The following is a 61,368-nucleotide window of genomic DNA, read 5'->3' as shown; positions in this document are numbered from 1 at the left end:
GTAACTTGCCAAAATGTGTCCCACAAGGGTCTAGTATACAGTGCAGGAGAGTATTGACGTGTATGCATGTCAATACTGTTCAGTCAGTACCGCTAGGGAGGTTAAAAGGTGGTCCCACATATATAGGAGCCAGCAACAGATTAAAGGCTTAAAGGGTACCTAAACTTTGAGGGATATGAATTTTTCCTTTTAAACAATACCAGTTGCTTGGCAGCCCTGTTGATCTCTTTAGCTGCAGTAGTGGCTGAATCACACACCTGAAACAAGCATGCAGCTAATCCAGTCTGACTTCAGTCAGAGCACCTGATCTGCATGCTTGTTTAGGGGCTGTGGCTGAAAGTATTAGAGACACAGGATCAGCAGTAGAGTCAGGCAACTGGTAGTACTTTAACCACTTCCGGATTCTCGGTGCGTATATGTACGCCCCTGAAACCTGAAGTGTATTCCATGGAGGCCGTTCCATGTCAGTTCACGGAGGGTGTCTCCGTGAACACCCTGCGAGCCGATCGGCGGCTCGCAGGGTAAATGTAAACACACGGGGAAGATCTTCCCCGGTGTTTACATGTATACGGCGCTGCTGCGCAGCAGCGCCATAGAGGAGATCGGCGATCCCCGGCCTCCGATTGGCCGGGGATCGTCGGCATCTGATAGGCTAAAGCCTATCCCATCAGGCGCAGGACGGAAATCGGTCCTGCGCCGCTCACAGGGGGAGGGAGAGGGAGGGAAGGGGAAGGAGGCCAGGAAGCGCTGCAGAGGGGGGCTTTGAAGAGCCCCCCCCGCAAGCGCAAGCAGCCGGCGGCGATCAGACCCCCCCAGCAGGACATCCCCCTAGTGGGGAAAAAAGGGGGGGGGGGGGGGGAGTCTGATCGGCCTGGCTGCTATCTGATCGGTGCTGCGGGCTGGAGAGCCCACGCAGCACCGATCAGCAAAACATAGCGTGGTACAGAAGTGGTTAACCACTTGAGGACCCACCCTTTACCCCCCCTTAAGGACCAGCGTTATTTTTTGTGATCTGTGCTGGGTGGGCTCTGCAGCCCCCAGCACAGATCAGGTTTCATGCAGAGCGATCAGATCGCCCCCTTTTTTCCCCCCTATGGGGATGGTGTGCAGGGGGGGGGTCTGATCGCTCTGGTGGGCAGGCTAGTTGCGGGGGGGGGCACCTCAAAGCCCCCCTCCGCGGCGACATTCACCCCCCTCCCTCTCCTACCTGTCCCCCCGGTGATCGGGGCTGCACAGGACGCTATCCGTCCTGTGCAGCCAGTGACAGGACGTCCCCTGTCACATGGCGGCGATCCCCGGCCGCTGATTGGCCGGGGATCACCGATCTGCCTTACAGCGCTGCTGCGCAGCAGCGCCGTACAATGTAAACAAAGCGGATTATTTCCGCTTGTGTTTACATTTAGCCTGCGAGCCGCCATTGGCGGCCCGCAGGCTATTCACGGAGCCCCCCGCCGTGAATTGACAGGAAGCAGCCGCTCGCGCGAGCGGCTGCTTCCTGATTAATCAGCCTGCAGCTGGCGACGCAGTACTGCGTCGCTGGTCCTGCAGCTGCCACTTTGCCGACGCACGGTATAAGCGCGCGGTCGGCAAGTGGTTAAAAGGAAAAATCCATAACTTTCTCAGTGTAGGCTTCCTTTAAAGGTCTCACCAGGATGCTCCTAAACAGAGACAGGCTGATTTGTCATGCCACTTACTGCTCTTCCATAAGTGCTGTGCATCACCCAAATAGAAAGGGTGGTGCACAACGGGGTTCGAGGCGAGGGTTTATATGTATGTATACATTGTATACCTGGGCCTCCCTTTTATATTTTTTATATTATCTTTAACTGGTAAGACACATCAGGTTTAATTGCAGTTTGCTGTATGGGAATCGGCTCCCTTTGTTTAATCCTATGAGCCGATTCCGTATGTTTACGGAATGATGCCGGGGGGCGGAATCTCATGACGTCCGAGGTGGGACGGACCGGAGCTCTGCCATTGTAGGCAGGTGATGGTACTAGAGACACGCCTGGTCTGACGTAGACATTTTCTATTGGGTTAGATGATGCTGGGATAGGAAGCAGTGAGAGTCTGCTGGGAAACATTGAGGGCGGAAGTAATCAAGCGGCCATTTTGTTTATGGGCATAAAGCCGGCAGGTTAACGAGTTAGGATGGTGGATATAAAAACACCGATTACCCATACGCCTCCAGCCCCTGATGAGTACGGAGGTACGAAACGCGTTGGGCGGAGCTTAGAGGCGTTGGACAAGTCGGCTTGCTGGATTACATTTGTTGATATGCGCTGTTTTTATCTGGGAGATGTGAGTGCACTACTTTTTAACTTTTAATAAATAATACAGTTTTACACTATGTTGAGCTCCTTCAGTCATTAGGTTGGATGAGCACTTTTGCTGGGAGATTAGTATTCCGCTGAAGAAACGCTGAGGAGAGTGCCGGGGATAAAAGTCATAAGTGTGGTTGCTGTCTTATAATTTGGGCAGCAGCCGAAAAGGTGAGAGGCTAGTGGTGGTGGTTAAGAACTCACACACAGGAGGAGGTGATTCGAACCTGTGGGTCTGTGCTTTTATTGCTGTCTGTGCCTGGGCGGCCACGGTAGAGGGTGAGGACCTGCAAGACCCTGTTTATGGTGTAATCACTGCGGAAAGTGCCTGTCTTTTCACCATTTTCTGCCAAGGTTGATTGAGTGCTTATTGCACAGGGCTCTTTCTGCTGGGTGTGGCACGGTAAATGGTACCACACGGTGAGGGCGTATGACAACTGACCGTTGGTGGATTTATGTGTGCATGCAAGGCATTGGGGACTGTATAAAGGATATAGGTCATTTAAACAGTATTATGCTATGTTCTGTGTTTTCTCTTTTTTCTATGTATAATACTATCACGGAGTGGAGGAGATACATGTGAGCGCAGGATTACCTGTACAGACTTTGGATTACACACTATATGCTTGGTGACTGATTCTGCGATCCATGGACATGTGACATGATGAACTAAGTGATTTACATTTTGTAAATTTGCACATATTTTGTATCTGGGTTACCAGGAGTGAGTGAGCGCACTTTTTGTTGTATTTATCACCCAAATAGACCCTACTGTCATTTCAAGAATCTAAACAGCAAATTCTGTGCTGCACTGGTCATGCAAGATGTCAGGATCCTAAGCTCAGATACAGTCACCAATGAGGGGTAGGGACACCAGACAGACGGTGCAGCTGCGTGTACTCAAACATGTTTCGCCAGATACTTCTGGCTCCCTCAGAGGAGGTGGACTTGGCAAGGCTTAAACTACTACAGATTAACAAAAAATAAATAAATAAATAAATAAATAAAAGGCTGCTATCTGTCCCTAAAGTTTCACTCAAACAAGTAAGAGGCAGGTGTGGATCTGTGCCCCTCTTTGTTGCTTGTCCCCTTGCTACATATTATACCATTGTGTCACACTGGGGAAAAGTCATGCAGCACTATGGAATTGGGAAGATATCTGAAGGATGGGGGTTGGCAATCTTAACGGGAAAGGGGGGGGGGGGACATCTGGGTAACTGGGGGTGGGGAAATCTGAAAATTAGGGCACAACTGGAGACCCTTATACTGGGGGCACATCTGGCTGTAATGGGGAGGGGGCATCTAGCTATAATGGAGGTAGGCTAAACCTGGGGATGCATCTGACCGTATTGAGGGGCGCATCTGTCTTTCTATAAAATACAGGGGACACATGAATTTTTTCACCTTTTTCCCATTAAAATGCATAGAATACACTTTTCATGGGACAAAATACCCCCTAATGAAATACTAGTTTGTCTTGAAAAAAAATTAAAAAAAAACATATCAAAATCATTAAGGTGTTCTGAGTACAGATAACATTATGGCTGATTAATTAGGGACATAGCTAAACCGTCAAAACCGCTCTGGTCCATAAAGGGAAAAGAAGGTCTGGATGCAAAGTGGTTAAAAAACAGTGTGCTTTTAAACAGCACAATGCAATGTTATTAAAGAGACCTTGTACTGAAAAAAAAGTCCCCTGGGGGGGGGGAAGGGTACCTTGGAAGGGTGAAGCCTTAGGGTCCCAATGAGGCTTCCCCCTCCACTGTAGCTGCAGGCAGTCCAGCAATCCTGGCTCGACAAGCTAGATTTATTTACCTTCCCTGGCTCCAGCGGGGGCGCTGTTGCGGCTCCCAGCGCGGAAATAGACGGGAATAGCCGATCTCTGTCGGGTCCGCTCTACTATGCAGGCACAGGAGACTTGCGCCTGTGCAGTAGAGCGACCCGACAGCGATCGTCTATTTCCGCCCATCTCCGAGCGGAGAGAGGATACTGCGTCTGTGCTGGACCTGGGAAGGTAAATATTTACATCCCCGCTGTTCAGAGGGGCACAGCGAGACCGCCGGGGGAAGCCTCAATAGGATTCAGAGGCTTCACCCACCCGAGGTGAGTACCCGCCAGGGGAACTTTTTCTCATTACAGGTTTTCTTTAAAAAAAAAAAAAAAAAAAAAAGAGACTATTCTTTGCTACTGACGTTCTATTCCTTATCCATACTATAATACACAATTGTCACTAGGACATGCCCTATGGGTACATAGTCAGGTATAATACACCTGATACTTGTTTCAATAATAAAATATTTAATAAACGCAGAACACCAATGTATACAAGTGTTTGCTACAGGAACACACAGTATCTGTCTGAGTCCTGTGCTGCGGGGGTCCTGGCTGATCCCCCTCCACTGTAATGATACATCAGTGGGGTGTAGCTATCCCACAGCAACAGAACACGGTGTCCTGTAAAGGGTGATATGGACCCAGGTGTTTTCGCATATGTGGTAGGATAGATCACCTCAGCAAAAGCACTCAAACTGTTAGAGTCCTCTATACACCCAGTAGGGAGGCTAGATTGGTAAGGTGCTCAAACGTGCATAGTGCTGTACATAAACCTAATGAGATCACATTTCACCTAACATGGCTTCTTCAGAGGTGCTATACATATAATACAAAGTGCTATACAGATTAGATATCACCCACAGATTAAAATAACAAAATGCCCCCCATATCTGATAGCCCCAGTCAGAGTATGAGACCTTATCCATACTACACATACAACCCATATCATACTTTTTTTTTTTCTTTATTGCTTCAGGTTTGCTTTAACTTACCAGCATGGATGGTAGGGATGGGCTCACGACGCAATCACGAGTGCGTAAGGACTCAAATTCATAATTAAAATGAGCCGTAATTGCCGCAGCTGTGCGGCTGGATGATAAGGGGTTATTTACCCACAATTCTGTCGTCCTGCCTGCGCTCCAAATTCAAGCCTCACTATGCGCACTTCCTCCAAGCCGGAAGGAGGAAGTGTGCCACGGTGAGGCTTGAAATGTGTGCAAGCTATTTGGAGCGCAGGCAGGACGGCATAATTGTGGGTAAATAACCCCTTATCCAGCTGCGGCAATTACGGCTCATTTTAATTACTAATTGGAGTCCTTTCGGACTGGTGATTACTCGTGAGCCCATCCCTATGTTGTGTCTAACTTGAGCACACCTAACCTCTCACACTGGTTCCAGTTTTCCAGTGTGTAGGTCAATAAGGAAAAGAAAGACATGCATAAACTACTTAAAGAAAAAAATCTTTTATTAGCATTGTTAAGGCAATGCAAACATTTCTTGCAGTGTACAACCTCAACCTGGCATCAAGCAAGGCAATCCACATATACATATCTATACTGTACACATGTGCAGAAAAATACCTTCCAATCTTTCAAATTCCAATTAAAAAGACAAATGTTTCAAGGAGGAAAAAAAAAAGCACACCCAGCTTACAGTTTTAGAAAAATGAGCAGCTCTGAAAAAGCAGAGCATCGAGAAGAGCAAACAAGACAAGAGTAATTACAATAGTGCATCATTAATGCCCTGCATGAGCACGGGACTGACTCCTGTCCCAGGCTAAACAGAGTCACTGGATCCCAGACAAGGACACTACAGCCTGTTACATGGACGTGCTTGTAAGTCTATTCAGTTTCAAAACAAAATGCTCTGCAGTACTTAGTAACTGTAGTATTGAAGAAATTCCCTTTGAGATTAAGTTGAACCCTATAGAAGTAGGGCTTTCAAGTGAGCATACATTTGAATTATTTAAAACTAATCAAAATTTTCCTATTTCAGTAAGAATCCCACCTCCCACCCCCTCCCCCCTCCCCGGAAAAAAAAATTAATTTGAGGATTAATCCTTCAGTGCATAGTCAATGTATGCTTTTCAGTGGCAATTCAGATTAAAAACACCATGATATCTTATGAAGCAGTTTCGCATGAAATCTTGCTCACACAAATGAAAGTCCCTATCCAAAAAATGTTGGATCACTGCATATCCGTATAGAGCTAGTGGTAAAATATAAACCGAAAGGGAATAAAACATGATTTATATTGTTTGATAGCCAGCATGACTTCTCTTTCTTCCAATGAGATAGGCAATCAGCACAATTAACACCAGTCCAGCAAGAGCGGCACCGACCACAATGGGCACCAACATGCCATTCTGATCTTCTGTACATTCCACAGCTAGAAAGAAGGGGGACACAATTAGAATTAAGAAATCAGTGGAAACAAAACGCACACAAACTTGTTCTATAGAGCACCATATTTAAATGTAACACGATGCATCATTAAATAACTTCTAGCAGAAAAATGCAGGGCTGTGGAGTCGGTACAAAAATCATGCGACTCCTAAGTTTATGAACGCACCTACTCAGACGCCAACTCCAGGTACCCACAATGGCTCAGACTCCTCTTCCTTAGATGATTTTTGTACCAAATCCACAGTCCTGGTAAGTATACTGAGTTCCAACGTTTATGAAACCTCCAACTCAGACTCCAGGTACCCACAATTTGCTCTGATTCCCCGACTAATCAATTCCACAGCTCTGGAAAAATTAGCCTTCCAAAGGCCCCCCTAGAACGAATCTGCACTGTTCCTCCATGGATAGCATTCAAACAGGAACACCGCAGCACAGCGAAATAGCTCCGATTGTTTGCTGAAGAGCAATAATGTTTCATAGTTATCTTATACATCCTATCTTTTAAAAAGGGAAGTGCAAGAGCAGGAACTTTCCTGCACACTACTGCATATACAAAGCAAACACTGTATCTCAACCACACAGCATTGTCATTCCATTCTAAAATGACACATTTGTATCAGAAACCAGGCATTATGAAACAAGCATTCTACCTCAATATGTAATATATCCACTGGGTGGCAGTATTCAGCCAACTCTTACAGATACTGTACTATGACAAGCCACTGTGAACACAAGTGCAGTACTCATTGCTAGGCATATCTCGCACTTCAAGTGAACCCAAAGTGAGAGTCATATGGAGACTGTCATATTTATTCATTTCTAAATACCAGTTGCCTGGCAGCCGTGCTGATCTATTTGGCTGCAGAATTGCCTGAATCATACGAGAAAGAAGCATATTCAGCTATACTTGTCAGACTGACTGTCAGAAATACCCGATCTGTTGTACGCTTGTTCAGGGTTAATAGCTAAAAGTATCAGAGGCAGAGGATCAGCAGGATAGCCAGGCAAAAAGGTATTGCTCAAAAGGAAATAAATATGGCAGCCTCCATATCACTCTCACATCGGATTCAATTTTAAGCCCTTGTTCACACTATATTCTTTGTCATGCGCATTTCAGCAACGCGGATGGGGTGGGATCAGCAAGAACATCAGAAGTCCATAGACTGCACTGTCTGATGTTCAGACTACATGCGCTGTTCTACTATTCCTGCACTGGAACACTACAGCTGTGTAGTTTCACCAACTCCTTACCAGCACATCCCTGCCAGTAATACAGCATTTACCCTCTGTGTGTGTGTGTTCTTACTACATGCAGAATTAAATAGTTTTTACGTGCAGGTTAAATATTCCATTGCACACTGTCCAGGGAAGAGCTGCTGAACTGTAAGTACTGTAGTTGCAGCGCTGGCCACAAAGTTAACTTCAGGTGTGGAAGGACAGTGACTGGGTCAAGCATTCCACTCTGTGCTGAGGAAGGAAATCTCACCTTGCTGTACTTTCTATACACTGTATATTCTGTCGTATAAGACTACTTTTTAACCCTTGAAAATATTCTGAAAAGTCGGGGGTCGTCTTATACGCAGAGTGTCATTGATGCCGGGTGATACGCTCTATCCTGTTACCGACTCTCAGATCTCACTGCTAAGGACTTTAGTGAAGCATCGCAGGCGCACGTGTGTGAGATCCTATCCTATTACTGCCTCTCAGATCTCGCTGCTGAGGACTGTAGTGAAGTAGCGCAGGCGCACATGTGTGAGATCCTATCCTATTACCGCTTTTCAGATCTCGCTGCTGAGGACTGTAGTGAAGCAGCGCAGGCGCACATGTGTGAGATCCTATCCTATTACCGCCTCTCAGATCTCGCTGCTGAGGACTGTAGTGAAGCAGCGCAGGCGCACACGTGTGAGATCCTATCCTATTACCGCCTCTCAGATCTCGCTGCTGAGGACTTTAGTGAAGCAGCGCAGATGCACGTGTGCGAGATCTGAGAGTCAGAGAAGGAGGTAAATAGGATACAAGGGTGGGTCAGAAGGGTGAAAGAGGCGTGTTTTATGGGCACAGTACGATCGAATTTTTCCATACCGCTCTGATAGACAAGGAGAGCTGACCAATCCACTTAGGCAGAGGGAGAGTTGACCAATCCAACCAGTCAATCGTCTATATACTGTTATATACTGGACAACACATACAGTACAGCACCAGTATCTGTTCATACATAGCACCAGTATATGATTTTTTTTTTTTTTTTTTTTTTTTATTTAATGCGCGTTGAAAGAGGGGTAGTCTTATACAGTGAGTATATCTTAAACACACAATCAGCAAAATAATCACTCAAAATAAGTTACAGAAGTAACAGTGGCGCCAACAGGATAAAATATCATAAATTTAAAACAAAATAAGATGGGAGGTAAGGGTGGACTTACCTCCCCAGGACAAACACAACGATTCTAAATGATCAAAAGTTAATTCTTACTGCAAAAAAAATATGCAACGCGTTTCACGGGTCTCAAGCCCGCTTCCTCAGGCAAAAACCATAACCGGAGTAAATTAGAAGTGAGTGTATAAAGCACAGCGAATCTGATATTTTATCCTGTTGGCGCCTCTGTTACTTCTGTACGCTATTGTGATCCACCTGATGGATGGGTGTGTACACCCTTGTTTTCTTCTACGGAGCGCGACTTAACCTGAAAAATCTGTGAATCATGCCTAATGTGATCTCTGCCAGGATAACCAATTTACTAGTTGCCCAGAAGACAAGAATTCTAAAACGAGCACTTCAGTACCCTTAAATATAGAGGAACAAATATTGAACGATGACCTGAGTGTCCAGGTACTGCTCATCGTCCTTGGGGTTCCTCCAGTAATTTGATTGGATCCCTCCGTCAAATACTTTTCCAGAAGTTTCCCTGAGTACAATTCCTAACTAAGCAGGCTTGAACTCTAAACCGCATGTGCACAGCATAAGCCAGCGTTTACCCATGAGCACCTTCATTAACAGCACATGTGCACTGTGCAACTCCCACATGCGCAGTTCAGAAACGCTCTGCGCCACTTGGATGAACTTCCAGGAGGCTGGGAAGATAAGATTGGGAATGGGAGAGACCCTGGGGACAACGAGCAGCATCTACTCAGGTGATAATAAAGCCCATGGCGGGGCTAGGTTGGATTGCTTATTTTTTACCCTGATTCAGGGGTAGTTTAAAGAGGCCCTGTAACAAAAAAAAAGTCCCTGGGGGGGGGGTTACTCACCTAGGTAGGGGGAAGCCTCGGGGTCCCAATGAGGCTTCCCCCTCCCCTGTAGCTGCAGGCAGTCCAGCGCTGACTCCCCAGAAGTGTCCCGGAATCCTCCCTCGACAAGGCTGACAAGTGCTGATTTATATACCTTTCCTGGCTCCAGCGGGGGCGCTGTTGCGGCTCTCAGCACGGAGATAGGTGAAAATAGCCGATCTCCGTCGGGTCTGGTCTACTGCGCAGGAGACTTGCGCCTGCGCAGTAGAGCAGCCCGACAGCGATCGGCTATTTCCGAGGCGGAGAGCCGATACTGCGCCTGCGCTGGAGCCCGGGAGGTAAATATTTACATACCCGCCTTTCCGGGAGGATTTTTGCCGCTGCCGTGGGACCGAGGAGGACGGGGGAAGCCTCAATAGGATATGGAGGCTTCCCCCACCCGAGGTGAGTACCCCCAGGGGAAGTTTTTCTCATTACAGGTTTTCTTTAATGTTTTTGCAGTAAAGTGGAGCTTTGTGTAGAAAGGGCTGGCTTATTAGGAACCTGACAATAAGGGAAGGTTTGCCACAGTCACAGAGCACTTAGCTGGGGGTGTCAGCTGAAAATGCCCAGATCTGCTAATGCGGTGTACTTCTGCTATTCCCTTTCCTGAATATTAACCTCCCTGGCGGTAAGCCCGTGCTGAGCATGGGCTATGCTGCGCAGGAGGATTTCTCAGGCCTTGCTGGGCCGATTTGTATAATTTTTTTTTTGTACACGCAGCTAGCACTTTGCTAGCTGCGTGTACTTCCTGATCGCCGCCGATCCGCCGCTACCCACCGCGCCCCCCCCAGACCCCTTGCGCAGCCTGGCCTATAAGCGCCAGGCAGCGCTGAGGGGTGGATCGGGACTGCAGATGACGTCCATGACGGTCGTCGCCATAGTTCTGAACGGGATTTCTTGTTTGCGCTGATCGCAGGAGGCGATCGGAGGGGGTGGGGGATGCCGCTGCACAGCGGCCATCATGTAGCTTGCGCTAGGCTAGCTACATGATAGAGGGGGAAAAAATGTCAAGTGCTGCGCTGCCCCCTGGCGGTTTTAATAGACCGCCAGGGAGGTTAAAGACAGGTCAACCTGGAAAGGTGGTCAAGATCGAACACTTCAAATCCAGCGCTGGAGACTTGGGCGCAGCTGCGCAGGAGACTTGGGTGCAGCCAGCGCCACCATAGGCCGTAATAGGAACTACGGCTATAGCAGGCACAGGGAGTAACTTCAGTGCCGTCAGAAGACGGAGCTAAAGTTGTTTTTAAAACAATAATTTGGCTTCCAGCAATAGCTGGAAGCCGAATTATTTCATTCCCCACCATCAATGGCGGCCTGGAGGGGGAATAGTAATTAACACAGCCTGGACTTGTGCGTCAGCCGGATCAGCCATATACAGGCTGTGTCCTGCGCCCAAGTCTCCAGCGCCATTATCTCTCGTACGCGGTCAAGATACCCACAAGATATATTTGATCTAGTGATCTAGTTGTATCTGCAGATAACAAGCAGCTTTGGTCACCTGCAGACTACTGTTCATTAAAGATACATTTAAACATTAAAAAAACAAAAACAAAAATGCAACCCCACGTGATATGCAGAAACATTCAAAAAGTAAATGTTAAACTCTGTTTCCTTGAGTACAGATAGTGCTATATGTAAGCAATAAATGGTTTCTTACCAGGTCCAAACTTGTTTTCATCAAAATTGAAGGCTTGGATCTGAAGGTTGTAGGTGACAATGGAAAAGTTGTTGTTGATCTGGAAAGTCTGCTTAGCGTTGCACTTGAAGGACTTGCGAGTTGTTGTCTGCAAGTAGGACAGGCTACTATTGTCTGCAGTAAAATCAGGATCTGCAGGATTTGAGGAAAAAAACAATCTTTTAAGACTCCTTACATCAAGCAGCTGAGAAACATTGACAGCAGGTTCAGCTGTCACACCACTTTGTATAGAGTCTGTGTAGATACATACCTTTATCATCAGGGATCACCGATGTGTTTATATGGACTTGACTGAGGTAAAATTTATTTGCAGTATTGTTCTGAAACAGAACAGCAGACATGATTGGATGAAAATATGCGACTATCTGAACAACAAAGATCATGATTAAAAAGATACAGGTCGCATTTAGAAATGGATTAGTGAGCAGCTAATAAGAATTCTGAGTTGCTGCAAATTTTCAGAAAATCTATCTAACTTGGAAATGGACTGCTTGACTGGTCCATTACCAAGCTGCATAAATTTGCATCGACTCAGAAATATTAGCCTCTCATGAACCATTCCATTTACAGTGCATTTAAAGCATATAACCGGTCCCAGAAATTATTATAAAACAGTCTGTGTATGGCCAAGATAGCTAAGGCTAAGATGCATGGCTGTCATGGCTGGAACCAACATGCAGGTAGTGAAGTCATGTAGAGTCTGGCCACCTATTCTGCAGACTTTGTTGTGATTCACAAAGTATTAAAGACAGTAAATAATCCGGACAGCCAGGAAACCAGCATTTAAAAAACAAACAAGGTAGTAACTATGGAAACCTTAGTTTTCTAGTAACTTCAAGTTTCCCTGATGTATATGTAAATATTATAAGCAAATCTAGATCACTTCTTTCAGTAGAGCTCACCTTCTGGAGCCAAATCTATCATTACCACTAGAAATATCTATGCGTTCCAGATGTATCAATTATTACAACACATTTCACTACAATAAGAGACTTGAGTATCATCTAAATAACAGCAACAGTAGTTCAGATTCATATACCGTAGGAGACACAAGTCCTCATGGATAGCAAGGACAAAATTATTTACTATGATAATTATGGCTAGCGGAGAAGAAATAAGATGGAGCAATGCCATTCCAGATGCAGTGAAGGTACACAGAGGTTGGGAAATCTGTCTAATATACTCACCAGTGTGAAGTTGAACAGGAGATCAAGGCCAGCAGAGGAAAGGGTCAGAGTTACTGAGCTATTATGGCACTCCCCACCGACAGAGACACGTTTTGGATCAATATTAAATTCATAAGTAGCCACCTGAAAACATAAAAATAAATGTATATTACTCCTGATGCTTATGCATACAAAGCCATATAGATCCCCCCCCCCCCCCCCCCAACACATGTACTAAATCGATAGTTCCTAATCACACAGGTGATTAGACCAACTGAGCTTACAAATCTCTAGTCTTAGGAAGTCGGACCCCACCCAGCCTCTCAGGTTCTATGAATGGGTGGCTCCTGACTCCCCATACACCGCACACAAAAAGCTTATTACCATACCTTCACTACCTGGATGAGGGGACAAATGTTGGTTATTCCTCATGAGATCACTAATATGTAACTTTTGTTTCCACTGCAATTAATGTTTTCATGTTTCTTGGCTGCTTTACTCTGTTTTAATAACTGTTATTGTAAACTTATAACTTTATCTTAATGCCTTGTCAACAGCTTTCTTCTCTTACACATGAGTGTCTATTCACTTATGTACATACTATTTGTTACAAAAATGTTACTGTTTTACATGCTCTGTTAAAATTTAAAACCTGTCCCCTAAATCAAAGTGCTGTGCCTCCCCCCCCCCCCCCCCCCCCCACACACACGGCTTACAAACATTCCAGCAATGATGACATGATGGAGCCTCCATTCAGGCTTCTGGAGGCAGGCTGCTGCATCATCACAGTGGCCTGACCTCAGAGGCTGACATCAGGGAGAGGAAGTGGCACTGAAATCATTCAGCTTTTCCCTTTGTTTAAGACTAGAGGGGAAGTATGGCTATTATATCCACATACCTACCCCAATATTTGGAGCAGCAAAGGGTATGGCTGCAAGGGGGGGGGGGGGGGGGGGGGGAGACAGTTTGTAGCAATGTGGGATCAATATGGGGGTCTCGGAGGGAGGGGCATGGCTTAGGGGCATACACATCCAATTTTGATTGGCCAATCTGGCAACTTCCATTCCGCAGCCTACTCCTGCCTCGCCCCTAGGTCTCCATCATGTATTGTGTACGGTCCGGGCCCGTGGCAAGTGTAGATGCGTTCAGCTCACCCGTCTTTTCTCTCCTCATCAGTGCCTGATGGCACATGAACTTGTAAATGCCGTCAGGTCATGTGATACAGGTGCCCAGAGGTGATCAAGAGAAGATATGGGGCATAGGAGCCTTAAGGACAACTGAAGTGAGAAGAATTGAGGCAGACATATTTATTTCCTTATAAACAATACCAGCTGCCTGGCAGCCCCGCTGATTTATTTGACTGCAGTAGTGTCTGAATCACACCAGAAACAAGCATGAAGCTAATTTTGTCAGAAATACCTGATCTGCAGCATGCTTGTTAAGGGTCTGTGGCTGAAAGTGTAAGAGACACCAGATTAGCAGGATAGCCAGTCAACTGATATTGTTTAAAAGGAAATAAATATGGCAGCCCTCATATCACTCATTTCAGAGACAAAGCACCTTCATGTATCTCTCTATCTATCTATCTATCGTAACATTTGAGAAAACGCCTACCCTGCTCCGTTTCATTTTTAACTGCACAGCTTGCTTCTTATCAGCCCTGATAAAATCCCCCACTGAGCATTCAGTCTGGCTTTGCTCAGGAATCATTATAGCGGAGTCTGTCTACTCTGATGTCTCTTCAAGCCCAATCCTGCCCCCTTCTGGCTCATTATAGCTGAGTCATAGCAAAGCCAGACTGAATGCTCAGTCGGGGATTTTAGACATCAGAGAAGACAGACTCAGCTATAATGATTCCTGAGCAAAGTTAGACAATGCTCAGTCTGGGATTTTATCAGGGCTGATTAAAAGCAGGATGAACAGTGAAGAATGAAACAGAGCAGGGTAGGCGTTTTCTCTAATGTTCCAACTGACAGATATAGTAAAATACACGAGGGTGCTTTGTCTCTAATTCACTTTAAAGAGAATCTGAGTTTTAAAATAAACGGATACCTCGGAAAGGGGAAGCCTCTGGATCCTAACGAGTCTTCCCCTTTCCTCCTCAACCAGCCCGTTCCAGCGCTGGGACCCCCGAGCCAACAGCAATAATATTTACATTCCTCTGCCTAAGTACTAGGGGAAATAGCCGATCCAGATCGGGTCCGCTCTATTGTGCAGATGGCTCGCTCCTGTGCAGCAGCGCCAACCCGATCAGGCTCAAACATTTCCGCCGGAGCCCCAGTGCGGAAATGTGGTAGGGCGCCTGCTCAGGATTGACTGCAAACAATGACAAATGGACTTTTGTGGTAGTGCTGGATCCCCTCTGCTGAGGACGGGGAAGCCCCAAACCCCCCTCCCCCCCCCCGCTCGGAGCAGTGCTTTTCACCGGTGCTAGATTTGGACGCAGCCGATGCCACCATAGACTAGAATAGGAATCACATCTATAGCGGCGCTCAGTGAGTAACGTCAGCACCGTCAGCAGACAGAGCCAAAGTTGCTTAAAAAAAATAAAAAAAATAATAATTCCCCACTATCCATGGCGGCCTGGAGGGGGAATAGTAATTAACACGGCCCGGACTTGTGCAGAAGCAGGATCAGCCGTATACCGGCTGTATTTTGCGCCCAAGTCTAGCGGCGCCGATTTCAAATGTATGCCCACCGCTCCCCCCACCATGTAAAACAAGTGGTTTGCTAGTCAGTATCCACCCCTGTACAGACAGACAGAATTTACCTTGTCAGTTTTATTGGTGTAAGTGAAATTAAGCTGCAGTCCCATTTCCGCCAACAAACAAGCTCCTGATGATCCATTTACTCTGTATTTTCCAACTTCCGGTGTTTTGGGGTTTACTGGAGCAGTGGTCGGTGGAACTGTAGGAGCACTGGTTGGAGCAATATCTTCTTTGCATAAACTTTCTAGGGTGTAAAAAGTAAGAGTGTAATCACACACTGAACCACAACAGCTTGCAGGCACCATGCATTCAAGCTCCTCTAAACTCAGTATGAGGTGAACCCTCTAGATTGTAAGCCTTTGGGCAGGATCCTCCTCCTTTTGTGTCCTACCTGATCCTGCACCTCCATTACTGTGAACCCATGCTATGCATCTAAGTGAACCTAACTTGCCTAATCTCCATGCTCCCCTCCAGTGACTGACTAAGTATTACCTTGTACTCATACTGTGGTGCATGATCTAGTCCTTGTATTCCTGTATTGTCATATTGCTGTATGTCACTCCTAAATATTGTCTGTAACCTAAACTAATGTGCAGCGCTGCGTAATATGTTGGCGCTTTATAAATAAAATAAATTCTAGGACACAGGTAGCCCCACCATAGAGGGCTGCGCGGGTCTAATTTTTCAGACCAGCACCCGTAGCCCCACTATCCACACCCGACCCACAACCCACTTTCTGGTGAACCCGGTACCCACACCCGACCTGCAGGCCTTTAGACCCGCAATAGAGTCAAGTTGAGAGCAGGAAGGAGTCTGCTGGCATTAAAGATGAGCAGTAGCAAACAAGTAATTAAATATTCTTGTTCCAGCAGCATCAGATTTTGGGAAGCAAAAGACACAGAATTATCTCATGCTTGCTTGCTTTCACTACCCACGAGCCAACCCGCAGGCCGATACCTGATTAGAATCAAAACTGGTACCTGAACCAGACCCACATTTCAGGTAACCCGCGGGTACCTGCCCCGATGCAGGCCTCTACCCCACAGTACATCCTAGGCATTTCTCTTAGCCAATGTAGTTTATAAAGCAGATTTTAAATGTGCATGGGACTTTAGTTTCAACAAACTTTTATTGGGCACTTAAGTGCCAAAGTTGCATAGACAAAAGAACACAGTAACGTTGTACAAAAAATCTGTATCTGCCCAACATGGGCTACAGACATTTGAAGGTACATAGAGTTTAGATTACAATTACGCTCTGAATAGAATAACAGAACATGTATGCAAGACAAGATAAGATAAAAACACAGAGTAAGGAAATAAGAACACCACGGCCGGCTCCACTGGGAAGTTGCAAGTGGTTATATCTAGTATTTTGGGGTGTGCTAGTGACGTTTTTATGAGTTCCAGGTATTAGGGATGTTTACAGAGGAGGAATAATGAAAATAGGCTAGTCAGTTTGTGACTATATTGAAAGAACTCAATCAGGCAGAGGGGTTAAGGTCTAGTTGCGTTTGAGCCCCTTTAGATAATTTGTTGGATGCCCAGGGGTCCCACACCTTCTGGAATTGAGGTAGCCTGTCGTTGAGAATAGCATTAATACGCTCACAAGACATTATAAGGTTTATTCTCTCAAGTACTTGTAAGTATGCAAGGTGGGGAGAGTTCCAGTTAGCAGCAATATGTGTCTTTGTTGCGGAGATTATGAATTGGACAAGTTTATGCTGGGCATGCAACATAGTTTTTGGTTTATAGCCTAAGAGGAAGATTTTCGGATCAAGTGTGATAGGTTTAGGGATTAATTTGTTAATTAAAAGACGGATCCTTCCCCAGAGACGGGAGACCCTTGGGCATGAGAACCATGTGTGGTACATGGTGCCTGTAACCTTAAAGCCTCTAAAGCAGAGAGCTTTCTTTTTGTGGGGTCGATTTGGTGTATACTATGGGGAACTAGGTACGTACGCTGCAGCAGACGTAAAGACACTTCCATATTCGTGGTTTGCAGGCTTCCCCTAGATAGAGTCTCCAAGCACTGGGACCATTCCTCGTCATCAAGTTGGATATGGAGGTCAGACTCCCATTGTTTTTGATACTGATGCGTACAGTTGGGTGGCGGGGCATTAAAGGGGCACTATGGCTAAATTCTTCTTATATTATCATTTAATATAAAATATGTGCAATTGTAGCAATGTGTAAGACTTGTATTGTGGCTGAATAAAACTCTGCTTCAATATTGCTTTACCCTAAATCAGTGCTGGAGTCCCGTCGCCAGAGAAAGCTAAGCGACGCTGAACCAGCACATTCCATTCTGCAGGAGGAGGCTGCCTTATCAGTCGTTTCATCTGAAGTTGTAATCTCCCCCTTTGATGTATCGGGAGAGGTTTCACCCAATGTCTAACTGCACATTAGTGCTGTTACAGCTCCTCTGATCTGCCGTATGTCTCAGGACAATGACGTACGGCTCTGAAGAAAAAAATGCTCCCCGCTGAGGCTCCCCTTCAGAGACACACGCAGGACACTGGCTACACAGCACTTGCGTGTGCTGAATCAAGACGCTGGAATCCTGTGCATAAGAGAAGCTGGTCTCCATGACAACTGACAACAAGTGGTGACCCTGCCTGTGCCAGCTTCTCTGAAGGGGGGCCTCAGCTGGGAGCATTTTTTTCTTCAGAGCCGTAAGTCATTGTCCTGAGACGTACGGCAGATCAGAGGAGCTGTAACAGCACTAATGTGCAGTTAGAGGTTGGGTGAAACCTCTCCCGATACATCAAAGGGGGAGATTACAACTTCAGATGAAACGACTGATAAGGCAGCCTCCTCCTGCAGAATGGAATGTGCTGGTTCAGCGTCGCTTAGCTTTCTCTGGCGACGGGACTCCAGCACTGATTTAGGGTAAAGCAATATTTAAACAGAGTTTTATTCAGCCATAAAACAAGTCTTACACATTGCTACAATTGCACATATTTTATATTAAATGCGAATATAAGAAGAATTTAGCCATAGTGCCCCTTTAAGCATGGCGTAAAGGTATGAAAGCACACCTTTCTGCATAGGGTCATGCAAGCATATGCTTTCAAAATGCGTAGGTTGGATAAATGTACCCAGCTTAGCTAACTTTGAGAGGACGTGATATAGTTGCCGTACATTGAGCCAGGCTGAAGTACAGGGCTTCGTAATGTCTATCAATTGGTTCCATGTGGGGATCATTCCTCTGGCTAAATAGGTCTTGATTGTGGGGTTAGTTTCTGTAGCCCACCACGAGAATGACGGTGCCTGGAGACGGGGAAGTCCAGGTTAGATTCGATTTCAGTTAATATGGAGGGGGTAGATAGGAGAGAAATAAAAAATCTGATTGATCTCCATAATTTCAGCGTATTGTAGGTTATAATGGAATTAGCTCGCACTGAGCTTATATCTTTAGTGTTAGACCATAGTAGGTCCTTCCACGTGAGGGGGAATACAAGGAGATTTTCTAGGGAAACCCATCTGGGGGCGTGTGCTTCACTGTAAATGGTTGGGAGGATCGCGAGTTGAGCTGCTTTATAGTGCAAGTGGAGGTTAGGTACAGATAAGCCTCCTACTGTCTTGTGCCAGTAAAGTATTTTACAGGAAATTAGAGGGTTTTTTTATCAGCCCATATGAATTTAGTTATTTCTTTCTGAAGTAGCAGTAAATCAGATTTTTTTTAATTGGGGTTGGGAGGACCCTAAAGTAGTATAGAATTTGGGGAAGGAGGGTCATTTTCACACTCGCGATCCTTCCTGCCCATGAAATATTAAACTTGTTCCACGACCTGAGAAGAGCAACCAGATCCCTATACAGGGCAACATAATTCTTGGTGTATAGCTGGGTATAGTCATTGGGGAGTTTGATTCCTAAATATTGTGTATAGTGTTCGCGATGTTGGAAGTTGTGCTGTTTAGAGATATCTAGGGCCTGGGCCTTTGTGTATCTGCAGTACATTGCCTCTGATTTTTCGTAATTTAAGCTTTAGACCAGAGAACCCTTCGAAAAATTTCAGAGCTTTCATTAAGTTGGGAATTGATATATGGGTGTTAGTAATTGTAAGGAGTATGTCGTCAGCGAATAGACTACGTTTAAATTCTTCACCTGAGATCTTATAGCACTGGATTGAAGTATTTTGTCTAAGATAAGATGCCAGTGGTTTTATAATAATTGCGAATATAGCTGGGGATAGGGGGCACCCCTGCCTAGTCCCTCTTTGTATAGAAATTGGGGCATTAGGGGATCCGGGTAACTTAAGGGTTGCATGAGGGGTGGAGTATATTTGAGTAAGCCAGTGCGCATAGGGGTCTGGTAGGCCTAAATATGATAAGACATCAAACATGTAGGGCCAATAAATCATATCAAAGGCTTTTTTAATGTCTAGTGTCAGAGTCATGAGCGGTCTTTTAGTTCTGTTCGCATGAGTGATTAGAGCGACATTTTTCCTGATGTTGTCTGTGGCTTGTCTAAACGGGATGAAGCCAACTTGATCGTTTTTGACAACAGAGGGTAGGATGAGATTTATTCTGCGGGTCAAAATAGTGGTAAAGATTTTGTAATCTATATTGAGAAGGGAGATGGGCCTGTAATTCTTAGGCTGAAGGGGGTCTCTGTTGGGTTTCGGGTTTAGAGTGATGAAGGCGTCCAAGAACTCTGGATGAGTAAGCTCAGTTTTCCTAAGTGTGTTTAGAAAGGCTTGCAGGTGCGAGCAAAGTAAACCTTAAAATTTTTTATAATAAAGAGCCGTTAGGCCGTCAGGGCCTGGGGCATTTTTGTTTTTAAGTTTTCCAATGACAGTGTTTATTTCTTCAGAGGTTATAGGAGCACTCAATAAGTTCTTAGAGGCCTCCGCCAGCCTAGGAAAATGTATTTGACGGAGAAAGTTGGAAACTTTCTGATGTTGGGGTGGGGTTGTATCGGAGTATAAGGATTGATAGAAGTGGCGAAAGGTTTGCACAATCTTATTTGGGTCGCTAGTGACTTGACCTTGTTGAGTTCTAAGCTTGTAGATTGTGTTGGTTTTGTGAGAGTTTCTCAGTTTGGCTGCTAGCCAACTGTGTATGGGACTTTAGGCCCCGTTCAGACTGCAGAGCGCAGACCGCAACGCATGCGGACCGCAACGCGTACGAACGCACGCCATCCGCGTTCGTATGCGTTGCGTGGCTGATCCCATCACTGAAAAGTGAATGGGACAGCCATGCGTTTTTACAAAAAATGCGTGCAGCATGCGTTCCCGGACCGCACAGGTCCGGAACGCATGCAGTGTGAACATCAGACATTGCACTCTATGCAATGTCTGATGTCGTGCGTGTCGGCCACCTGCACGCGTTTCCAAAACGCGGCTGGAAACGCGTGCAGTGTGAACGGGGCCTTAAAGGGAATACACATTTTTCTCATCAATTAAAATGGAGTTTTATTAATCCGGAGTGAAAAATACCAGAATATCTCATACATTTTTAAACTACAATGGAATGCAAACCACCTTTGCAAGCACAATATTATGATATTATATCCTTTTAAGAAATACCAGTTACCTGGCAGCCCTACTGATCCTGTGCCTCTAATACTTTTAGCCATAGACCCTGAACAAGCATGCAGCAGATCAGGCGTTTGACATTGTCAGATCTGACAAGATTAGCTGCATGCATGTTTCTGGTGTGATTCAGACACTACTGGAGGCAAATAGATCAGCAGTGCTGCCAGGCAACTGGTATGGTTTCAAAGGAAATAAATATGGCAGCCTCTATATAACTCTCACTACAGTTGTCCTTTCAGTTGTCCGATCATATAACATGCATTTAGAGCCAGAAATATGCAGCATAGAGTGTGTGGCTGTCAGAGAGATCAGAGGAGTCCAGAAACAGCACTAGAGTGAGTAAATATTAAACTGTTCCACTGCGCTACTCTGCAGAAGGGACAATAAATGGTAAATCTTAATTAATTTAGCCTGCGACTTAAGACTGTTTACATGTTGGCCCTTTATGCGATTTGAGTTTGACACCCCTGCTTTAAAGCTACATTAGAGAGCCCTGAAAACATGACGTCAGGAATCTGGGGTCTCACTGAGATGCAAATATTTCGGAGTTCATGCAGGATTATGTAAATTTGTATGCAAATTTATGCAGATTGAAAATGGATAAATCTATTTAAAAACTTTGGTGGGACCCGATTTGACCATTTTCTAGCTGCATACACATATACCGTAAATAATCCTGCATGAACTCGGTAATGTTTGCATCTCATTGTTCATCCCATGTTACTGCAACCATCACTAACCTGGAATCTACAGACTCCTCCTTTCAATAGCTGACACCACAGATCCCTATGGAAAAGGCTAGAGCCCATACAGCCTTGGCTAAAAGACAACTAAATTACATCCATAGAGACATTATCGCACAGCACACGTCTATAAAACTAAAGAGAGGTTTAGGAATGCAGCCAGAGACTCCTATAATGTTCCAGGGCCTGAAGAAGAAAAACAAACAAACAAAAACACTTGCTGACTTGTCCTTCAACTATTGCTATATGCAAAAATCTGCACTCCTGTGTGAGATACAGTTGGAGCTTCCCCTCAGGCAGGTTTCACACTTACCTGGGCCGCATGCATTTACCCTATATGCATATACACTTTAGATCTGACAGCCTGTGTTAGTGGAGCTCGTCCACATCTAAAGCAATTTTTCCATATGGTAGGAAAAAAATTAGGCCATTAGTAACATTGTCAAATCACACACATTTTAAGGGAGCCAAATATGTGTTGGTGTATGGAAAAATAGAAGTTTGTCTCAGGCCACACAGACTACTATAGCAGGTTTACTCACATTTTAGACCTGACTTAAAAGTGACTCAGAGCTCAAAAAAAAAAAAAAAAAAAAGTGTTATAAATACCTGGAGCTTCCTCCAGCCCCATCCGCTTGGATCACTCCCACGCCGCTGTACTCCGCCACCCGCAGCTTCAGGAACCGGGTTCCGTCAATCAGTCGCAGCCGATGGAGAGATAGGAGAGGGCGCACTTCTCCGGCATAGACTGACTCCCACTAATGTAATTGACGGGAACCGGTTCTTGAAGCTGCAGACAGCGGAGGACGGTACCGTGGGCATGATCCAAGCGGATGGTGCTGGAGGAAGCCCCAGGTATGTATTATATACCAGTTCCCTGGCAGTTCTGCTAAGCTTTCTGGCATCAGTAGTGTCAGAATCCCACTACTGAAACAAGCAAGTGACAAATTCAAACAAGCATTTCATCTGCATGCTTGTTCAGGGTATATGGCTAAAAGGTATTAAGAGACGGAGGATTAGCAGGACAGCCGGGCAATTGGCATGGTTTAAAAGGAAATAGATGAGGCAGTCTCCATATATCTCTTACTGCAGGTGTCCTTTAGAAGATTTTACATTTTCCATATTTTGAAATGTTAATACGAAAGTAAATGATCATCATTACCACAAAGATAGTTAAGATTCATTTTCAGTAGAGAACAATGAGAAAATTCCTACCATCTTTACTGTAGTTACTGCTAGTCATAAACGCTTCCAGCTTGACATCATGAAGTGTTAGTTTTACTTCTCCCATTGTGATCAGATGAGGATTGGAACAGCGGTATGCAAAGTTTGCCTTAGCAGATATTTCGCTGCTCTTTGAAGAAACTGCTTTAGTTCCTAAATGAAAATTTGAAGTATTAGTGTATTTGAAAATGTACTCACAGACAAAAAGTACTTTTGTGTACAGAAGCTTGCTGGTCACTTCTTTCTGATCTTATAAAGACACAGGTGACTTGCTCTCGCAAAGGAGGTTACTGGCTGGGTCTGTAAAGGATCAGCTCAAAAAGAGCAAAACACAAAACTAAAAATTACCAACTTGTGAGGTTAGTACATCACAGAATGTTGAAGTAGATCGAAACTCTTGCAGAGTACACAATGAAAAATCTTTATTCCACATATAGTTGCTGCAGAAATTTACTGGGCCAAATATATCAATGTTGTCTGAGAGATGTCGGAGTCAGTTATGCACGATTTCTAGAAACCTCCCTGTATTTGGTGTTTGTTTAGCCAGATCAAACGTCTTAGCAGCTGTGAATAGACTGCAGAATCTCTGCTAGCTCTCTCCACATAAGCAGAGGCGGTAAAGTGTTGTATTGTGTTAGCCATCAGTAAAAGCAAGACGTTTTGAGTCAGGAAGATACCATTTATTAGCTAACTTAAAAAAATAAGAGTAAGCAAGCTTTCGGCTGTGCAGCTTTCCTCAGACTTAAATCTTGTTTGTTAACAAGATGTTGGAACAGACAGCTATACATAGGGTTGCAACGGTATGAAAGTCCACGGTATGATAACCGCAAAAAACAAACAAAAAAAAACGGTATGACGGTATTCTACAATTATTTAGACCCGGGGCACCCCTTACATTAAAATGATGTGAACCCCCCAGTAGTAGGTGGCCACAACATAGGTAGCCAGTAGTAGGTGGCTGCAGCATAGGTAGCCTGGGATAGGTGTAGCCAGTAGTAGGTGGCTGCAGCATAGGTAGCCAGTAGTATGTGGCCGCAGCATAGGTAGCAAGGGATAGGTGTAGCCAGTAGTAGGTGGCCGCAGCATAGGTAGCCAGGAATCTGTGTAGCCAGTAGTAGGTGGCCGCAGCATAGAGAGCCAGCGGTGGGGATAAATACTCACTTGCCGGGTTCTGCACCCTGTACTGGTTTCATTCTACTTCCTGTTCTTGCATAATCTCCTTTTAATAGCACCCATGGGGCGCTGTTTCAGGGAAATAACAAGAACAGGAAGAAGAATGAAGCCAGTACAGCGTGCAGGACCCAGTGAGTATTTATTCATGCACCCGCTGCTACGTTGCCCCGCAACCCGCCCCCCCCCCCCCCCCCCCCGAAAACCAGTAAAACGAGATTGTACATAGTATGATTACCATGCACAATCATACCGCCGTATACCGTGGCAACCCTAGCTATATACAGTACATGCAACATCAAAAGGGAATATATAGCTTTTTTTGCAGGCATAAATACATGTCATTAAAATGCCTTAAATGAAACAGAACATCTAAGGGTAGGAACACACTATTCAGAATCACATATGCATTTTGCACTATGTGCTATTGAAAAATGCATATGTGATTCTGCCTAGTGTGTTCCAACCCTTCATGGGGTCTTGAGAGGTTGTTTGCTGATTAATAGCTTAAGGTGCGCACACACGCACTATTGTAACAAACGATGGGTCCGTCAGACCCTCCCGCTGGGTGGACGTTCTGCCGACAGTAGGATGCGTGTACATTCTGTAGGCAGACTGATAAGACTGTTTGTGACCCATCGTTTGTTACAGTAGCGCGTGTGTACACACCTTTAGTCCCCTTGTTCACTCAATCCCTCAAAGAGGCATCATAAATTCTGAGTTCATAAGGTTTAGCAAGCAGAGTGGATGCAATATTTGTCTAGTCCAAGTCCCTTCAAGATTAATATTCATAAAGTCCTCCCATTACTGCACATCACTTCTGTGTCTCCCACAGTCTTCATGCATTACAACACTCCGTTACAGGAAAAACAGTATACGCTCACCAGAAGAGATGGCTAATCGGTTAAGATCAGCAAAACACGTGTTTGGCCCAGCCTGTAATAATTCTTCCTTTATCTGTTGTCGCTTTCCTTGTACTCATTGATCATGTGGAGAGAATGAACTTCAATAGTGAGATATTGTTACACAATAAGCATCTATTATCCACCAGTGCTCCCCTATTGGCCAACAGTAACACCAGCGTGTCTCCACCACCCTAATAGGTAAGACTCTCACCAGATTCTGTGGCCGACCCCTCACAGACCAGCAATACGGCGTATGTATTATAAATCTTTGCCTCCAGCTTCCAATGTTCTAAAACTCAAACAACGCTTGACATAGCATAACTCCATTTATTTAAAGACAAGCATTAAAAGTAGTGCACTCACATGTATTCCGTAAAATTTGCGCATATAAAAAGTATCTTTCTCCTCGAGGTCTTAGCGTCTCACCGGCTCTCCAGGCCACGCCCAACTAGTTTCGTCATCCGACTCATCAGGGGCTTGGCCATTCGGAGCCGGCAGACGCTATAAGTTACCGCCCTTCAGTCACATGACCCCCTGCTACAGTCGGCGTCATTGGCCAGTTCTCTAGCCCAGACTTCTAATTTACCTCCTGATTGGCTGATATGTTGGCCTAATAGATTACATAGGAACTACACCTCCCATAGTTCCACGCGCGCCGTTTTTTACACCAGTAGCCAACTCCAAAAGACTACAGTACCCAGAGTGCCACTGGTGTGTCAAGGACCAATCATAGGAGCTAAAACACGGAGCGTGTCGGGCGGACTACACCGCTCAGCTGCTCTAAAAATGAATTATAACGATTCTAAAATTACAATTTAAAACTAAAAATGCCTATTGGTTCAAGGGAAGGGATTTTTTGGAGACAGTAATTTGCCTCTTTTATAACTATTATAAAGACAGCTGTAAATCAGCCAGATGCTTGGTATTTGCAACTCTTATAGAGATGCCCGTAAGTCAGTCATATACTTCGCTGCCATCTAATTTCCATCCTGGCCTATGACACCAACATCACATGGGGCTTATTCATTCAAATATATTTATGCACAGCAATACCCATTATTCCCATAAGAGTTGCAAATACCAAGCATCTGGCTGATTTACAGCTGTCTTTATAATAGTTATAAAAGAGGCAAATTACTGTCTCCAAAAAATCTCCAAAAAATCCCTTCCCTTGAACCAATAGGCATTTTTAGTTTTAAATTGTAATTTTAGAATCGTTATAATTCATTTTTAGAGCAGCTGAGCGGTGTAGTCCGCCCGACACGCTCCGTGTTTTAGCTCATATGATTGGTCCTTGACACACCAGTGGCACTCTGGGTACTGTAGTCTTTTGGAGTTGGCTACTGGTGTAAAAAACGGCGCGCGTGGAACTATGGGAGGTGTAGTTCCTTTGTAATCTATTAGGCCAACATATCAGCCAATCAGGAGGTAAATTAGAAGTCTGGGCTAGAGAACTGGCCAATGACGCCGACTGTAGCAGGGGGTCATGTGACTGAAGGGCGGTAACTTATAGCGTCTGCCGGCTCCGAATGGCCAAGCCCCTGATGAGTCGGATGACGAAACTAGTTGGGCGTGGCCTGGAGAGCCGGTGAGACGCTAAGACCTCGAGGAGAAAGATACTTTTTATATGCGCAAATTTTACGGAATACATGTGAGTGCACTACTTTTAATGCTTGTCTTTAAATAAATGGAGTTATGCTATGTCAAGCGTTGTTTGAGTTTTAGAACATTGGAAGCTGGAGGCAAAGATTTATAATACATACGCCGTATTGCTGGTCTGTGAGGGGTCGGCCACAGAATCTGGTGAGAGGCTTACCTATTAGGGTGGTGGAGACACGCTGGTGTTACTGTTGGCCAATAGGGGAGCACTGGTGGATAATAGATGCTTATTGTGTAACAATATCACACTATTGAAGTTCATTCTCTCCACATGATCAATGAGTACAAGGAAAGCGACAACAGATAAAGGAAGAATTATTACAGGCTGGGCCAAACACGTGTTTTGCTGATCTTAACCGATTAGCCATCTCTTCTGGTGAGCGTATACTGTTTTTCCTGTAACGGAGTGTTGTAATGCATGAAGACTGTGGGAGACACAGAAGTGATGTGCAGTAATGGGAGGACTTTATGAATATTAATCTTGAAGGGACTTGGACATTGCAATATTATTGAGAGTTGTTGAGCGCTCTGCTACCTTTGTTGTTTTATTTTGAGTGAGTGTGTGCACGCACTATTTGCACAGCGATCCAACAAAGAACATATTATTGTGGGGTGATTAGTGAGGAGCGCAGAATTATTATATTATCAAATATTTGTCTAGCCTGAGAAAGAGAAATGGCACTGATATCATTAACTTCATACCAGTATAAAAATTAAGGAGGACTCTTCTCACCAAGACATGCACCCAATATTCACACATGGCTTGAGGTTCCATACCATAAATAAGTCTGGAATGGGAAATCACTCACCCCTTCTATTTTGCCACAGGTTAGTAGCAGATGAGGCAGGCACTGAGCACCCCGACATATTTACCATGGCAGGCATGTGTATTGATAATGCAACAGAGTAATATGGGATTTGATAATATGGGTGCTTAACATGGGGGCTGCAGTAGAAGTTAAGAGTCAGGACAGCGAAGGGTGTTAAATAGTAATGAGGCGCATGTCTGTCCAATGTGACTTCAGATGTAGAGGATCGCTGAGTATAGAAAAACCCAGAAGTAGAGGATCCATGGAAGCACAAGAATCTGAGGGGGTCTGGAGGTTGGAGAATAGTAGGTAATAGGAGGAGGTTTAGTTATAGAAGGTTTGCTCTTCACTCTCTAGACAAAATCACACAAGCAGGATAATAAGGATATGTGGCCATTCCTTCTAGCAAACTGGGCTGATGTACTGATATGGTTGCTAGGAACAACAATATTGATATTTTGGCATGCTGGAAATTGTTGCTGGTTGCAGACTAGAACACAGAGGTCAATTTTAATTACATATAATGGTTTGTTTGTCATTGATCCAACAATAAGAAAAATGTGGTATTACACTTTGAAAACTGAACAATTGTACATAATGATTCTCACCATTATCAGCCGCATCAGGGAAGAGAACTTTGTCTGAAAGATTGTAGGTAAATACCAAATCATCAACCTGGTAGGTTGCCACAGATTTTGTGAAATTTATGCTGAGTAAACTGCCATTTCCAAACTTGATGGCCAGGAGTGGAATTTTTGTGACATTGTCACTACAAGTGCTAGATGAATCGACAGATGCATTGGCAGGCAACAAGAAAGAAGCAGTTTCCTGGTGAAAATAAACAGAAATAAGGCGGCCATTTAGATTACAATTTTCAGATATTATTAACACCAGATTAGGGGGGGGGGGGGGGGGGGGGATTAATTAACCACTTTAGCCTAACTGGATGAATATATTTGTCCAGTGTTGTAGTGGACAGTGCACCACCAGTTTGCTACTAAATAAGGCACATGTGGTATCATTTCAACCGTGACGAGTTGTAGAATACATTTTGGTGTGTCTAAAAGCTGTAAACCACGTCACATGAAAAAATAGGTAGGGACAAACTCAAACATAAAAAGTCATTTCCAGAATTATGATCAAACTTGGGAAAGTTTTAGGAACACTACAAGAGACATAGGTGGTATTTTAACTGTGATAAATTGTAGAATAGCGTTTTAAGAGTTTTAGGGTTGAGGCCCATGTCTGCTGTATTTTTTTTAGTCACAAACTGAATCAAAAGAAATTACATTTCGCATATTCTGTACCAAAATAAGAGACTTGTAAAATGAAAACAAAAAGAATATGAAAGAAACATATATTGTTACCTTAGGAACCTGGCTTTTTAAATATGTATGCCATGAGGGTATATTACTATTTTTCAAAATAAGACACTGTAATCAATCGTGTACAACGAGAAAACAAAAAATAGAAAACAGAAAAAAAAAAAGACACCTTTATTTCCAAATACAATATTGTCACCATACATTGTGCTAGGAACATAATCTTAGTGTTTCAATAACCAGGAGGGATGAGCAAATAAAATTAGTGGGTTTAACTTATATTCGGCACTGTTTCATGTAAAGCTAAAATGGATGTAAATGGAGAAATTGTTTTTTAAATTTTTCCCTTATTTTCCCTTTAAAATGCACATAAAATAAGGGGATTACTAAACAAAATTAACACACACTAAAAGTTGAATTTGTCCTGAAAAAAACAATATATAGATAATGTAGGTATGATAAGTAGTTATAAAGTTATTGGTGAATGAATGGGAGCAGCGCCTATATGTGAAAATTGCTCTCGGGCTGAAGTGGTTAATGGATCCAAAAATCTTGTTCTAAAGAAAAAAAAATTATAAGAATAAAGACGGATAGACCAATTGAAGATTAGTCCAAGCAGTGTACAGAGCTCATTTGTTAATTAGGACTCAAAGCTTTAGGTTCCCTTTAATTTGAATGTCTTGATGCACTACAACTTCTACCTGCCGCTGCACCACCAGGGCTCAGTAACAGGCTGCCATCCACACTGCTCTCCCTCACCTTACGAGATTGAAGAATGTAGTTGAGTTACGTGGACCACATCATCTTTAGGCAGCGGCAAAGGCAAGTTAACCCCCCCCCCCCACCAGGCTTACCTGAAATCTATCACAGATCCCCTGCTGGACTCTCTGCAATTTTCCTACAGGCCTAATAGATCTGCAGATGATGCCGTGAACATGTGTATGCATTATGTACTACAGCATCTAGACACCCCAGGAACCTACACGAGGATTTTATTTATAGATTACAGCTCTGCATTTAATACCATAATGCCAGCTACACATACCTAAATCCATCTGCAAATGGATAACCGATTTCCTAACCGATAGGAGACAGCGTGTTAGACTTGGTAAACACACATCAAGCTCTCTGACCATCAGTACTGGTGCACCCCAGGGCTGTGTGCTTTCCCCACTGCTCTACTCACTGTACACCAATGACTGCATCTCCACAGATCCATCTGTTAAGGCTCTGAAGTTTGCAGATGACACAACAGTAGTTGGTCTCATACAAAATAGGGATGAGTCTGCATACAGGCATGTGGTGGGACAGCTTTCCTCCTGGTGCAGCAGCAACAACTTGGAACTAAACGCTCTCAAAACCATGGAGATGAAAATAGACTTTAGGAGATCTCCTCCCCAGCACCTCCCCTTAACCATAAATGGATCCAAAATAACCCAGGTAGAGTCATTCTTCGGTCCACGATCTCACACAACCTAAAATGGGATAACAATACGGCCACTATTGTCAAGAAAGCGCAACAGAGGATGTACCATCTACGGCAGCTGAAAAAGTTTGGCCTACCTCAAAATTTAATGGTGCAGTTCTACACTGCAATTATTGAATCCACCATAACATCATCTATGACTGTATGGTTCAGCTCCTGCTCAGCATTAGAAAAGGGGAGGCTGCAGCGCATCATCCGATCAGCGGAAAGGATAATTGGCTGTAGCTTACCTTCCCTGCAGGATCTTTACGCTAGCAGGTGCAGAAAAAGAGCAACCAAAATTGCCTCTGACCCCTCTCACCCAGCTCACTCCATCTTCCAGCGAATGCCTTCAGGAGTAAGATTCCGGTCAATCACTACCAAAACCTCCAGACACAGGAACCGTTTTTTTCCTCAAGCGGTAGCCATACTTAATGCTGAACCACGTTAGAGCTGCTAGGACTTGATAGTAATCAGCACAGAACTGTAAATGAGCAATTCTCACATTGCTTACTGCCACTATACTTATGTCCTTGACTTGTAATATACACACTGTCTGCCCTTGTATTGTTTTTGTTTGTGTTTGTTAAGCAACTGCCAAGACAAATTCCTTGTAGGTGCAAACTTACTTGGTGAAATAAAATTGATTCTGATTCTATGTCTTGGCATTTTGTCATCCCCTTCCCCCATAGAGCTTGAGCTGCACCATGTACCACCACCACACTGCTTCAGTATGCAGTGGGTAACTACAGTGACGTGAGTTACTGTACTCTTACTGGAACCAATGATCCCGAGGTCGGGACCACAACTCCAGCAATGGGCCCAATTACTGCACTCTACGACTAGCAGAGGGGGCAATGAATAGCCTGTAAACTGAAGGTCACCAGCATGGGCTATTTATGTTATTTCAACTATTGCTTTGATAATCACCTTATAGGATATTTTAAACTCATTTGACCGAATAATAGTAAGTTAAGTGCACGGGTTTGTTTTTAGAATTGTTCTCTGGTTTTATTTGCCATTACATGATTCATATTTGCTGTATAGCACACATTTTGTGTTATTTCGCAAATGCCCCCACTCCCTTCGTTGTACTGTCTCATATACCAGAAGTGGAACCTCCTTGAGTTTTTACTTAGGTTAATTTTTGCCATTCTGGCAAATGCTGCTTAGTTTTGTCACCTTAAAAGACAAAACAATTTATTTAAAGCCTTGCTTACTACATTTCCAGGTTTAAGATGCTTTAACCAGGGCTTAAATAAAATGTGGAACCACATGTAATCAAATCTCCTCTGTAGATCTGATCAATAAAAGCACTCTATAAATCATGCCATTGCTTCTGCCAAGCAATAAACCGTTAAAGTTGTTAAGTGCGGAATTGTAAAAAATGGCCTGGTCACTAGAGAGGCATAAACCTCTGGTCCTCAAGTGGTTAAAACTGCCATGATTAATGGAATACCCCACTGGCACAGGGAGATATGGTTTGTGCGCGGCTTGGTTAGTTACTATCAAGCATTAGTATGGTGTTCGATGGGCTGACAGGAAAAGCAAATGCCAAATTTCCTTTCTAGCAGAAATTAACTGCTTATTCAGTGATCCAGAAGCTAGCAGGTGAAGATGCTGATTTACCTTTCCAAGGTGTCACAAGCTCACTTGTTTTATTTCAGTCCCTGCACATAACCCTCATCAAGCTGTTTAGTAACACAGAAGGTTCCAGTTGAAGTCAAAAGCCATGCATGGCCATTAGACAATTACACCAAGTAGGTCTGGGCAGAGAAAAGGCCAGTTTGGAAGGTAGTGCTGTTATAAGAGAGGCTAGGGCTCCCAAAAGGGACATGTCTTGCTTCCAGCATGATGCTGCATAGTTCAATAGCAAAGGAGCTGCTGTGGCTGAAGTGGAGGTTGATTTAAATAGCCATCTAATTACTTGACAAATGTCTAGGACACTCTCCAGACTTCATCTGGCCATCTGCAAGGCAGCTTGTGGCCCCCATCTCTTATGTCTGTATATTTCTGGCTCTTTGCCTGGACTTGTGACTTAAATGACACCTGAGCTGAGAAGGATATCGAGGCTGCCATAATCATTTCCTTTTAAACAATACCAGTTGCCTGGCAGTCCTGCTGATCTCTTTGGCTGCAGTAGTGTCTGAATCACAAACCTGAAACCAGCATGTAGCTTATCCAGTCATGATCTTCATGAGAAGAATAGCATCAGCAGAAGAGCCAAGCAATGTATGCTGTGTAAAAAGAAACAAATATGTCAACTTCTACAACCCTCTCAGTTCAAGTGTGCTTAAAAGGGAACCCAAGGAGAGAGCAATATGGAGGCTCACGTTTTATTTCCTTTTTCATAATGCACATTTGCCTGGCTGTCCTGCTGATCCTCAACCTCTATTACTTTAAGCCATATCCCCCGAACAAGCATACAGATCAGATGTCTAAGGCAAATCTGACAAGATTAGCTGCATGCTTATTTTTAGGGGTGTGATTAGACCACATTGACCAGAAAGATCAGGACTGCCAGGCAACTGGTATGGTTTAAAAAGGAAACATGCGAGTGTGAGTGTCACAAGGGCCCTTGTGGCTGACCGCACTTAGCCTTCTAAACGGTGCCAGCGCACAGATCGTGCGAACTCTGGTCGCAGTCAATGCGCAGGAACCGTTAAGAATTAGCCGCAGACAACTCAGAAGGGAGCCTGTGAGACACGGGTAATTACAACGTCACCTACTGGTTCAGAGTAAACTGCCACCACCGCGGTTACTATGGGACCGTGGGGCCCACTAACTGACTGACTAATCCTGCGAATAAAACGGTTAAACACACGATATTCTGTCTAGCCAACAACAAACAAACAGTAGCGTATCTTCAGAGACCCGGGATCATTTCTGTGTGTGCTGATAAGCAGGGTAGCGAAACCGTGAATGACTTGGGGAAAGTCGTTTATTCACGCAATATAAATAATTAATATATACAGACAATCATGAAAATCAACAATTATTAAAACAGTAATAGCCAGTATGAAAAATAAAAGAAGGGAGAAAAATACTTAGTTCCTGGAAAGATGTCCTTATTGTGGGAAGAATCATAAAGTTCTTGGTTTCAAAGTCCAGAGTTCAGAGTTCAGACCAGGTGGATGCCAGCATATCCTCAAGCTGGCATCTGATGAGTGCAAGATGGTTCAGTGTGGAGGACACTGAGTTTGGGTCCTCAGCCATTCTTATGCCCCTGCTTCAGTAGGAGGGAGTGAGGGCGGGGAGACATACACCCCCTTCAAAGATGAGCCCTCCCCTTGTACTGGGGCTAGAAATCATATCTACCCATATATGGGCTCTATCTCACAGAACCGTACAGGTCAGGGCAGATTTATTAACATTTTCAGGTCTGTCTCGATTTACCCAGCGCCCTGATACCAGACATGAGGGGTGGGAATCCTGTGGTATCATCAGGGCCTTTCCAAACTGCCTAACTGGCAGTCCTTACCTCAGAATGTTCTGAAACTTCCTCAGAACCAGCACCGGGGCTCATGCTACACTTCCCCCACGTTTGGTGAAGCTGCCATCTCAGGAACCCCAGAAATATGACAGATCTGGGAAGTTATGGATTTGCTATGAGACTCAGGTTATTCCCAGGCAAAGGCTCTTTGAAGTTTGGAGCAGCCAGCGAGGTGTCGCCTCCCCTGCTGGGAATGAGCCAGTGGGTCTGACTTTTAGCCCAACTAGATTGCTCCTGCCATGGTGCTTGTCACCTTATACCTGATGGATGGGCCATCAACACAGCTTGAAGCCAGGGACTCTCTGGGGCAGATTAGGCTCAGGCTCATTAGCATATCAAAAGAGCCAGCCAGCCTTTGGAATGGTGCTCTCTTTGCTAAGAAAAGGACTTCAGCTGTCCCTACACACTCAACCCAGATTGTACCGTTTTGAAGCGCAATCGATGCAGGAATCGAGTGCGATCGTTCTTTTCTTCATGGGCAGTTCCAGGACGCGCCTGCGTCCCCGCAATCGTCCGTGACAGCCCTCCCCCTTGTCCGTGGCTTAGCCACTCATCCGCAAGATGTGTGGCGGCGCCGCTAACCTGGCTGACGGGCCTCGAGTTGCCGGTACGGCGGGAAAACCTATTGGAGCCTGTGGCTCGGTTCCCCTGGACCGGTCGCGGTCTGCTACCCTCAGGGTTGACCCAACATGGACCGTTCTGGACAGGGCGTTTGCGCCACTGCAGTCGGACGTGGTGTCTGCCGGGACTGCTGACAACGGGCAGTGGGTTGGTTAGGTCAACAGCCAGCCCACGCAGGGTTCCCCTGCTGAGTGGCTGTGGACCTAAGGGAACCCCGCGGGAATCCCTGGACCTTCCCAGCTCCTGACAGACGGCACATGCCCTGCAGTAGTTGGCTACATCCCTGTTCATCCGGGGCCAATAAAACTGTTTCCGAATACCGGCGAGTGTCTTGCGGACACCCGAGTGCCCTGTCAGAGGATTACCATGTGTGGATTTCAGCACATGTCCCCTGAACGCACTCGGGACCACAAGCCATTTGGTATTCGCGTGGGATCTACCTGTAGGGGGCTGTACAGACTCACTGTACAGTCTCCCACCTTCCCAGTACACCTTGAAAGCGGCCCCGTCTGCGAGGGGCTCAGCGGCTTGCTGCCTGAGCACCTCCAGGCTTGGGTCACTTTGTAGTGCGGCTGAGAATATGGCGCTGTCAGTTTCAGCCAACTGGCTCATGTCACACGAGGCCAGCGGCTGAAAGGTCTCATCCCTGCGGTCAGAGGAGGGGGAGGAGGCCGGAACCCCCTCCACCTGTTCTGAGCTCGGGTTCTGAGCAGTGCAGCTGCGCGGTACTGCTAGCACAGGTACACTATCAGAATGGCACAGACGGTCATTACTCAAATCATCATTGCATGCAGTAATGACGTTGACAGGTATAGACATTTTTTCATTACAGACAGGTTGTACAAGAAACTCAGGTACAGTTACAGCATCATCACAACAGACAGCCTGTACATCAAACTCAGGTGCCTTTGAAGCAGGCACTATTGAACCTGGTACCCTTGAACTGGGCACATTCAACCCACCTCCCCCTGGTGCTCCCCCAAGTGTATAAAGTACCTGGTGGTGGGTGGAGAGTCCGTCTCCTTCCGTGAGCGACAAGGCGGTCGTGGCAGGTTCATAGTAGGACACAAGCTTGCCCAAATCAGTCCCCAGCAACACAGGGACTGGGAGATCCTTCATAACCCCAACAACCCTTTCGTGGACCCCATCCCACTCCCCAATCCAGCTTCACTCTTGCGTGGGCTATGTGGAAAAGGGTGCCCTCTACTCCAGTAAGGGCAAGGGATCGGCTGGAGCTGATGCTCTCCTTTGGCACAAGATGCGAGTGAACTAACGTGATGTCAGCTCCGGTGTCTCGAAATCCGGTGACAACTTTGCCGTTCACTCTAACAAGTTGCTGCTGGTCGGTTCGGTCGCGGATTTCCTTTCCGCGGGCAAACAGGACAAAATCTGATGATCCAGGCTGTGGTTCGCTGGCGGGTTGCCTCTGCTGTGGGTGAGGTACAGGTGATGCAGATGATCCAGGTGCTGGTGGTGTCTGTCTCCGCTCCGGACAGTCGAATTTCATGTGTCCGGGCTGGCGGCAGTAGTGACAGGTGACCTCTCCAGGCGCTGCAGGCCTGGGTGCAGCAGCTGCGCTGGGTGGCCTCTGTGGCGGACGGCTCACAGGGGCAGGAGGGTCTGCCGAGGTATGGGGCTGACCTCCTCTCCAGCTGGATGGGACAGTTCTGCGGGTATCAACCACCCGGGTAGTTGCAAAAGTCTCAGCAAGGTCTGCAGCGACAGTTGCTGAAGCCGGCCTGCGTTCTAGCACAAACTGGCGTACATCAGCAGGGCAAATGTTCAGAAATTGTTCCAGGACTATCAAGTCCTCCAGGACATCATAAGACCCTTTGGTGAGGCCTAGTGTCCACTGGCGGAGTGTGGTGAGCAAGCTGCTGGCCACATCTCGGTACGAATCAGAAGACTTTTTCTGCCAGGCCCTAAACTTTTTCCGATAGGCTTCTGGCGTCAGCTGGTACTTAGTAATGATAGCGTCTTTTATAGCAGCATAATCATTATCCTTCTCCGCAGGCAATTCTGCGAAGGCATCAAGCGCTTTGTAGCGCAGCAAAGGTGTCAGATGTCTGGCCCACTGGTCTTGGGACAGACGATACTGACGGCATGCTTTTTCAAAAGACCGCAAAAACAAGTCAATGTCTGTGTCTTTTTCAATATTAGCAAATTTAAACTTTGCACTTACGGGTGGTGCAGCTCCTTCAGCAGGGAGGCTGGGCGGTGAACTCCGGCTGGCCTGTTGAACCTTTGCCATGTTGAGCTCATGCTGTCGTCTCTCCCGCGCCTCTGCAGATTGGCGCTCCCGTTCTCGCTCAGCGGCATCCCTCTCTGCGTGGCGTTCAGCAGCAGCAGCAGCAGCAGCTTGCCGCTCCCGTTCCTCCCGCATTTGGCGCTCTGTCCGCGCTTCTGCAGATTGGCGCTTCTCACGCATGTACTGCAGGTACTTGTCCAGGTCAGTGTCCATCAGCTTTTGTAATGCCTGCTGCATTAGGGGATCAGTACAAACGGACAGTCCAGTACTGGCCGGTTCCAGGCGAGTACTTTCAGAAACTCTGGGATTGGGGTCCATACTGACAGTCTCTGGCGTAACTGTTGCAACAGGGCCCGCAGGATGCTCAACCTCTGTACGCCTAGGATCTTCAGCCTCTGGTTCCCCTTGCCTTGAGTCAGATGGGGCAGCGTCTACCTCAGCAGACACATCCAGCTCCCGCGGTTGCTGGGTATCCCATTGAAACAAGTCATTTACCATATCCTGTTTGTTCCTGCGGAGGGTGTCAATGCCCCGCAGCTGACAAAGATTTTCCAGGTCGGATACGGCCATGAGCTTGTAGTTCCCGGACATTTCCATGCCAAATAAAATAAAACTTTTGGGGAGGGGTACTGGCTACACAGTCTCTCTGTATATATAAAAAATATATTGCCTTCCAGCTACACCAACGAATTAGTTCGTTTCTCGATAGCGCTAGCGCTATCGCAGATACTTTCAGCACAACACAGGTCCCAACCGCTGCCTAACACTGTCACTGGAGCCCTCAGTGGCTGACCGCACTTAGCCTTCTAAACGGTGCCAGCGCACAGATCGTGCGAACTCTGGTCGCAGTCAATGCGCAGGAACCGTTAAGAATTAGCCGCAGACAACTCAGAAGGGAGCCTGTGAGACACGGGTAATTACAACGTCACCTACTGGTTCAGAGTAAACTGCCACCACCGCGGTTACTATGGGACCGTGGGGCCCACTAACTGACTGACTAATCCTGCGAATAAAACGGTTAAACACACGATATTCTGTCTAGCCAACAACAAACAAACAGTAGCGTATCTTCAGAGACCCGGGATCATTTCTGTGTGTGCTGATAAGCAGGGTAGCGAAACAGTGAATGACTTGGGGAAAGTCGTTTATTCACGCAATATAAATAATTAATATATACAGACAATCATGAAAATCAACAATTATTAAAACAGTAATAGCCAGTATGAAAAATAAAAGAAGGGAGAAAAATACTTAGTTCCTGGAAAGATGTCCTTATTGTGGGAAGAATCAAAGTTCTTGGTTTCAAAGTCCAGAGTTCAGAGTTCAGAGCAGGTGGATGCCAGCATATCCTCAAGCTGGCATCTGATGAGTGCAAGATGGTTCAGTGTGGAGGACACTGAGTTTGGGTCCTCAGCCATTCTTATGCCCCTGCTTCAGTAGGAGGGAGTGAGGGCGGGGAGACATACACCCCCTTCAAAGATGAGATGAGCCCTCCCCTTGTACTGGGGCTAGAAATCATATCTACCCATATATGGGCTCTATCTCACAGAAATGTACAGGTCAGGGCAGATTTATTAACATTTTCAGGTCTGTCTCGATTTACCCAGCGCCCTGATACCAGACATGAGGGGTGGGAATCCTGTGGTATCATCAGGGCCTTTCCAAACTGCCTAACTGGCAGTCCTTACCTCAGAATGTTCTGAAACTTCCTCAGAACCAGCACCGGGGCTCATGCTACACTTCCCCCACGTTTGGTGAAGCTGCCATCTCAGGAACCCCAGAAATATGACAGATCTGGGAAGTTATGGATTTGCTATGAGACTCAGGTTATTCCCAGGCAAAGGCTCTTTGAAGTTTGGAGCAGCCAGCGAGGTGTCGCCTCCCCTGCTGGGAATGAGCCAGTGGGTCTGGCTTTTAGCCCAACTAGATTGCTCCTGCCATGGTGCTTGTCACCTTATACCTGATGGATGGGCCATCAACACAGCTTGAAGCCAGGGACTCTCTGGGGCAGATTAGGCTCAGGCTCATTAGCATATCAAAAGAGCCAGCCAGCCTTTGGAATGGTGCTCTCTTTGCTAAGAAAAGGACTTCAGCTGTCCCTACACACTCAACCCAGATTGTACCGTTTTGAAGCGCAATCGATGCAGGAATCGAGTGCGATCGTTCTTTTCTTCATGGGCAGTTCCAGGACGCGCCTGCGTCCCCGCAATCGTCCGTGACAGTGAGAAAGAGAGAGCCGTACAGTGGAAGAGAGGAGAGAACACAGAAGTCAACTAATGTAGGATGCCCGGTCTGTGTGCCACACTGCCAGTAACTGAAACCACTAGACACCAGGGAAGATATTGGAGGTACAGTACAAGCACTTGCATGTTTGGTGGACTACAAGTTTAAGTATAGCCAGGCCAGACTGGACAAAGTGTTGGCACAGTATACAGGGCTCCTTAAAAATTGCAGCCATCACTGAATAGAGGCAGCCACTCGCTTCCTGTGAGTGGCTCTGATAACTTTGCAGGAGGGACTTTCAGCACGAGTCCTTCAAACTTTCTACTCACACTTGAGCCAATCATGAAGCTGATCTTCAAAATGCAGCCAGTAATAAGCCACTTGCATCTGTAATGTGAATGGCTCCGATACCTCTGCAGGCAGGACTCCTCACTCTCCTCTCCCCTTAGTTTTGCAGCGAGTAGGCCCGCTCTGATCTGCACTACAAGTGAAAGTAGCCTGTACTGCGCTCCACACACTACCAGGAGCGTCATCGCTAACAAGGGAAGAGATACCTGGGATTGCGTACAACCCCGTGGGAGGACTAGGACGATACTTTTATCAGTGATTGCAAAGTGGAAGTGGTAACACTGCATGCCCTTTTGCTTACGTTTACATTAGTCTTCATTTTCCCCAGACTGCTTATTTGTATAGTAATCTTTATCCAGCGCTGGTGAATTCTTCTGGTCTCAGTGCTGCTCGGTTCGGTGCTCGGAGAGTCGAATGACGGCTCTCTCTGCTGCTGCTAAACTCGGGGTTGACATTAAATACTATTCCCCCTCCAAGTTGTCGCAACTCGCAGGGAGATGTAATTTGGGGTCCAGAGCCCCGAATTACCGAAACGCGGGGCATGCATCATAGCATTGCTGCTGTGATGGCGCACAGCTAAGGCACACAGCGCCGCGTGGAAATTACCCGATTCAGCCAACCATGGGTTTCACACTGACATATGACGCACGCACCGCCCATTGTTTTCTATATCCAGAGTCAGCGTCACGTAGGGGCTAAAAAAAAACAAAAACAAACAAAAAAAAAAAACACTTTACTATACCAGGCGTTGCGCCCATAGACTTATAATGGAGATTGGCCAGGACCAGGAGAGGTAGTTTACTATATTAGAATATTTACTGTATAGTACAGTGACAGAAGACAGCGGCAACAGGAAGGGGAAGCATTGTGTTGCTACAGAGAAGTCGATGCTTCTGCATGAGCAGATGCCAGATTAGAGAGATGTGAGCTGGAACAAGCAAGGCAACAGGGGAAGCATCAGGCCATGCTGTCCTGCTCTTTTAGGGCTGGAACCCACAGGAGCGCTTTTGGCAGCGTTTTGGCAGCACTGCGATACGCTAGCAGTTTGCCAAAACGCTGGGCTAATGTTAATGGATGGGGCAACTTCCACAGGAGCGTTTGCGTTTCCCAGAAACGCAAACGCAGGACCTGCAGCATTTTGGGAGCGTTAGCGCTTCAATGTAAAGTATTGAAACGCTAGCAGAAACGCTCAACAAAACCTAAACTGAGCGGTTTTGCTAGCGTTTTGCGGTTCAGTACACTGTAACAAAATGAAAAATAATTCACAGGACCAATCAGGATAAAAACGCAAAACGCTACGCACCCGCTGGGCAAAAAAATAAAATGTTGCAAAACACAACCAAAAACGCGCATGAATCCGCTTGCAAACCGCTCAGACAAAACGCTAGCGGTTGCGTTTTGCGTTTGCTGATTTCAGTGGGTTCCAGGCCTTACAGATGAGATGGTGGTGCCTCTAAAGGGAACCTTAACTGATACAAAAAAAAAAAATACAAAAAAAAAAAAAAAAAAAGTTTAACTTACCGAAGGCTTCTAGCAGTCGCCTGCTGACTTCCTGTTCCCACACGGGTCCTGACTGATCCTCTGGCACCCCGCAGTAAGCCAGTCTTATTTCTGGCGACCGGACAGTCGGTGGTCACTGCGCCTGCGAAGCCCTGGCCAGGCGCGCCCTTGATCTCACCCCCGTCAGCATCCTGCGCATGCTCAGTACGAGAGTTTCTCATCCTGCGTAGGATGGCGACGGGACCATGATAGAGGATGTGCATGGCCAGGGCTGCGCAGGGGCAGTGGCCGACTGGCGAGTTGCCGGAAATGAAAATGGCTCGCTGCGGGGGACCGGAGGATCGGTCAGGACATCTGCAGGCGGCCGCTAGAAGCCCTAGGCAAGTTACACTTTTTTCCATCAGTTCACATGTTCACTTTAAAGTGTGTAGAACAGGGGACTACAAATGCTAGCAAGTGAAACCTCACAGTACACTGCCTTGTACTTTTCCAGTATTCCTTAGGTTATGGCAAGGAATGAGACACACACTTGCTGCTCAGATCAATTCAAGGCCCATACACATGATGGATTTAGATCAGCAATCACAAACGAGCTACATAAAAAATGTTTACCTAGCAAAAGAAATATAAGTACTTTAAACGACTTTGTTGACACACAGATATTCCTAACGATTACGGTTGAACACTGTGCATGCAAGCAGAAGTGACATTTCACATGACATATGCTTGCATGCTCTGAAACTAGCGTGATTGATCGACTGTGCGTTATCTGCCCAATAACCGTCAGAATATATCCGCCAGTGGGATTGGCCAGAATATAACGTTTCTTGTCCCAAATGATGGTATTCTGTCGTTCAAACATTTCAAATGACATTAATCTGAAGTGTGTACGAGGCTTTACTGGGACTTGTGGTTTGATCTTTGTTGTCCTGCTGTGACCTCCTGTGGGACCTTTGCACCTTGTTTGGTGAACAATGTGTATATATTTTGGTTTTGGAAAGTTGTACAGCAAATGTACCCATGTATTAGGCCCCGTTCACACTGCACGCGTTTCCAGCCGCGTTTTGGAAACGCGTGCAGGTGGCCGACACGTACGACATCAGACATTGCATAGAGTGCAATGTCTGATGTTCACACTGCATGCGTTCCGGACTTGTGCGGTCCGGGAACGCATGCTGCACGCATTTTTTTGTAAAAACGCCTGGCTGTCCCATTCACTTTTCAGTGATGGGATCAGCCACGCAACGCACACAAACGCAGATGGCGTGCGTTCGCATGCGTTGCGTTCTGCATGCATGGCCATCCGCGTTTGTGATGTGAACGGGGCCTAAGCCTGTTTACCAGGATAGTCTATCTGTGCTGTTTCCCACTTTTCCAAAACTCAAGTAACAGTTTTTAGACCCATTTTAACATATATCTGTTGAAGGGAGTTTCATAAAAAATCCTGAAGCCATATGTGAAGAGAAACCTGGCATCTGTAAACATTATGCAAATCAGAAGACATGCTATATGAATATGGCAGCATACAGAAAATAAAGCAGATAGATTAAATTCTACTTACCAATTTCTTACTAGAATTATATCCAACTGTAAAATTAACTGATAGGTCGGCCAATATGCAGGTGACATTTTTTGAATCTTTTACTTCAAATCTAACACAGGAGACTGAACTGAAAACACCTGAAATAATGACATAAAAATAAAATTACCCCAGCATAAAAAATAATAAAAAATAAAAAATCATAACAATGCTGCATAATGTAAGGTTAAAACAAAGTTTGAGAAAGAAAATATGGGAATATGAGCTCAACTATAAACAAACAATATTAAACAGTATGTGAAACTTCTTACTTGCTAAACAGTATCTGGAATTCTGGCCTGACAGTCCTATGGCTTTTGTTGACAAGGCACTAAGGCCTGGGTCCCACTACAAAGCGTTAATCGATAGCAATGTGTGGTAGCGCTTTGCAAGCAATTTCCCTGCTCCTATACAATACATTAGAATGGAAACCTTCCCAAAATGCTGCATGTCCTGTAATTGAGATTTCCCTAATCCCAATCGCTCCAGTGGAATCAGTCCCATCCACGTACATTGGCAAAGCATTTAGGGAAATTGCTAGCGATCTAAAGTGATCCCTAAACACTCAAAAAACACAATCTAGTGGGTTCCTACCTTGAGGCCGGCTTCACACTGCAGATTGGCCATGAAGTGCGGCGGTTGCACCGCCAAAAACAGGCCTTCGGGGTTTGTTGTGTTAGTGAGCAGTAAACCTTTCCTGGCATGTGATCAAACAGTAAGTGATGCTCACTTCCTGTTCGGAAATAGATGAGGTGCGCAGAAGCCTTTGGATCCTAATGAGGCTTCCCCAGTTTCCTTCTGCCAGTCTGATCCAGCGCTGGCAGCCCCAAACACTCACAGACAGTAACACTGACATGTGCCTGCCTGTAAAGGTGCATAAGTGGCTTTCCACTCGGGCTCCAGGGGGAAATAGCCAAGCACAATCAGGTCCACTCTACTGCAAAGTACAGTACAGTGGACCCCATCGAGCTCAGCTATTTCCAGAGACAAAGGGGAAGCAGATACTGCACATGCGCGAGGCTTCTGACAACTGCAAGCCAGTAAGCAGATCTTCAGGGAAACCAGCACTGGATCCCCAATGCTGAGGATGGGGGAAGCCTCTTTAGGATACAGAGGCTTCTCCCTCCCAAGGCAAGTTCCCCCTAGAAGTACTTTTTTCCCCTTCAGGTGCAAGTGAAAGATCTGACAGACTTTAGACTGGCCTATCTACTCATGGGGATTCTCAGCACTTTCTTTATGCTTTACAAAAGCACTCCCGGGAAAAGATCTATACAAAGATGCCAATCAGCCGCCGTATTTTTTTGCACACACTTCTAGCAGTTGGATTGAGCAACTCCATTCAGTATGTGCTTTTATAAATAATGAAATACCAGAAAATCTCTCCCATGAGAAGATGAACTAGTCCAAAACCTGTCAGATTTTAACTAACAACTAAGTTAAAACAACATTAAAAAAAAGGTTTATAGTGAGTTTTACTCTGGAACTTATCTACATTTTACTGTATATGTGCACATTTTAAATTGTACAAGTTGAAGGACATCTGAACTGAGAGTGATATAATGGCTCTCATTCATTTCCTGCATTTCCACTTGTGCGGTGCGAATCGCTGGGGTAAAAATTTGCATGCGGATGCGAATTTCGCATGCGGGTCTATGCAAATTTTTATGCAAATTCGCATGGATGACGATGTATGCGAATTTAACCTTGGCAGTGCTGGTGTGCTTTTCCATTGTTTCTATGCGAATTCGCATGAAAATTCGTATACCCAAACCTCATGCGAATTTCCTATTAAATACATTGTATGCGATTCGCATAGCGGTATGCAGCATGCGAATTCTGATGGCTCTGTCATGCGAATTTTTTCTGCACAGAAAAACACAAAGGAATCCTGACAAGTGGAAACAGTCCCATTCACTTGTATTGCTATGCAAATTCGCTATAGTGGAAATGAGCCCTTAAACAATATCAAATACCTGGCTGTCTTGCTGATCCTCAGCCTCTAATACTTTTAGCAATAGACCCTGAACAAGCATGCAGATCAGATGTTTCTGACAAACCTCTGACAAGATTAGCTGCATGCTTGTTTCAGGTGTGTGATTCAGACACTACTGATGCATGAAAGATCAGCAGGATTGCCAGGCAACCGGTAGCGTTTAAAAGGAAATAAATAAGGCAGCCTCTACTCACTTCAGGTTCCCTTTAAGTAAAAGCGTCCGCAGCTAAAATCTCATAGACGCTAAGTGAAACTCGACCGCCTCAGCCAAGAACCTAGCATGCGTACATGTGTACAGTGGCACCCGATGTCTGCTGACGCCTTGGCATACAATCAGCCTGGTGGATCGATTTGACTGATTGCTAGCCAAAAGCATTACTCTCCCCACTCACCCCATCCACCATGTGATGTTAATCCCACACCCTCGATCAGGCAGGCGACTCATCTGTACAGCTTCAGTGTTGCAATGTTGCCCGAAGGATTGGATCAGGCCACACTAGACGGAATGCACAATGGCACATTCACAGCATATCCACTTAGGATTGTGGTCCATAGCATGTCCACCGGCATAATTCACATTACCTGCTGTTGTATGTTCGGTCCGCTCACCTATCCGATACCACTACAGCTGCTGAGTCATTCACTCCACTGCAGGGGAGAAGAGCCAGGAAGCAGATAGGAGCCCTGGCAGAAGCCCCCCCTTCCCCCCCACTGGACTGCAAAACACCAATTAAAATACTCCCTCCAACAGGGAGGATTCTCATTGGTCCACTACTCAGTGAACCAATATGAATCCTCCCTGGGTAAGCGTATTCCCACTAGTCTGTTGCTATCCAATGGGGAACCACCTGCTTCTGCTGGGGCTACAATTTGTATACCGGAGCTTGCACTGGACCGAGCAGTGGTGGGACTGAATCCACATAAAACAGGTGAGTTTTTTGGGAAACGCATGTGGCAACCAGCATAGGGAGAAAGGATACTATCTGTTCTCTTAGGCTCCCATTGATTCTGTCAGGATCAGTAGCCGCTAATATCGAATGGGTCAGGACTTAGTGTTGCAGTAAGCAGTCGGAACAAACTGATCTCTTAAAGAAATTGAATGTAAAGGGTTCCTATATTTTACTTTTACCATTTGTGTGTCTGTTCCCCCGCTCGTTGCCAGATCTGGAAAACGTTGTAGTTTTAACCCAGGTGTGGCCCAAGCCTAAATGTATTCCTAAACTGCATAAGCACAAGAGGATCTGCAGCCAACCTCTTGAACAATTCATTGATTTGCTGGTCAACAAAAAGGACAGGGACACCAAACCATGCTTATAAACCAGTTAAAAGGAGATCCACTATAGGAAGTTTTGTTGCCACTACGTTCCATCGTTTCAGCTATATCAAACATTTCCACAAACGTAGGCCACGATGAAATATGTGCAGGACCAATCAATATTTACAACTACATCTGGTGTTTTTTTAACCAAAAAAAACAAAACAACCATTTCAGTCGTCTACAATTGGTCAGTGGATAGTCCAATCCTTTGACCAAGATAAGTAGTAAATACTATCAGGTGTATAAGCCCCTGTGAAATCTAATAATAATCCTAATCCTAAGGGTAAACACAAGATGCCTTGCGGGAATTAAGGCCCATACACACGTCGGATTTTTTCGATTGTAATTGCCTCTGTAGCCATTGATGCAATTGCTCCCAAAAGAAAAAGTGCAAATGGAACCACCCCCATAGGGATTCACTGGTGTAGCACACTGCCGGCATGCACTGCAGAATTGCTCCCAGCCCTAAGGCCCTACCGCCGTGGCCTCTTGTAACCAGCATACCTGATCGCTCTGTCACTCCCATTGCCCAGTGCTCTTTTCTCATGGCTAACCTGCTTCAAGGAGAATCGGTGGCTGCTGCATGCTGGATTCTTGGCACTAGATTATGGGACTACAGGTGGCCACTAATGGTCCAATTTCTGATCAGAAGAAAAATCGTTCACTACACCATCAACGGACCAATCTTTGCTTCCGATCTATCACAACCAATCAAGAAAATCCACATTTTGGTTTGACAAAAATGTAGTCTGACGAATTGTTCATAATCGATTGTGCTCATCAACTGAGTTTATTTTCAACCAATCCGATCAAAATTTCTGATCGCTCAAACGATTTTTTGCTAGCAATTGGACCGTTAGTGGCCACCTTAAAGAGAAACCGTGACCAAGAATTGAACTTCATCTCAATCAGTAGCTTATACCCCCTTTTAGATGATAAATCTATTCCTTTTCTCAAACGGATCATCAGTGGGTTCTGCATGGCTGATATTGTGGTGAAACCCCTCCCACAAGAAACTGAGGACCATGGTCATGGCAGTTTCCTGTCTGGGAACCTTGCTGCATTGTGGGAAAAAGCTGTTTACAGCTGTTTCCAACTGCCAAAAAAGCAAGCAGCAGCTACATCACCTGCCAGCAGTAAAAATGTCACCATGTGATAAATGTCAGAATGTAAATCAGGGATTTAAAAGATTTTACAATGGGCAAACACTGACAATCATTTATACACAGTAAAAAGGCGCTAGGTCACAGCCGCTACCCCTGCAATGCGCGCACATACGCATCCTGCTTGCTCGTTCCCCCCCACCACAGTCTGAAGTACATGCACCCAGGGAGCTGCTTGCTTGGCAGTTAGAAAAAGCTGGTATTTCCCACAATGTAATTAGAACCTCTGTGAACCACACGCAGCAAACTGTCAGATCCGGCCCTGTGTCCTAACTGCCCTGGCTGCGCACATGCTCAGTACAAAAATGCCAGGGACACACAACCATTCAGGTGATGACGCAGGGACACTTGCATTTTATTGTATAGGATAATTATTGTACAAATGAAACACTCTTATTACATTATTTTCACTGAAGTTCCTCTTTAAAACCACTTGACGACCAGGGGATTTTTCAGTGATCGGTGCTGCGTGGGCTCTACAGCCCGCAGCACCGATCAGGAGTGCAGCGAGGCGATCAGACTACCCCCCTTTTTTCCCCACTAGGGGGATGTCCTGCTGAAGGGGTCTGATCGCCACCGGCTGCATTTGCTTAGCGCGGGGGGGGGGGGGGGCTCTTCAAAGCCCCCCTCCGCAGCGTTCGCCGTCTCGCCCGCTCCCTCCCCCTCTGAGCGGCGCAGGACGGATATCCGTCCTGCGCCTGATAGGATAGGCTTCTGCCTATCAGATGCCAGCGATCCCCAGCCAATCAGAGGCCGGGGATAGCCGATCTACGTCACGGCGCTGCTGCGCAGCAGCGCCGTATGATGTAAACAGCGAGGATTTCTTCCCCTGCCTGTTTACATTTTGCCGGCAAGCCGCGATCGGTGGCTCTCCGGCTGTTCACGGAGACACCCTCCGTGAACTGACATGGAAAGGCCGCTCGAAAATCTGTAGTCGAAGCTGCCTGGCTTGCCATCCAAGTCTCCCTCCAGCCGGCAGCACGTCCCTCCCTCCCTGTTGATGCACGTCTTCCCGGGTCCAGTAGTTTACTTCATACCGCAGGTTTCCTACTCCCTGTGCCCTCTTCTCTTCCTCGTCATGTGACAAAAGCTCAAGTTCAAACACTAGAGGTCCGGCCTGGATGCTGCCAGACCTCTAGTGTGTGAACTTCCACTTGTATCACATGACCAGAAAGAGAAGAAGACACAGGGAGGAGGAGACCTACGGCATGAAATTAAACCACCATCCAGGGAGGACAGTCGCCAGCGGGACAGGTGAGAGTACTGCCAACACTGTACATCTGTCATCGCCATATCTGTATTAACCCTTAGTTGATCGAGCAAAATTTTTCATCCTGCATGATCAACGAACAGTTTTACATGGAAATTTATTGGCACTACTTGCGCTAACAATTCACAGTGATCGAATCTGCCGTATAACGACAGGTAACATCGCCTAGTGCAGGGGTCTGCAACCCGCGGCTCCGGAGCCGCATGCGGCTCTTTTTCACCTTTGCCGCGGCTCCGGTGTCAGTGGCTGCGGCGCGCGTGTGACGTGTGCTATCGCTGGCCGGCAGCCTATCAGAGAGGCCGCCGGACCAGTGCAGTGCAGGGCTTCGGGCGGCCATTTTCCCGTAGCCCTGCAGAGTAATGCAGGCAGGACGTGACGTCGGGAAGGAAGAGGATTGTGGGAGTTGCGCGCCACAAGGTCGGGACCGGAGGTCGGGACAGGAGGAGATCGTGACAGGAGGTCTTCTGACTAGGTGAGTAAATGGGTTTTTCTTTTCAGATCTGCTGAAGGATTGTGCATATGGGGGTCAGATCTGCTGAAGGATTGTGCATATGGGGGTCATATCTGCTAACGATTTGTGCATATGGGGGTCATATCTGCTAACGATTTGTGCATATGGGACTCATATCTGCTAACGATTTGTGCATATGGGGGTCATATCTGCTAATGATTTGTGCATATGGGGGTCATATCTGCTAACGATTTGTTTTATAATGGTTTTGCGGCTCCCAGTTTTTTTCTCTTTTCGGAAACGGGTCCAAGTGGCTCTTTATGTCTTAAAGGTTGCAGACCCCTGGCCTAGTGTATGGCCAGACTACAGTAGGAGCACAATGAGTGAACATGATAGGGATTAGATTGTAAGTTCCTCAGAGGGACAGTAAAGGGGCCCATACACTCAGCCGATTTTCTGGCCGACTGATCGATCCATCGATCGATTGCAAATCGGTTGGCCAATCGACCGATCGATTTCGATGGATTTCCATCGAACTGGCAGGGTGGAAAATTTGGGTCGATCTGATGAGATTGCTTATCATTTTGCATTGGCCTTAATGGAAATCTGATGGCAAAAAAACGCCATCAGATCGAATTTCAATAGATTTCAAACTGAAATCTATTGGAATTCTAGCCTGGTAAAAAATGTTCTAAAACGCATCAGATAGATCATCAGATGCATTTCTTATCTATCTGCTGCCAATCTAACGAGTGTATGGGCACCTTTAATGAGAAGACTATATACACACACTATGTAAATACAGTACACAATAATAACATGCAGATAGAAAAAGATACATATTTGAACAGCACAGTAACTAATTATGCATTTCAAAGAAATCCGTGTACATAATATCGCCAGTGTAATGAAAAATATTGCAACCTGTAAAATTTTGCAACTTGAATGGACTGTGCTTAAAGTGGAACGGTAGCAAAAATCTTAAAATTTAAAACACATACAAATAAGAAGTACATTTCATCCTGAGTAAAATGAGCCATAAATTACTTTTCCCCTATGTTGCTGGCATTTACAGCAAGTAGTAGAAATCTGACATTACCGACAGGTTTTGGGCTACTCCATTTCTCCATAGGGTATTCTCAGCATAGCCTTTATTCTTTATAAAGACACTCCCTGCTGACCGCACACTTTTTTGGCAGGTGGACGGAGCAACGGCTATTCACCGAGCGCTGTTTGAAAATAAAGAAGTCCCTGTGAACTCCCCCCCCCATAAAGAGATAAGCTACTCCAAAACCTGTCACTTCTGTCAGATTTCTACTACCTCCTGTAAGTGACAGCAACATAGGAGAAAAGCAATTTATGGCTCCTTTTACTCAGGAAGAAACATACTTCTTAATTGTATATGTTTACATATATTTAAAATTTTAAGATTTTGGTGACAGAGGTCCTTTAACTGTTTAGTTCCCTATAGAGGGGGGTTATTAGTTGCCCACCAAGGGGGTAGGGGGTTATTACTTCCCTCCAGTCGACTTCCTTCCAGGCGGGGTTTATTAGTTGCCCATGTTCCGACGTGATAACCTACACGTCGAATTTGCCTACATCCACTATCAAACGTATACCAGGAGGGTTAGGGGTTAGGGTTGGGGGAGGGGAAGGGATAGTAAAAGTCTATGGGATGTAGGTTAGTTCGACGTGTAGGATAAAGTGTTGGAGCACCCACCATGGGGGTTCTTTATTCCCTCAAGGGGGGGGGGGGGTGTTATTAGTTGCCCAGAAGAGGAGGGTTCTGTGTGAGAATAGGGTTAGGTTGGGTTGCATTTTCTGATACAAATACATTTACATCAATGGTTAGGTTGCACTTTCTGATAGCTATAAGTATAAATTATTACAACCAGTTGTAAAATTTTATAAAGTTGCAAAAATGCCTGCGTGTTTTTCTTTTTAGCAGTACATGGTTTATACACATCTATTTCCTGGTACAGCCCGGTGACAGGCTGCTGTGTGTAGTGCAGCAGTGCTGCAGCTTCCCCTCAGTACAGTAGGCGCAGCAGTCCATGCAGAGCGCTGCCACTACTGGCACACATCAGGCCTCCCTCTCCGGACTGACACCCGTCCGCCTGCTAGTAAACACCCTGCACTCACCGAACACAAGCGCCGTACACAGCACGGCCTCCCGGAGCCCCCACTGCCCGTCTGCCTTCATGGTCCTCACTTCTCGGGGGACAGAATAGAGGAGCTCCACAAAAGGACAATGGCCAAACCGGGCTCACTAAACTAGCGTATAGACCGTGCAGTTCCGTGCGAGGACGAAGACTCAGCTACAGAAGTCCTATGAGTGACGTCACACATCACGCGCTCTGCCAGGGGAGGGGTGCTCGAGTGACAGCTACGGCGGCCATTTTCTCGTAGACTACAGTCACATAAAGCCAGTGTGAACAAGCGCCCCACCAAAAATAAAAAAAAATCGTGTGTTAATCACACGCTACTAATGCCATTATCGCCGCTCCAATAACCCTGCTTCCCGGTGTATTAATCTCCAAAGATCGGGCGTATTTTCTCAAAGATGGCCGCGACCTTTCATGCTCTTCCGGTGCCGTGTCTGATCGTGCTACCCCAGCGCTCCCAGAGCTGCTTTCTGCTCTTAGTAATATGCATGCTCAGTGCAAACTTGAAACAAATTAATGCTAGGTACACACCATACAAATTTCTGTTAGATTTTCTCTTAGATTTACCTGCCAGATAGCTTTTTTCCATGTTGTAGGTAAATCTAACAGAAGAATCTAACAGAAAATTGTATGGTGTCGTGTACCTAGCATAACTTTAAAGTCAATGGGAATCGTGTCTAACAATTCCAGAGCTGGCTCCCCATAGCAGTATTCGACCAATTTGGTCACATACTGCTGTGTCCACTGCCAAAGAAAGGCTTCGGAAGTCTTCGGGAGCCTGAATGCTCCTGAAGACGCCCTATCTCGTGCATGCGCAGTATGGAGTAGTTTTTTTCCATAAAAAAAATTTATTTACATACTCCAAATAAGTGCAACGCGTTTCGTGGGCACTTCCCACTTCATCAGGCTATTGGGAGTATAGTCAGCTTAGCGCCTCGGTCAACAGAGGCGTTAAGCTGATTGACAGACCTGTAAGAGTGTATACTCCTTGTTATAGCCTGATGAAGTGGGATATGCCCGTGAAACACGTTGCACTTATTTGGAGTATGTAAATAAATTGTTTTGTTGAAAAAAAAAATCAACAAGTAACTTGTGTCTACTTTAAGAAGGTAAGTCCACCGTGGCCTTCTCCTTTTTAAAGAGAATCTGTATTGTTAAAATCGCACAAAAGTAAACATACCAGTGCGTTAGGGGACATCTCCTATTACCTTCTGTCACAATTTCGCCGCTCCTCGCCGCATTAAAAGTGGTTAAAAACAGTTTTAAAAAGTTTGTTTATAAACAAACAAAATGGCCACCAAAACAGGAAGTAGGTTGATGTACAGTATGTCCACACATAGAAAATGCATCCATATACAAGCAGGCTGTATACAGCCTTCCTTTTGAATCTCAAGAGATCATTTGTGTGTTTCTTTCCCCCTGCAGCTATCTTCCACTGAAGTGTCAGGTTGTTTCTTCCTGCAGAGTGCAGACAGCTCTGCCTGTATGTAATTCCTCAGTATGTGAAAGCCCAGCCAGCTCAGAGGAGGATTTATCCAGCTTGTAAAAGATAAGAGAGAAGAGAGAAGCTGCCCTAATCTAAATAATACACAGGCAGTGTGCAGAGAGGGGCCTGGAGGGGGGAGATGCATCACAGAACCACAACACTGAAGAACTTGGCAGCCTTCCAGACACAGGCTGACAAGAGAGAGATAAGTTGATTTATTACAGAGATGGTGATAGTAAAACGTGCTGCAGTAAGCCAGAACACATTAGAATAGCTTTTGGAACTTGTAGGATGATAAAAAGCAGGATGCAATTTTTGTTACGGAGTCTCTTTAAACTTTTTACCTTCTTTTATACTACTGGCACCTCTGTACAACTGCACATTCAGTCAGAAACTATGCTACTATGTTGTGATTCCCTGATATATGGCAACGCATGGATGGGGATTTCAGACAGTGTAGTCTATGCACTTCTGATGTCCCTGCAGATCGTGTCACATCGCATTCCTAAAAACATGGCCAAAATTGTGGTATGTCGGTTAGAGGCCTAAAGTAGAGTGACCAGACGTCCCGCTTTACCCGGGACGCGTCCTGCCTTCGGGGTCCGCTGTCCCAGGCAGCATGAGGTCCCGGGAGACGTCCCGCTTTTGGCCACCCTAATTGCAACTGGCAGCAGCGTCTGTTAGACGCCGCGCCAGTTCGCAGCCCGCAGCTCCGCTCCAGCCTGCATAGTCTCTGGCAGGCAGAGCAGGGCTACGGGAAGATGGCTGCCAAAGCCCTGTAATGGAGACTATTTATGTCTCCAGTACAGGGCTTTGGGCGCCAACTTCCCGTAGCCCTGCTTGTCAGTGCGGGAGACTGCAGGAGGAAGATCTCGGAGGAGCTGCACGCCAGAGGCCGGCCGTGTGAGAGGACTTCTCTTCTGTCAGGTGAGTAAATTATTTTTTTTGCAGGTGTTATGCTACCCACATTGTGTTATTTCCTGCTAAAATGTTGCACACATTGTGTTATTTACTGCTGAAATGGTGCACACATTGCATTTTATTTTCTGGTGTCTGGGGAAACTGTTGCTGCATTTATTATTTAATGGTCATAGTTGGCTATATTTGCTGCTTTGGGGTTATGGTATACTAATAAATAGCATCACAGTTTCTGCACACCCATGATGCGAATCCTCTTTTCATCACATCATGGCGGAAACACTGCTTTCTTGCCTCGCTGTTACATCATTACGTTAGCTCCACTCACACAATGTCGTGGCCACGCCCATTTTCCGGCGCCGCAAACACGCCAAATGTTCGGCGCGACAAAGCGCCCCCTCCTGCGCCCCCCCCCCCTAGCCCACCCTGTCCCAGGTTGAACCCATAAAAATCTGGTCACTCTACCTAAGGTGGACCTACACAGTATCAGGCAGGTGGTTTGAATGTTTTTGCTTATCAGTCTATAAGGTGCACATTGCACACATTCACTAGGAGACAGCAAAGCAGAAAAAAACATCTCGTGACAAGTATGGTAGATACGGGGCGGAGTCAGCCATGAGCGGGTAAAGACGTGCTGAAGCTGAGCTCCCCGCTCTATAACGCTTTACACTCTAAAAACATTAGAATACCTCGGCGAAACTCTACCAGAGTATGGCTACTGCTTCCAAGAGGAGAAATACACAAGCAAGAGAAGCGAAAAAGGATTCCACGGTACAGCAATCCGTCACAAAGTACCTCAGGTCCACGGAGAAGAATCCATCAAAGATGGCCGACGCTGCTGCTACGGCTGCCACAAATGAGAAGGCCTCTGATGCTACGCAGCAAGAAGCTACAGCACGCTCACTAAACGAAATCCGGGACTATCTGCATAGCCTGCCTACAAAAAGCGATTTAACGGATCTCGCCGAAAGAATCACAGCCGCCACGAGAGCAGACCTGCAGATACTCAGAGCGGAGGTAACAACACACGATACCAGGTTGGTGGCTCTAGAGGCAGACATGGCGCTTGTAAAGGCAGACCTGGCGAAATTGCAGGCAGCACACTCCCAGCAACAAACACTGAACACACACCTGAGAGTGGGGCTAGAAGATATGCAGAACCGGAGCAGGCGTAATAACATACGCTTGAGGGGCCTGCCTGAGTCTGTGACCTCACAACAACTATTGACTACCGTTACCGCCATCTTCAATGGTCTCCTGGGTAACAGAGCAGAAGAGGCGATGGAGATCGATAGAATCCACCGTTCCCTCAAAGCTATGCCTAAGGAGGGAGATCCACCGCGGGACGTCATATGCAGGCTACATTATTTCGGGGTGAAGGAATGTATAATGAAGGCAGCGAGAAATAGAGTAGAAATACACCACGAGGGGCATCAACTTACCTTCTTCCAAGACCTGGCTCCAAGCACTCTAGCCCAGCGCAGGGCCCTACAGCCACTTCTGAAAATTCTACATGAAAACGAGGCCTCCTACCGCTGGGGATTCCCCTTCCAGGTAATCATTACAAAGGGAGATAAGTCCTTCACTCTGAAAAACCCGGCTGAACTGCCGGACCTGTTCCAGTCCCTAGACCTCCCTGAAGTGGAAGTACCGGAATGGATCCCTGAGCAGCTGGCTATAGGCCTTCCGCAACGGCCGAAAAAACAGAAGCAGAATCGGAGAAAATCGCGTGAGGAAATGTAAAAATATTTCAGATCACCCATATCCCCATCGGATACCAGATAAGTCTATCTTTATTACTTTGGTTTAGAGTTGCCGACACGACGGGGGCCTTATACCTCCCCACACCTACATGATTGACATTCAGCCCCTTGGCTGCATGCTGCAGAGGCGCCAGCGTAGGCCTGAATCTGAGCGACCCGACCCTGCACGGGGTAATGCATAGGCGAATGGCTTAGCTATGCGCATAGGAACTTCTACCAGCCTGAACATTTAGAAACGACAAAGAAGCACTAATGTTAGCACTAGAGCACAAATTCCGCATGATATAGCGCACTTACGGGCACACAGGGCTCCAGCATAGGTGGGGTGGGCTAGGGATTTCCCGCTTTTCCTCGTTACTAACTTGGATGTTCTAAGGTCCTCGGAGGAGCAATAAGAACCATGTAATGGCACTGTGTCCCTTGGTAGCTAATACAACATTAGTGGCGGAGCACGAATGGGACCCGTATCCACGACGGAAACAGCCACAAACAATTATCACGCAGCGCAACCTAGGAACCGGTGCCTGTTTTGGATGGTTCACATCTAGCCATTAGTTTGCATGAAAATTTAAGGGTTCTCAGCTTGCTGAACTTAGCTACTTATCAAGCTTATACCGACTTACTGTTTGTATGCAACTAGACCATACTTATATAAATAAGGTTAACAACGTGGTCTTCTGCTGTGCGCGCTGGCCGTCTAGAGGATATGGGGACACGAGAAGTGTAGTTTACAATGCGGTCTCCCTACGTCTATAGTTACAATTATACAGCACCTAGCTTGTCTGGTGGGCGGCAGTAAGCTCTTAAATTAGGGGCTTTGTATAATGTACCCGATCCCAGCCATAACTCTCGGATTGATTCCACTACAATATACAAACGGTGACAAGAGACTAGCGCCCCTCGTGTCCTTCGATGAGCCAGAGCGTGCAGTGGATTTGACATGCATTGTAAGTTTTATCATACAAACCCCAGTGGGTCTATGACAGCATACACGGGAATGGGTCGCCAGGGGATGATAACCAAGAGGGAAACCCATACAGGGGAATACCTCTGGAAAAATGAGCTATAGGGAAGGGGTGAGATCAGGGGGGAGGGAATTGCGGCCCTAGACTCATGCTATCTTTAACATACCGCCAAACTGATTCACAAAGATGGGGACACTGGGATAGGGTGAGAACATGAAAACCTTATAATATCAATGGAGCGGGGAGGGAGGGCTCGGAAGAGAGTTTGGCCCTTAATGGTTCCTTCTTCCCCACATAGGTCAGTCCTTGTGACTATGAAAGCTTATGTTTTATCACTCTGCACTATTGTGCTACAATCTAAGATTTGTAAAATTTTACGTACTACGTTTATTGTTTGTACTGTTGTTCAAAAGTTTGAGTTAAAGTTATACTATGGGTCCAAGTGTATTCCAGTTATAGGTGCCACTGAATGGTTGATCAGATGGCACAAATAAAAGTTCTATCTATAAACACCAGGGGGTTAAATCTACCAGAAAAGAGGACTGCTCTATTAAGTGATGCGTGGAAACAGAGGGCCACGGTAATTCTGTTACAGGAGACACACTTCAGAGGTGAGGACATACCACGTTTAACTAATAAACGTTTCCCACATATTTACACGAGCAACTCACCCGACTCAAAAACAAAAGGAGTGGCCATCCTGTTAAGCAACAACCTACCATTAGAAAATGTAGAGGTGCTAAAGGATGACCGGGGCAGATTCGTTATGATCAAAGGCTTTTTGTTGGGACGCAAGTACACAATCTGCTCTATTTATGCTCCAAACCTTGAACAAACGCCCTTCTTAGTGCACTTTCTTGACACGTTAGACACATTTGCTGAAGGCAGCGTTGTAATTGGGGGAGACCTAAATGTCACACTAAATCCTGAATTGGATTCTTCCCAAAGTAAATCATATTTGTCCTTCTCCAAAATAAATAAGATTAAGAAGGCATTTCAGGAAAGGCAGCTAGTAGATGTCTGGAGATTGCTCAACCCAACTACCAAAGACTACACATTCTATTCTGGGGTACACAACTCTTACTCCAGAATAGATGTTATCCTGATATCACATAACCTCTTATCAGAAACTCTCAAAGCAGACATTGGTATAATCTCTTATTCTGACCACGCTCCAGTGATACTGGATCTCAACTGTACACCTAAAACAAACATGCCATTCAGCTGGAGACTTAATTCCTCAATGCTCTCTGACAAAGATAATGCACATAAAATAGAGGCAGAAATTGAATCATATTTCCAGCTGAATGTTACGGAAGAGGTGCCAGCTACCACAGTCTGGGAGGCACACAAATGTGTTTTGAGGGGCTTCCTAATACAATTGGGCTCGAGATTAAAGAGAGAGAAAGAGAAAGATCTCACTGAATTATTGCAGAGAACCCAAGAATTGGAACGAAGCCATAAGCGCTCGAAGGACCCACAGATATTGGAACAACTGCAGAAGGCTAGAGAGGGAATAAGAACTATAATGAGAGATAAAACGTTAAAGGCAGCCTTCCGGTGTAAATCTGCATTTTACATGTCGGGAAATAAACCAGGGAAGCTATTGGCCCGGGCCTTAAAGCAGCAGCAACAACGGAATTATATTCCCCAAGTCGTGGACTCACAGAACCAAAAACATATACGTAGTGAGTCCATTGCCAATACCTTCAAACGGTTTTATCATAAACTTTATAACCTGTTACCAGGTCAGGCAGACAACCGTAAGGCGACTCTTGTAAAGGCCATGAGGGACTATATAAGGGAAGCTGACATGCCTCAGTTACAACCTGAGATGGTACAGGCCTTAGAGGAAGATATTTCCCCACTAGAAATTGCACAGGTAATTACTCAGATTAAAACGGGCAAGGCTCCGGGGCCAGACGGCCTACCAATTGAATATTACAAGAGGTTTAGCCATCTTCTGATTCCCCATATGTGCACTGCCTTCAACAACATATTAGATCCAGATAAGAGCGAGTCCTTCCCGACTCAGACGCTTGAGTCTCACATATCCGTGATACACAAACAGGAAAAGGACCCAGCAGCTTGTGCAAGCTACAGGCCCATCTCTCTGCTAAACCTAGATTTAAAAATTTTCTCAAAAATCCTCGCTAACAGAATGGCAGAGTGGATGGGCCACTTAGTGCACTGGGACCAAGTGGGATTTATCCCAAAGCGAGAGGGAAGAGATAATACTATTAAAACACTGAATATTGTCCAGTCGGCCCGGTCGGGCAACACCCCATTGATGCTATTATCAACCGACGCTGAAAAGGCGTTTGACCGGGTCGACTGGACGTGGATGTTTGAGGTGCTGGGTCACATCGGGTTAGGCGGAAAAATGACAAAGGGAATTCGAGCACTTTACTCCCGCCCTACGGCACGTGTAAGGGCTAATGGGATTTTATCGGAGACCCTACAAATTTCAAATGGAACGAGGCAGGGATGCCCCTTTTCACCGCTTATTTTTGCCCTGGCCCTGGAGCCTTTCCTGTGTAAAATTCGTAAGAATGGGGATATCTCTGGTTTCTCCATTAATGGTCAGAGTCATAAAATTGCTGCCTATGCGGATGATCTGCTATTCTATATCTCTAATCCAGTGATCACGCTACCCAATCTGTTATCAGAATTCAATACCTTCAGCAATCTGTCACTCTTTAAAATTAATCTAGATAAATGTGAGGCGCTTAATATCTCCTTACCAAATGACATTCAGACCTCACTGAACACGTCTTTCCCCTTTAAATGGAGTAAAGACCATATCAGCTACCTGGGCACTAAAATTACCCCGAGACCAGCAGATTTATTCAGCAAAAATTTCCCACCCTTGTTAGATACTCTCACTGCCGACCTGAAAAAATGGGATTGACCACAATTTTCCTGGATGGGTAGGATAGCGATCATAAAAATGAACGTAATGCCTAGGCTATTATATCTATTTCAAACACTCCCTATTTCTATACCCACAGCATTTTTGAGAAAAGTGCAGAGGACATTTAACAGCTACATCTGGAAGGGGAAGCCACCCAGGATAAATAGAAATGTCTAATTCAGACCCAAATCTGCAGGAGGACTGGCTGTCCCTGACGTTCAAAAGTATTATCAAGCCGCAGTTCTGACCAGGTTGCTGGATTGGCATAGGCATGGCCACATCAAACAATGGGTTGGGGTGGAGCAGTCACTTACCCCGTTCCCCTTGACGAATCTACCCTGGTCTTCTCGGACTCCAAAAACTCACTGGTCAACCTCAGAATTGGTAGGCAATACCCTGAAGGTGTTCTCCAAAGTACGGACACTGTCCAATTTCTCTCCATGGCCGTCCCCACTAATTCCAATACTGGGCAATCCTGAATTTACAATGGGATGTTTAAATGCCCCTCTTCGGAATTGGAAGCTTAACACACCACTGAGGGCAAAAGATTTTTGCACAGCAAGAGAATGGCACTCCTTAGCCGCTCTCAGAGTTAATGTTGGGGAACCCAGACTTGATTGGTGGGGATATCTGCAATGTAGGCATCTTCTGTGCTCACTGGGTGTTCGCCCTTCAGATATGAGGAATCTATCGGAGTTTGAACAGATTTGTCAAGCTGCTGAGCCCTTGGAGAAAACCTTGTCGCTTATTTACTCCATGCTTGTAACCCAAGATGTAGACAATTTGCCATATTTTGGTGCTTGGGAAAAAGAACTTAACACCGCATTCACTGAAGCTCAGAGGTCTAAAATGTGCATATGCGCCCATAAAACATCTACCACATCGCGAATTCAGGAACTCAACTACAAAATATTAGCGAGATGGTACTACACCCCAGCCAAACTGGCCAGAATATTTCCCGAAAGAGATTCCTCCTGCTGGAGATGCACAGCTCACATTGGTTCCTTACTTCATATTTTATGGAGTTGTCCAGCTCTAACACAGCTGTGGAATACAGTGGAAAAATTGATTAAGGAAATGACCAATAGACCTCTGGACTTCAATCCCCAAACCTACTTACTCAATTTAAACAATTGGAGTATGAGGGCCTACAAGGGTTCAGTAGTGCGCCATATACTTAATGCCACCAAAACTATTATAGTGAGGAAATGGGGTACCACAGACCTCCCTACACTGCATGAATTGATAAAAGAGTTAGATATGATATACGACCTAGAGCGCACAGTTTATAATATACAGGGGAGAGAGGAAAAGTTCTCAAAAATCTGGCGCCTCTGGATGGTATTCCGACATTCGGAAGAATTAGCACAAATACTGGTCTAACTTTCACTCCTACACACCACTGACCCCCCAAGGTGTTTGATTAATTTGCGTAGAGAAGGATTATTAGTCTGGAAGCCTTGGACCCAGCAGGTTTAATGTTCTATCATTCCTTAAAAATTTAGAAGTATTATACATACTTAATGCTGTCATGAAAATTAGGAAGCATATACCGCTCCTGGTGTCAGGGGTATATACCCAGATGACACAGTCCTGGATGCAATTTTTACCATAGTAAGATCTTGAAGTTTTTATATGCCTGCTCAACACGACTCCATGCTGGATTTATATATCTAGGAACTGTATCTGCTGTTAAATTGCTTACCTTTATAACAGGAGCTTTTATTATTGTGGATGGAAGTTACTGCATTTTTATTATACACTGTATTAATACTTCAATAAAAGAATTTGAAAAAAAAAAAAAAAAAAAACGTATGGTAGATACTTAAATGGTCAGGCTGCTGCCTGCGGATTATTTGTAAGTTACAGGGGAAAAAACCAGCCGCCTGGTTTCTCGCTAACTCGCTAGTAGCACTGTTTGACTATTACATATGAAAAAGGTACACAGTGTTTGGAAAAAAAACAAGGCATTTTACAGGACTTGGCCTAAATACCACACCTGCGATTTACTTGCATTCAGGGCTCAGCCACAGCCGCGATCGCGCAAAATCGCTGCGATTTTTACATGATTTGTACCATGATTTTAATGAAAGTGAATGGCAGCGATTTTTAAAAAGCGCTAAGAAAGCGCTAATCAATCACAAGCGCTCAGGAAAGCGCTTATAGTGTGGCTCAGCCCTTATTTTTCACTGGCCATTTCCAGGACCTGCAATTGGCATTTTACAAAGCCACAGTGGGAAAGATAACAAGGTTCATTCCTGGAGCTTTTTTTTTTTCCTTCAACATAGAGTTCTCCATTCTGTTTCTGGGCAAAATAAAGCCTTTTCTCAACTGAATATTGCAATACCCTGCTGTGCAGCCAGCTGTCATGATGGAATAAAGAATGCAGACTGTTTGCTGAATGATTTTTATTATTTACTTTAACAATAGTAACACATTAACAGTAAACTTATGTAAACACATTGTTGCTGACAGTTTATTACAGGAGGCAGGTAATAACAATTAAAATATAAACTTTATACAGTTGTACAACTTAGCCCTCTTTTCCACTGACAGTTGTTAGGCAGTGAAATGCCTCTCAAACTCTCACAACTGCTCACTGCTGCCTGGTAACTGCTTGCTGAGCACACAGTCCAACTGTCTGTGGAAAAGAGGCCTAACTCTCAGAAATGGGTGTCTCCCTATATGGAGCCTGATTAAAGGGGCAATATGG

The 61,368-nt window shown here is 45.6% G+C and overlaps 1 protein-coding gene across 1 annotated transcript; it reads right to left on the bottom strand.

The window, feature by feature from the left end:
* Positions 1–5,601: 5,601 nt before the first annotated feature.
* On the bottom strand, positions 5,602–50,801 carry LAMP1 (lysosomal associated membrane protein 1). The gene is made up of 9 exons (XM_068268091.1): positions 50,587–50,801; positions 42,232–42,350; positions 28,059–28,278; positions 22,899–23,060; positions 15,462–15,643; positions 12,713–12,835; positions 11,776–11,845; positions 11,487–11,657; positions 5,602–6,542 (listed from the first exon to the last, which is right to left on the bottom strand). The coding sequence occupies exons 1-9, from the start codon at positions 50,645–50,647 to the stop codon at positions 6,403–6,405; spliced, it is 1,248 nt and encodes a 415-aa protein (XP_068124192.1). The 5' UTR covers positions 50,648–50,801; the 3' UTR covers positions 5,602–6,402.
* Between the last annotated feature and the right edge of the window lie 10,567 nt (positions 50,802–61,368).

Source organism: Hyperolius riggenbachi, chromosome 2 (genome assembly GCF_040937935.1).
Source record: "Hyperolius riggenbachi isolate aHypRig1 chromosome 2, aHypRig1.pri, whole genome shotgun sequence".
NCBI lineage: Eukaryota > Metazoa > Chordata > Amphibia > Anura > Hyperoliidae > Hyperolius > Hyperolius riggenbachi.
The sequence above is the reverse complement of the archived record's forward strand: the minus strand, read 5'-3'. Positions and strand labels throughout refer to the sequence as shown.

What these genes read in the sequence shown, in the direction of transcription:
- LAMP1 (XM_068268091.1), bottom strand. Translation starts at nt 50,647, where the DNA reads ATGAAGGCAGACGGGCAGTGGGGGCTCCGGGAGGCCGTGCTGTGTACG. An exon ending in CAGTAACTACAGTAAAGATG is followed by an intron (nt 15,644 to 22,898) that starts GTAGGAATTTTC and finishes TTTACACCCTAG; the next exon opens with AAAGTTTATGCAAAGAAGAT. An exon ending in TCCTGTTCAACTTCACACTG is followed by an intron (nt 11,846 to 12,712) that starts GTGAGTATATTA and finishes GTTCTGTTTCAG; the next exon opens with AACAATACTGCAAATAAATT.